This window comes from Coffea eugenioides, chromosome 11, assembly GCF_003713205.1.
Source record: "Coffea eugenioides isolate CCC68of chromosome 11, Ceug_1.0, whole genome shotgun sequence".
Lineage (NCBI taxonomy): Eukaryota > Viridiplantae > Streptophyta > Magnoliopsida > Gentianales > Rubiaceae > Coffea > Coffea eugenioides.
In genome coordinates, this window is record NC_040045.1 from 12648909 (window position 1) to 12720997 (window position 72089).

Sequence of the window (72089 nt, forward strand, 5' to 3'; positions counted from 1 at the left end):
AGGACCCAAATAGTGGAGGTTTCACAAGTCGAGATAGTTTGACTCCACTCAAGGGATAGAGGTTGTAGTTTTACCCTAGTCTAGACTGGCACTTTTGGAGGTGGTAATCTTTTGTATAAGGGAAAGTCCTTTTGTTGTTTTGTATCTTGGCAACTTGGCATTTTCTGTTATGATCTTGTTGTTTCCCCTTTTCCTTTTGAAATGATTTGATAAACCTCTTCCAACTGGATGTAACTATTATGATCTTTATGATATATGAAAATTTACTTGCTTTTAATTGATTTCATGGCTTATAGGTATATTTAAACTTTGCCCCACACCTTTAGATTGGTGATAAGACATGAACGGTAGTAGACGTGGTTGAGATTATACTAGAGAGCGTAGGCAAACTTGAGGTCTTGAAGGTGACCAGGGATCGGTGGTGGACCAAAAAAAAAATCAAGAACTTAGGTTTAAAGCCGGGACCCAATGCTTGATTGCCAACTTGCTATATTAATTGTGAGATTTGAGTTGGTGAAAGGAAATATTTGATAGATTTAATGAGCCTAACGATTAAGGGACGGGATATCATATTTGGAATGGAAGATTGAGATTATACATAGACTATCGAGACTTGCACAACATGACCATTTGGAACAAATACCCTTTTTGCCTTACATGGATAGGAATTCGATCAACTGTAAGGAGCCGTGGTACTATCCAAGTTGGATTTAAAGAAGAACTATTACCAGTTGAGGATCTTAGAAATTGATATACTTAAGACCGTTTTCAATTTAAGATATGGTACTTCAAGTTCACAATTATGCCCTTTGGGTTGACGAAGGCATTAGCAACAATTATGGACTTAATGCATTGGGATTTTAAGCCGTATTTGAATCAATTGGTGGTGATATTTATTAATGGTATATTGGTATACACTAAGGTTGAGGAGGTCATGAAAGACACCTGATGATAGTTTTACAAACCCCGAGAGAGCGTCAATTTTCGTTAAGTTTAATAAATGTGAGTTCGATTGGAAGAAGTAGCCTTTCTAGGTTGTACAATATCTAAGGAAGAAATTGCTATAGACTCAGTCAAAGTGAAAGCTGTTTTAAAAGGAAACGACCAGAAAACCCTACCGAAATTTGGAGTTCTTAGAGTTAGCCGAATATTACCTTTGGTTTATCAAGGACTTTTCCAAGATTGTAATACTTGGTAAGCTATTTGGGATTCTAAATGTGAGGAAGAATTTTAAAAGTGAAAAGTGCTTAACCGATGCACCTGTATTAGCCTTACCGAGCAGAGGAGGTAGTTGTGATTTATACAGATGTTTCAAAGAATGGTTTAGAATGTATATTAATACTACATGATAAGGTGATTGTATTTGCCTCTAGAAAGTTAAAATCTCACGAGAGAAATTATCCAACTCATGATTTGGACTTAGCGGCTGCAATACTTGCATTAAAGAAGTGGAGACATTACCTATTTGGGGGTAGATATGAGGCCGATTAATTTGCCTTATGACTTGGAAGTTAAAACACCTATTGGGGAAAATCAAAGTTTGATTGCTAGTTGGGTGAATAGAAATTGCGAAGTATGGGTTGGAAAACGTAAGTCAGTGATTGATCTGCTAGGCTTAACCATGAAGGGAATGATATTGTTCTAAGTGTGAATTTCTAGGACGAAATTTCTTTTAAGTAGGGAAGGTTGTGAGGACCCGAAAGTTTTCTTATTTTTATCTTATTTTACTGGTTTATTTAATTATTTATTCACCCATTTTCTTCGAAGAAATTATTTCCACCATTTTAAACCCATTTACATGGAACTATGCCCTACTTATATTTTTATAACGTTTCGTTAGCAAAATCTACTTTTCGGAGGCTCGTCTAGTAAGGAATAACAAGTGCACATTTTTTGAGATAAAATTTGATTTGAGAGTGCAATAATCTTGGAGAATTAAAAATGATCAATAGTAGACTAAGAAAAGTTAATTGAGAGATTAGATGTGAGTAAGTTAAAATTTAAGCTTATACCGTGCGCGTGTCGAAAGTTTCCCAAAAATCGCGCTGGTACAAACTAATTGGGGATTTGAGGAACTAATACTAGAATTGTGTAAGGACTCATGTTTTTATTCTAAACTAGTTATTTTTATGATTATTTACCCTAGTATTAGTTACTTATATTATCGTTACAAGAATTTCTTTTAAGTTTCGCTTTATCGCGCGCGAATTGGAAGTACGCGTTTTCCACGTCAAATCGACCCAATTGAGATTTAAGAAATTTATTCTAGACTACCAAGAGTAAATGATTATAAATGTTAAAGGAAGTACATTAGAGGTTTAGTGCACACGTGAAACAAACCCGAGAGAAAACGGACACGAAACGCGCGCACTATTAAGAGTTGACTTTTGAAGGAATTTTAACCACAAATTCTTAAGCTTCTCCAAGAAGCTTCATTGATCAGTCTTCTCTCTCTCTCTTCACTCACCATAGCCGGCCATCCTCAAGCAAGGAAGAAGAAGAAAACTCTTCATCAATTCAAAACTAGACATCTGTAGTTTTCTAACGGTGTATCATGCACCTTCTAATTAGAACTGAGTCATCTGTAATGATTGATCAAAGTCGGCTGACCTGTTCTGTTAGCCCAACCGAAAGGAAGTTAGAAGCTGCAAATTGTAGCTCTAATTTCTCTCATTTGCGAACTAAATTTCAAAACTATTTCTTCTGATGAAATGTATACTTGTGAATCTAGTTTCCAACGCCACTGACTATGATCAATTTCAAGTTGTATTGAGTGAGATATATCCCAATTCCCGAACTGTACCAAAGCTGGAAAACCCTAATTTTGCTAGCCGAATGGCCTAGCTTGACTTGGGACTTGTTGTTTTGAAATTTTTGATGTCAATCACCTACCAAATGTATATTAGATGTTTCTTAGACCTTTGTTTCACAATTGATCCAGATTTGAGTTAATTTCATTGGGCCAAATGTTTGAAAAAGAAAATGGAAGCAAGAAGACAGATTTGCCTTGGAAATTCCTTAAACTTTGGTAGTTTTGTTAACTACCTTCCCGTGCAAATTTTCAAATGAAATTTGATAGAGAGTAGTCCTCCTATGAAAGTTGAATTTTACTAATTTTGGTATCATTCTAAGAATGTTTTGATATACAAACAAGATACCGAAGTTGTACTTCCAAATCTGGAAAATGGACCGAACTTTCCTTATTTTTAACCAACTTTGAGCTGCTATATCTTGACGCTCAAAACTCCGATTCTAGTTCTGTTTGTTGTGTTTAAAACTTTGATTGGAACTCTAATAGTTTTGTGAATTTCAGAGGCTAGTTCACTTTCTGTGAATTTTGCCGAATTTTCAAAATTTGCCGAAAACCAATACTGAAACTGTCTTGTAGCACGAATCAGCCACTTTAAGCTGAAATTTGAGTGTTTTCCATTTAGAAACTTGAAAAAGTGTCTTCTAGGAACTTTTATTACTTTGAAACTAGTTTCCAATGGTACTAAGTTTTCCAATTTTGGACCCTACTGAGTGTAAGATATGTTTTTTCAAAGATTGCTCCTTAAAACTGAAATTTTTGAAATTGAAGGGAATTGAGTTTTTAGAAACTTTTCACTACTCTTCGATATTGAATGACCATTTTAGACTTGCCTTTATGAAGGAAATCGATTTTTCCTTGCGTTATTAAACACCACTTTTGCACCTTGAATTTTGAGCAAGTAAAGCTCTATTCCATGACATTTTCTTAGATTGTACAAGTGTACGATCTCTTTTGTTAACAAGAGACTTATAAGCAATAATGTGTGATAGTTAATTATTATTTGCTCAGCTACTCAAGAGGATCTTCAAGAGGATCTCACAGTGGACGCCTAAACCCTCAATTGGGCACTACTTCCTTGTTTTTGATTGGTGAGTGTCAAGTGTGTGAAAAAGTGTTACGTGCTTAATTGTTATTAGTGATTGGGTGTTTTGAAAATGACGAGTCAAGTGTGTACTTTATCGCACTCATTCTCATTTAAGTGAAGTGTATTTGAATCATTTGAAGTGAATACTTAAGTGAAGTGCTTCAATGATTATTTATGCTATGGTTGCATAAGTCAATTGGAGTGAATCTCCTTGACTCTTAGTGGTAATAGTGGGGGATGCCTAGATCTCATTGGCCGACCTTGGACTCGAGTCGGCATGGACTTGGTCGGGAGCTTTGGTAAGTCATGAGAAAAACATAAACTTGATCTATTGAGAGATCTTGCTTGGCATACTCGAGTAGTATCGCCTTATATAAAAGAAGAGCGAGCCCGACACTGGGGTATGTAATGGTGAACGGGGAACGAATAAGTGAAGTTTCTACAGACTAAATACCGACCCGGTTAACGGAGTGTTATTGCTGGGAAGTAATTGATTGAGCATTGGCAAAGCAGGTGGAACTTAGCTCCTAAGCGCTTCCATATCCTTGAATTGTTTCTGTTTACTTTTCTCACTCGAATTGTTAATTACTTGAACACTATTGTTTTACTTACTAAATTGTGATTGCTACTTGGATTACGTGCTTGCATGTGTATTTCTTGGCCTCACTGAGTATTAGCTCATCCCATTATTTTGTTTTCCTTAACAGGTTGGATTGGAAGATTTTGGAAAAGCCGACTAGGTTATACTTTTGATTGGAATCTTGGTTGTAAATGTTTAGTCGACTTTTAATGGTTGTATTTTGGGACTTGATGTATCTTTTGAGAAATAATGTAAAATTTGGATATTCAGTTAAGGAAGCGACTTCTCTTCATTTTAGACTTGTATTATTTGGTATGTATCGTTAAGTTTGAATTGAATTGTCTTGAGTCCTGGCGAGAGTTGGGCAGGCGTCCCGCGGATACCCTTGGGTTCGCCCTTGGGAGAAGTGGGGGCGTCACAGGTATGCTGTAATGAAAAGTTGTTGCTAAGAGTCTTAGTGGATAATGGATCAGCGTTGAATATCTACCCATAGAACACTCTTCCCAAACTTGGATTTCTTGACATCAAATTTCGTCCGTCTGCAATTGTGATTAGAGGATTCAATGGTTTAAGGAGGGAATCTATGGGTGAAACCGAGTTGGTATTAGAAATAGACCCTGTTCAGTTTCAAATTACTTGCCAAGTCATGGATTTCTTCAGTATTTATAATATTTTACTTGGAAGATCTTGGATACATGCTTCTAATTTAGTGCCATCTTCTTTACACTAAATGTTGAGATTTATTATGAATAATCAGCTCATTACTACTTTTGTTAAGGATGACTGTACTATGATTGTTAATGCAATATTCAAAAGTAAAGGTAGTGAAAGGACTCCAACTCCATCTCATCATGTTGTTGATATCGTCTCCGTGGGATCTGTACCCAGGGATAAGTCGCTGACTAAATTAGATTTGTCAAAGGCCCGTATCATGATAGATAAGGAGATGATTCGAGTTGGATATAAAATAGGAAAAGACCCTGGACGGGAACTGCAAAAAATTTTAGAACCAATAGAGATTTCGATGCAAAAAGATACATTTGGACTGGAATTTCATCCAACTACTAAGGATAGGAGGGAAATGCAAGTTCAAAAGCAAGTTGAAAAGGAGGGAAAGCAAATTGTCCTATACGTCCCACCGCTATATCACATCTTTTTTCGTCCATCAGAGGTGATCATGTCAGAAAAAGAGGATCCTGTTGAAGAGGTTGAAGTGGGCTTATCTTAATTATTTGTCGAAGCTACTTGTGAGGTGGAGCCATCAAAGGATTCAAAATTTTTGCCAATTATCGAAATTGGACTGTTAATTATCTTCCCACTTGAAGGGAATTTTGATAAATTTAAGAGAATTGTCTTTTGATCGAAATTCATATCCAGATAGGGTTGTAATTTGGATCTTTTGTTAAAAGAAATTGCTTTATTTTTTGAACCTTTATTTTTATTTCGGTTAATAGAGTTTGTCTCATTCAAGGAAATTCCTAAAATGGAAACAAAGGTTTGGGCTAGATATATCTTTAAATAGCAATCATACATGTATATTTGTCATTTTGTGAAGTTTTGATGAATTTTGAACTCAATGGAATGGAAGACTTCTCCTACATTTTAAATTATTTTCTATTTATTTAGTACGTATGTTCCATTCTATTTTCAAATGGCCACCATTTTAGAATTCGATGGCTACAATCTTAATATCTCTCATGAACTTGAAATTATGCAATCTAAAATTCAAAATGAGATTGACACTGAGGAAGAATATGAATCCATTCAAGAGATTTAGAACAATATGAAGAGAAAGCCAAACTGAACTTAGAAGAAACGGAAATCATCAATATTGGTATTAAGACGGAGGTTAAAGAAGTAAAAATCAGCATTCATTTGATAAGAAACAGAAGAAGGAAATGATCGAATTCTTAATATTGTTTGAAAATGTGTTTACATGATTATACGATGATATGCCAGGAATCTCTATAGACATAGTGGTTCACAAGTTACCAACTGATCCGAATTTTTTGCCTGTAAAGCAAAAGTCATATAAATTTAAACCAGAAATGAGCCTTAAGATAAAGGAACAAACTATGAAATAGTTCAGTGCTTCGATCATCGTGGTGTCTCATTATTCGATTTGGCTCTTGAATCCTATACTAGTGTTTAAGAAATCTGGGGAGGTGCGAGTATGTATTGATTATAGGGATTTGAATAAAACCAGTCCAAAAGATGATTTTTCTTTGCCAAATATCCATATCCTTTTGGACAACACTGCTGAACACGAGATTGAATCTTTTGGTGATTATTTTGTTGGGTATCATCAGATCTTGATGGTAGAAGAGGATAGAGAGAAAACTTCTTTTATTACCCCATGGAAAATATTTTGTTATCAAATAATGTCTTTTTGGATTATAAAATATTGGAGCTACATATCAAAGAACCATGACTACTCTGTTCCATAACATGATCCACAAAAAAATAAAGATTTATGTGGATGACATCATAATTAAATCCAAAAAGATTGAGAATCGTTTGGTTGATTTAAAGAAACTATTTGAAAGGTTGAGAAGGTATAATTTGAAGTTGAACTCAGCAAAATGTGCTTTTGGAGACCCACTTGATAAATTATTGGATTTTATTATCAGCAAAAAGGATATAGAGATATATCTTGCGTGTAGACACCAAATTTTCAGTGTAATTTCATTTACTATTTATTTTTTTTTAGTTTTTATTTGTCGTGCTAGGTTTATTCACTTTTTAGTTTTTAGTTTTTAGTTTTTTATTTTATTATTTTATTTTTAAGTTTTAGCATAGAATTTCTCGAAAAAAAGGAAAAGCATTCAAAAATTATGCTTTAGTTGTTTTGATTTAAATTCAATGTTTTCTTGGGGAAAATATGAAAAATGAAAAAAAGGGGGGAACCCGCAAGCGGGTTTCAGGCTATTTAACAGGTTCTAAAAAATAAAAAAAAATAGATTTTTACATGCAAGCTGCGGCAGCTTGCAAGGACAGTCGCACATGCCCATCGGAGGGCTCTAAGATGCCCAGTAAAACCTCCACTCTCATCCTCACCTTTCAGGTGAGGGTTTGAGAGCAAGTTTCTGGTATAAATAGAACAGGAAATAGCAGAGAAAGCAGGAGGTTTTTTTGACGGCTAAAACTAGAGAGAGCAGAGAGGTTCTGGGACGGCTAAGAAAAGAAAAACCAGAGAGGAAGAAATGACGGCTGGTTGAGCGAGAGCTAGGGGCAACGGGCTGGTGTTGTTCACGGCTGAAAAAGAAAAGGGGCAGCGCTGGGTAAGAGAGAGCGAGACAACGGCTAAGGGAAAGTTTGATAAAAACCAAGAGGGGGTGACGACTGAGAGTGGGGACGAGTGAAAGCAGCAGAAAGGAGAAAACTTTGCAGTTCTCCACCGGTGGCCTGAATCTGTTCATCTTACCAGTGGTAATCCCTGTTTCCCTCTTGCTATATAAGCTCGGGTTCTAGGACAGATATTTTTCCTTTTCCTTTTTGCTCTCGGCATTTCGTGTTCGTTTCTTTGCTGTCTTGTCTCCATTTCGTTATTATCTTGTGTTAGAGTGTAGCGCTTGATCTGTTTGACATTGGGGGTTGAATGAGGGTTTGTTTTGATTAGAAAGATCGCTGTTTTGGTGGATTTTGTTAGTCTCATCTGCCCGGAATGCCATGTTTGTGAAGTTGCAGAAATTTTTCCAGATTTTCGTACACTCTTTCTCTCGGATTCTTTTTTCTTCCTTTTTTTTTATGTTTGAAATGGAGACTTTGTGGTTGGAAACGTGAAACGATTGCGGGATGATCTCGTTTGTTTGATCCAAGTTTATTGGTTTTGCCATTAGTTATATTTGGATGGCATTCAAGAACCCACTAGAAAATTTGAACCCTACATTCAAAGAAGTAGCTAAAGATGTCTTTTTTTTGTCTATGTGAATCTGTTGGGAAGGAGGGACTCTGAATCTATGATCTTGCACTATTGCATGATTTTTATTGGGTTGAGTTTTCATGGGGTTGGCGGATGGATTCGCGAGTTCCACTGAAGTTCATTGCTGTTGTCTGCGAGGAATGAATTGCTGAAGTTGTAGAATGTGGTTGATTCTTTGATTTGTATAGTCTCGGCTTGTTTGCTTGCAGTAGCGTCGACCAACTCTTTCCCTTCCCCCTGTATGCTTAGTATGTTATCCGAATGATAAGTTTTTGGCTGGATTCCTGTTTGAAATGATCTTTAAAACTGGCCGCATGGTGTTGCCGAAGTTTCAAAGCATGAAAGTTGCAGAACATTTTCCAGAATTTGGCATGCTCTTTATCTCTGTTTTTGCGTTGAAACATGAGAGTTGGGTAGTTAAAAAAACTGAAAAAATAGGTGGTTACATTGCCACTTTGATCCACGGTTGGGTTGGTCTGATTTCCCACGTGAATGATAAGCATCCTTTATTGCACATTCTGCTATTTTCGCTGGCTATGCTCAGGTCCTCTTGGTGGTTTTGCTGTATTTTTCATGGTTAAGTTGCATTTGGCATTCATTTTCTGGATTGGGTCTGTTATCTTGAAAGGCTAGAGTTTAGGATTTCAGAAGTATCCAGGGAATTTGGATTATGTTGCCTTGCTGCATTTTAAGTGTCTGAACCAAGAAGCTTATAAGAGCTGCGTCTCTTGCCGTTTCTTTTGCTGTTAAGCAACTCAGACTCCCAGCTCTGATTTTGCAGCAAACAAAAATGTAATGCTCGGTTGAATGGATGATTAGGACTTGCTGTGTTTGCTTGTTTTGCTTTAAAAAATCTAGATATTCATCAAATTTCACTTCCATAATGAAATAGAAGAAAGCCGTGGCTGGAGTAGTTTTTCTTTGCAGAAAATAAGAGCCAAGTTTTTTTTTCTACGTAGTTGCATGCATGTTGAAAAGAAAATTGTATTCTAACCCCTTGTTTCTTATTTAATGCTTCTATGGCCCATAAGATTGGAAAGATTAATCAATTGGATCCCTTTACATGACGGTTTACCTTGATATGTTTCCATGTGAATCGTGGACAGACTTCAATGGTTTTTCCTTAGGATGATGTAATGAAAGTTTAATAATTTGGAAGAATTTATAGTCTTGGTTTCCCTTTGATCTATTTTTGTCGTTTAATCCTAATAAATAATCTCCCTTTCTTCTTTTTTGTGATTTTGGCATTTGATTGTGATGGGTTCCACCTTAAACCATTAAATTTAGTGTTCCACTTTAGACTCTTGAGTTCTTTTTTTATTTGGGATCGTATTTGCTTACACTTGGGTGGTTTATTCCGTGTTTAATTTTCATGTTGTGTTTAATGTGCACTTTTGTGTTTCATTTTTGTTTCATGTAATTCATTGTCAATTAAAGTGGTACCTTGACCCTTTATTGTTTTGAAGCATTTTTCCTTCATTTGCTTACCATTACGAGGGAGGTATAACTTCTTTTATCCTTTTTTTGTCTCTCCTATGTGATCCAACATGCTAAGTGAAAATTGCATGCCTACTTTGCTTTCCTTGCCTTTCCTTAATTCCTTTCATTTATGTCATTTACTTTGCTTTTGTTAAGTTATCTTTATGGGGTATGTGTACACCTCTTGGCTTGTAATAGATAGGGCTTGGAGAGCAATTTTGTCCATTTTTCCCCTTCCCCTTTTGGTTTAGTTAGCAAATGTAATAGGTTCATTAGCTTGATTGCTTGCTTTTGTTTGCTACGTGTTAATTCGCTTTATTAGGCTCTTGCATCTAGTCGAGCATGCTAAGTGTTATGTGCTATGTGTTTATAGGTAATTGGCATGTCTTACTTGCTTTCTATAGTCATAGATGAATATGATGGATGAATGCACGTCCACACTAGCCAACGCTAGTGTGTGGCTCATGTCCCGTTTCCACTAGTCCAACGCTAGTAGGAATTCATAGATATGGGCTAGTCAAATGCTAGATCCTTAGGGATTTCTCGCTAGTTCATACTTGCATGTTTCACTACATTTCATGCATTTTTCTTAGTTTTCTAGCATTTGGCATGCTCCTCCAATCCTTTCCCCCTTCATTTTAGGTTTTTGCATCCTCATGCTAGTTATAGGGTACATTTGCTTGAGGGTCCCCTTTCGATAAGGGAAACGAGCGAGTGTGGCTACAAAATAGCCTTAGCACGCTAGTTCTTCCTTCTAATCAAAGGGAAAATTAAAGTCGTGAAATTAGGAGTCATTCCCGTACCCGACTTGATGCATACCCCTAGGTTCATGCACTTTCATTCTTATCATATCACTTCCTCACTCTTTTATCCACATTTTCTCACAACTTATATTTTTCTCAATTCACATGCCATGCTTGCACATTTTTCTTCTTTTATCGTTTATTTTCTACCTCACAAATTGCACCCAATCGCACTTAGATGCATTCACTACTATTATACCATATCTTCATCCACTGGCACACAAACACCTTTATTTTCTCAATTGGCATACATGCACTTTTCTTACATTTGCACACATACACTTTTCTTACATTTGCACACATACACTTTTCTTACATTTGCACACTTGCACTTACATTTGTTTTTGTTTTGCATTCTTCTCACATTTTCACACTTGCACTCATATTTGGGTCTTCATTTGCATTACTCGTGACCTCTATGAGAGTTTTCCTTATTGGCCATCACAACTCATGTGATTGGGACCAAAAAACCTCATACGAGACATTTTAGATTTAGGATTGCATTTTTTCATATCCATTAGTCATGTCCAACATGTAACGCATACTTTGGGTAGAAAAATTAGGGAAAGAAGGGTTAAGTCACGCAACTAGCTTTGGCTAGGGTAAGGGAGTGCCTTAGGCTTTGCCTTTGCCTTCTCCCTTATCAAACGTGACCCCCGATCCCTTTCTTTGGTTACGTAGACCTAAAAGTTCTTTAAAAAGGGTTTGTTTACTTTTTTTTCCAAAAATCACTTTTTGGGTGACTTGGTACACCCTAACTCTATACCAAGTGGCGACTCCATTTTCCATTCAAAAATCCTTTTTGAACTTTGTTTGGCCGAATCGTCGCATTTTCAAGTCCCACGGCCTTTTATTTTCATTTTCAGACACACACTACTTTCACACACTCAAAAAGTGGGGCGCGACACTGCGAAAATTAGAGCAATTCTAGATATGTTCATTCCAAAAACTCAGAAAGATGTGAAGAGTTTTTTTGGAAAGATCAATTTCTTCGGTCGATTCGTTGCATAGTTAACCTCCACTTGTGAGCCTTTATTCAAATTGTTAAAAAAGAATGCACCGATGGATTGGAATGATGATTGTCAGCAAGTTTTTGTTAAGATCAAGAATTACTTGTTAAATTCTCCAGTTTTAGTGCGACCTCAGTCGGAAAGACCTTTGATTATGTATTTGTCTGTACTTGATGAGACTATTGGATGCGTTCTAGGGTAGCATGACGAATTTGGAATGAGGGAACAAGTCATCTACTATTTGAGTAAGAAATTTATAGCATACAAGGTCAACTATTCTTTTCTTGAAAGAAGTTATTGTACTTTAGCGTGGACAGCTCAGAAGTCGAGGCATTATTTATTCGATCATACCACGTACTTGATTTCTCGTTCTGATCCTCTAAAATTCCTGTTGAAAAAGCCAATGCCCACGGGATGTATGGCTAAGTAGCAAACAATCCTTTCTGAATTCGACATTGTCTTCACGACACAAAAGGTAGTCAAAGCACAAGCCATATTAGATCATTTGGCAGAAAATCTGAGAGATGATGATTACCAACCACTGCATACCTACTTCCCTGATGAAAAAATTCTGTTTATTGGAGCAGTTGAAGATATGAGTGAGTATATCTTGGATAGAGGTTATTCTTTGATGGTGCATCGAATTCTTTTGAAACTGGAATTGGAGTAGTTTTGGTATCGCTTGAAGGGAAACAATATCTTGCTACTGCCAAGTTACGATTTTCTTGTACCAACAGCATGGTTGAGTATGAAATTTATATTTTTGGATTGAAAATGACATTGGACATGGAGATCAAGAAACTAATAGCATTTAGTGATTCTGATTTACTTGTGCACCAGACGCTTAAGCAGTGGGTAATTTGAGATTCAAAGATTATGCTGTATCATTGTAACTTACTTAGTTTGGCTAGTAAATTCAGGAATTTGAAATTCAGGCATATTCCCCGCACTCGCAATGCTTTTGTTGATGCTTTAGCCACTCTATCTTTGATGATTTAACATCCAGATGAGTTGGTGATTGAGCCCATATAGATACAACTTCAAGATAAGCCAACACACTATCTGGTTAACGAAAGAGCTCCTGATGGTCATCTTTGGTACAGTGACATTAAGGAATTCATAAAAACGGGAATCCTACTCTCCTGACACTGATTCTGTTGTAAAAGGTTTCTTACGCAGAATGTCCTCAAGATTCTTCTTGAACGGAGAAATACTACAAAAGAAACATCTTATTTGGGACTTCTAATATGTATTGATGAAGAGGAAGCCGATTATATGATGAAAGAAGTGCATAGTGGCGTTTATGAACCACACATGAATGGACATCTACTGGCTGAGAAGATTATAAGAACAAGGTACTTTTGGCATATTATGGAGTATGACTGTGTAGATTTTGTCAAAAAATGTGTCAAATGTCAAATGCATGATGATATTATACGTACTTCTGTTGCAGAATTACACAAATGACTGCTCCGTGGCCATATTCGATGTGGGGAATGGATGTGGTTGGAACAATTAACCCTCCTGCTTTGAATGGGCATCGATTCATTCTAGTGGCGATTGAGTATTTTACTAAATGGGTCGAAACCGCATCTTACAAGCATGTGACTAAGAAAGTGGTATTGCATTTCTTGAGAAATAATATCATTTGTCATTTTGGATTACCAAAGACACTGATTATTGACAGTGCAAAAAACCTTAATAATGATATGATGGATGAATTATGTGAATAGTTCAAGGTCAGACATCAAAATTCTGCTATTTACAGGCCTCAAATGGATGGAGCCGTAGAAGTTGCAAATAAGAATTTGAAGAAAATTATTCGTAAGATGACTGAAACACACCAAGATTAGCAAGAGGTCTTAAAATCGAAGATAAGGTCTTAAAATGAATTCTTCCAATGCAAGAGGAGGCTAAAGGAAAGTTTGCTCCTAATTGGTAAGGACCATTCATTGTTAAAAAAGTGCTACTCGAGGGAGCATTTATCTTTATGAAAATGGACGGACAAATTTTTTCTCAACCAATCAATGTAGACATGTGCAAAAAAATTTTCATTTGATTATAAAAATTTTCTTTAAAATTACTACAAGAGATGGGTTTAAGGCAGGCTTTCTTTCTTTTTTCCATTTAGATATTTTATCCTTAATTTTTTCCATTTGGCTTTTCAGAATAACTTATCCTTTTTCACTTGGCAGCCCCTTAAGATCATTAACCCCATAATGGGACAATTTTATTTCTTTGTGAAAAAAGAAAAAAAATAAAAAGAGAAAAAGAATAAAAAAAGGAAAGAACAAGAAAAGAAGCACATAAAAAAAAGAGAAAGAGAAAGAAAAAAAAGAGAAGTTCGATTAGAATTAAACTGAGGGCAATTTTTCATTTTTTATCAGCCCTACACAGAGGCAAAAATTTTGAAAGAATGTGATCTCAAAATTGTTTCAAACCCATCATATGATCTGCTTTCAAGTTCTAACCTTTCTTGTATATCCCACCTGACCCTAATTACAAGAATCAAAATATTGCCGACCTCCATCTTTTGTAGTATTTAGAAAAAAAAATTTCTTAATTAGTTGGCAAATGACGTAAATAAAGCTTTTCTGAAACATGTTAGAGATGATTGTCTCACTGATACCATTAATTGTCAAAATATAACTGGATTGATACAGTTGGGATTGAAATTATCTTGTCTACGTTTCAAGGTGAAAACTTGAAAGGACACCTTTTAAAAAAAATAAAAACAAAGAAAACAAAGAAAAATAACAACAAGAAAAAGAAAAAAAAAAGAAAAAGGGTGGAAGTAACCTTAGTGAAAATCCGAAAGGGCGCTAAGGTAGGATTTTGGAATACAAGAGGATCATGAAGGGAGGATAAAATGTTGATGTCTGAAAGCCGGTGACTATGTTGATTTGGATTTCTTTTCATACTGTTGTTGTTTTACCGATAATGAACTCTAAAATGGATGACATTGAAAGGGGTCAGATAGAGCATTTTCCTTCATCAAAGGCCATCATCTAAATATGTATCCAACTTTTAATCTTTGGACCTGTGTTCATAAATCCAACAATTTTATTTTGCTATTCTATTTACTATTCTATTTATTTATTTTGTATCATTATTTATTTCGTATTCGCATCATTGCATGATGAATAATACATTTTTCAATAGTTTATATTCCTCATTTATTGGGTCTCGTTTAAAAGACAATCCTTCATAATTTATTTCAATGGAGTCATGAAATTGAAGATCCTATGATAATAAGGCATGAATAATTGATACTAGAAAGTTGTAAAGATCCTGGAGGGATTGCATACCAAATCTAAGGGAGCAATTTGTTGATATTGAAACTCATGTTTACACGGTTTTCAAGGCAAAGGGATCACATGGTAGTGGCAGTGTTTTCATCACAGTTGTTTCCTTTTTTCTTTTACAGGTGAAATTATGTGATACAACACTAGTTTGGTTAAGCATGATTTACATTGGGGCAAATTGTAAACGGATTAAGTTCCAAACTTGACTGTACATTTCCGAAGAAGGAAAAGAAAAATCATCATTCATTTTCTTTAAAGTTTGAAAAATCAAGAAGGTTGTAAGTCCAACAAGTAAGTTTGTCGTTGTTTTTTGAGCAACATGTATTTTAATTTTCCAGTTCGATAGTACAGAACTTGCGCTTTCATTCCTTTTGCTAGTTATTTGGACTCAAATTTAATCCCACCAATTATCTAGATTTCGAGCATATTTTCATTCCCTTGCTAGGTGTTTGGGTTTGGATACTATCACTGAGTCTGAACCATTATCACCACCATCTACCGGTTTGCCTTTTTCTACTACGAAAAAAAGGTGATGTTTTTTTCCTTATTGTCTTACCCAAACATCTTGTTTTCTTTATCCCTGCTCTTCATTTTTTTTTCTCTTTTCTCTTTTTCTTCTTGTTCTCTTTCTTTTATGCTTGTGGTTGTAAATGGAATGTTTCATATGAGTTGCTCCGGATTGTTATAGTAATTTTGTTGGTGAAAATGTGGATTCTAAGTTTGCCTAAGTTCCATGGATTGTATAGGCCAGAATTATGCACATAATTTGTTTGAGAAAATGTCTGAGCGAAAAAACGAATTGAAAGACTAAATTGAGTGTGTATATTCTTGCTAAAATAGATGGTTATGGCTAGTGCAAGGCCTAAAAAACGTTGTGTTGTTCAAATATTTTGAAGTTTTGAACTTAGAAGCATGTGAATATTTTTTTTTGGACTGTTTTGCTTTAATTTGTCATATTGTTGTTTTTTTTATTGATTTCATGTCATAGTTATACTGTTAGAATCATAAGGAGTGTATTGGTATAAATTTTATGAATTTTGGCGGTGATTATAGTGATTTGAAGAATAAAAATTGGACTTTTTTTGTGGAAATTTCGTCATTTTTGGTTCATTTTTTGTAAAAATTAAATCCAAAAACGGATTCTACGTAAAAAATTGAATTGGGGTGTGGATTTCGATGATATTTCATGATCGGAGAGATCGCCGACGGCCATGTCTCGCCGGAGAAAAAGAAGAAAAAAAAGAAGAAGAAGAAGAGAAGGAAAAAGAAAGAAATATTGGGCTGGTTTTTTTTTATTTTTTTGGTGGACTTATTTCTTTAATTTCATTTGGGTTAGAGTTTTTTTCTAGCCTTTCATCTGGGTTCTAGGGTTATGTTCCACTTGGGCTTACTTTTGTTTTTAATGAAAATAGCTTGCATTTTGCTTTTTGGCCAAAGTAGTCCAACCCAAGCAAAAATAAATGGCCCAATTTTGTTTGGTTGTGCTTTACCCAAATCAGAAACAAATTTTGTACTTTAGCCCCTAATTTTTTGAGTAGCTTTATTGTTGCCCCAAAATTTTAAATTTCTTTTACTTTTGTCCTTAATATAATTGCATTTTGATCCCTAAACTTTATCTTGATTTAATTTTGACCCCAAAACTTTTGAAAAATTATACTTTTGATCCAAAAATTTTCTAATTTCTATAATTTAGTCCCTAGTGACTTTTTGACTCTCTCTATTATGATTATTTCTTTTCTTTAATAGCTAATTATGTTACTCTTGTGGCGACCCCACTTCCCCCTAAGGCGAACCAAAGGGTTGGCGGGCCGTCTGCCCAACTCTCGCCAGGACTCACGCAAGCATTCTAACCCAAAACCTTCCGACGATTAACCTGAGCTATTACAGAAATGATTCTCCCGAAATAAATCGATTTCTATCACCACATTAACTTCAAAGATAACAGCAGATAACTTAGCCAACCGACGGCTCTTAAACACTTCACGCGTCGCTCGCAATGATTAAAGACAAACTATACCAATACAAACATACATACCGAATATTAGAATTAGGGATTACACTTTCCAGCTTCAAGTGACAATCCAAAATGAAAGGTACAATACTTAGCTTAGAAGTCATTACAAATCGAAAATTAAATTCAAGTTGTTCAAGTACATTCACTGGAAATATAAGCTGCTCAAATACTTTCAAACTTCCCATCCTGTAAGGAAAACAAATAAACATGGGGTGAGCTGAAACTCAGTGGTGCCCCAAAACATGCAGTCACGTAAATCAAACAGCGAATAATAATTTAAACGAATTGAACAGTTAGGAAAGCGTATAACAGCACAAGGTAGGATACAGGGGCTCTCAGGAGCCATTTTCCTCGCTTGATCACCATTCAGCGTAGTTGACCCTCCGTCAACTCTCACTACTTATAGTCCATGTAGATCCACTCATTTTAATCCTAACCCGTCACCCTTCATACCCCGGTCCCGGGCCCGCTCACCGACTAAGGACGTAGTATACTCGAGATATACTCGTCATGATAGTTGGATACAGAAGTCGAGGGATTCACCCAACGACGCAACTACATTTAGATTTGTGGTAGTTAGATTCATGCGTCGAGGGATTCACCCAACGACGTAACTACATTTAGATTTAGGGTAGTTGGATACAGAAGTCGAGGGATTCACCCAACGACGCAACTACATTTATGGATTCAGGAGAAAATGTTTTGCACAAGTCACCACTCGAACGGCTAGTGCGATAAAGTACACAGAGCTCACTTCGATGGATCAGAAACCAATTTTTCAAATTATCACATATCAAGTCAAGAAGGTACTTTAAGCAGGTAAGCATAGAACAGGCAGGGACACTCACCAAGAGTGGAGTTCAGATATCAAGTTGAGAATCGAATTCCGCGTCCTCGCAAAATCCTAAAAACCAAATTTTGAAACTATAAGTTTCTATTCAGTTTTTAATCTTATACAAGCTGAGGTATACTTAATATACTACTAGTTTACTACCTTTAGAAAAATTAGGAATCTACTTAGGTTGAAACTTGACAAACTTAGAAGAAATGTTTCTTATAGTTTTCCGTAAGATACTCTTCCTTATAAAGGGTAACTAGTATCCTTTTCTTGAAATAAGTCGACAAATCTCTCAACAACAATGTTAGAAAGTTACTTTGAACATTTCCCTAAAGTTACGGCTTTTGCAAAAATTATCCTTAAAAACTATTTTTCCTAAAATAGGGTTTCTTGCCGAGCAAGTCTCCCAAGCTTTTCACTAAAATTAGTAAAGCTCGTATTTTGGAACTTTTCCTATAGTTAACTATCCAAGTGCAAAGCTTAAAGAAAGAAAAAGAATTAAAATAAGACTTAGAGTTTCCAAAAGCTATAGAACTTATTTACTATAGCTATCAAGGCTAGTTTGAGCTAAAGGAAATTATCGAGTTGGAAAGTTTTAGGCAAAACACTAGATATGGAGTTTTATAATATAATACTAGCTGGAAAATATTTTTGATTAATTTTGATCACAGCTACTCGAGTTCGCAAGGTCGATACAACTTCCACAGCTCCGATTCCGTTTCGAAGTCATAATATGGATCAAAATATGGCAAAAATTCACATAGCAAATTACTAGGGCTTCGTCAATCATTAGCCCTAGATTTCAACAAGTGCATTTCTGAATAAAATAAAATGATCAACCAAGGCTTCATCAATCATTAGCACTTGGTTTCAGCAAACCCATCATAAGCAAATAAAAATAAAAGTAAAGCCCCAAGACATTCCAGCAATTAACTTCCATCATCCAGTAATACTTATAAAATCATTCCAATGGCCAAGGGCTTCATCAATCATTAGCCCTTGACAACATCAATCACTCCCAACCACAATTTAATCAAGAATTTAAACCACATGTAAGCTAAAATTCAATCCAAATCAATTTAGTTTCACGAAGAAAACAGGACATTCATACCAAACAGTCTACTTTGAGGATTCACAGACAGCAGTACACATGGAGGAAAAAAATATGAAATTTCTACAGAACAAAGGCCCATGAATCTAGTTTCAAATGCCACTGACGGCACCTTAAATCGGATTTTCCTACACCAAGATATAAGCATTTTACTGAGACTGGTCAGTGAAATCCGAAAATCTGGAAACTCATTTTTCACTTGTGAAAAACTCCTTTTTCTCCTTTAAAACCATAAGACTTTTATTCAAACCATCCATACATCTCTTGTAGAATTCTAACACCACATTTTCCAGGCATTTTCAACCATTATGTTTTCAAAGAAAGTTTCACAATCAAGCTGGAAATTCTAACTCAAACTTTGGCAACCGCAAGGAAAATTCCAGCAGTTGTATACCCACATTTTTGGTTAAATCTTTCGAGATATCAAAACGTTTCATTGCTAAACAGCTTTCACAGTTTAACGTGTACATTTTGTCATGCGTTTCGAGCTCATAATACCCCAAGGAAAAAATTCCAGGAACCACTTAAAAAAAATTCAGTTCAACCTTTCGGTCATTAAAATTTCCAGCCCTCGTTGGTTATAAATTCAAAATTTCCTTGGCTAAGACATGCTATTAAGCTCTCAGCTTCATCATACACTTTCTTAGCTAAACAATGAACATTTCCAGTTCAAGAGTTGAATTTAAACAACTGTTATAGTCTTCAAAATTTCCAGGTTCAAATTCACGGCGGTTTACAAAGAAATTTTCCAGCAATTGTATGTTCTTAACTCCAACTTTTCCTTGGCCAAAACAGGGTATTAGTTACTCAAATTCAACATGCCAACACTTAGCTAGGTAATTAACATCTCTCGTTCAAAATCAGATTCAATTAACAACTACAAACATCCCAAAAATCCAGGAATTCATTCGGCTCTTCTTGGATAATCTTGCATACAGCAGATTTTCTTATTTATTTTTGTTTCTAGATTAGCCGGACCAAAACACTTCATGCAGGGCTTAATCATTTAGTTTTAATTAGCCAAACACCTAACCAAGTGGAAATCAAACACGTTCCAGCAAATTTCATGCTAAAATACCCAAGCAATTTCCAAAACAACTTCAACGGTTAATCTGGAAAATTAGTTCAGCAGTCCAGAAATTTTCTAATAAGTTTTCCAGCCATGCAACCGAAATTCCTAGCCATAAAGTTCACATGCAACACTAAGTAAGGAGCTTATCTATCAGGTTGATCCAAGATTAAGCTCAAATCACCACACCCAGCAAATTAAAACCAAAATTTCCAGCTCAAGTTCTCGGCAGAAGCAAATTCTTACGCAAGTCAGATTTTCTTTTTCTAATGACTCATCCGATGGTTTAATATTCAACATGCAAAGCTTAATCCTCTAGTCCTGAGATAAGTAATCATATTTCTGAGCTCACATTACCACAAATGGCCGAGATTAAGGCTGCATTTTCCAGTTCAGTTTCTCGGCAGAGTCATTTAATCAAAACAGATTTTTCTGAAACTTTGGTTTCCTCATCCGACTACACAACCAAAGCATGCATGCCCCTACGTGACTCTATCTACCTCTGATCAACCCAAAATAGTCCAGAAAATTACCTCAGAATAGCTCAGCTCACGAATAAGTAAGCTACGAAATTTTCTCTCGGCTCACGCACAGGTTTGTTGGTTCTGGTTTTCTGGTTGCGACTGGTGGAGGGTGAAGCTGGGTTGCAGCTGGTTGTTGACGCGGATAGGGATGGAGCTTGCTCACGGCTTCTTCCTAGTTCCACTCTGGCTTGCAGACAGAACCTTGGAAGAGTTGCAGCTCGTGCGACTTCCTTTCTTTTCTCCCCTCTCGGATGGCAGAGTGAAGCTCGGTCTCTCCCTCTCTAACTCAGTCGATAATAACAAGGCGAAGTAAATGTTGTGGTTGAAGCTGAGATAAGGTGGAGGTGATTTGCGGTGAGGGAGAGGTTGAGTTTTTGGAGGTTGTGTGTTGATTTGTGCAGAGAAGATGGAAAACCCCTTTGTTTTGGAATTGCATGGTTGTTTTGAGATGGTGTGGAGGGTGTTTAGTTTTTCGCGTCTCCTCCCAACATCCACTTAAGTTCCTTAATTCTAAACTTAATTCCAAAATTTACCCCAATAGTGATTTGAAGGCTTAATTATACACTAGTATACTTTAACCATTTTTAACGAATAAATTATCGATTAAACTTGAATATTAAGGTTCCTAGTACTTCCTAACATTACTTAGCGATTAAATTAGTTATCAGAATTTCTAATTATTTATTCCCAAGAAATAGAGTTAGTCCAACTCGAAATTTATCGATTTAGTATAATAAAGTCAAGTGAAATAATAATTTAATACAAGTGTGTCCGTTTGCACAGAAAAATCATTTTTACGCACTTATTGTGAAAACAAAGAAGGATAAGACTATAATTATCGTAATTTTCACGCCTTAAGTATGTTTAGTATATTAGTATCATGTTTATCTAACATTCATTGGTTTTCATCTTAACGCGAGAATTCCTATTAACATTTAACATTATTACCTAATTATTTTAAACTATTAAAATCAAGTTTGACCTTAATATAAAAATTTGACGTTCTTAATATTCGTTTATCCATTTATATCAACATTTATTAACTTAATCATTATTAACGCTTAAGATTAGCTATCGGAATTCAAAGAGGTTTAATTGTTAAATCAATGAAATAATTTACCTTCGAAATATGAATTTAATGAAACAAAACTAGAAATTTAATAGTTTAGCACAATTCTTTTATTTTGCACATAAAATTTATTGGTTTTGGTCTTAACGTGAAATTTCTTATTGGTATTTAACGTTATTCACTAATTAGGATTAATTATTGGAATTCAAGGAATTTTATATAATTAATCTACTCAGGTAGCATTAATTTTTATCATAAAGAAAACTAAGTATTTTAGCATTTTATTTTAAGGCGATAAATTATTCTAACTCCAGATGTATTAATTTAGTCTAGCAAAGTCAAGAAAATTCATATCTTGGGAAAATTATATTATTCTTCACATAAAATTGTTTTTACGGACTTATTTGCAGACAAGGGAAATTAATGCTAAAGTTTATTAAAAAGTTAAAAGAGGTGCAAATGAAATACAAACTGATATTTATATATATATTTTTCAGGGTTCTCACAACTCTTGAATGTATTCAACTTGTAATTTTTAAATGTCCTAAAGTTTCTTTATATTTGACATAAATATGAGTTTAGTACTTTTATATTACTATTATTTCCAATTAAATTGGTGTCATGATTTTTTTGTTCATTTTGAGTATAAATAGCGCAATTTGACTCTATTTAGTTACCACTTCAAAAGGGAGGCACCCCTATTATCATTTAAATTTTAATTACGTGCTCTTATGTGCTCCTATATGTTTATATATTTTTACATGCTTTGTTATTTATTTAATTCAAATGTTCATTCAAATTTTTTTATAATAATTTGGAAGGTATTTAAATACCTCAAGATGTAATAGATAGGTAACATTTTTGAAAAATTGTAATTAGATAGACTAATGTAATAGATAAGATAAATAGGTTTATTTCATTATATTTTTCTATTTTAGATTGTAATTAGGTCCTCTATTGTAATAGATAGAATAGATAGGTTTATTTTATTATATTTTTCCATTTTAGATTGTAGTTAGACTCCCCGCTATAATAGATAGGTTTTGTATGTTTATGTGGCTTATGTGTTTATATGCTTTATCCGTTTTTCTTAGGATTTTTGCATTTAGATATTATGTTTATGTCTTATGTGCTACGTGCGCTTACATGTTTATTTGTTTTTATTTATGCCTTATTTTTTTTACTATATATTATGAATGCATGACGTCACCACACTAATCCAACGCTGGTTGTGGCTTTTCTCTCCGTTTAATTGTTAGTTCAACGCTAGTAAGAACTTTTAGAAATGGACTAGTCCAACGCTAGACTTTTAGATCGTTCACGCGTTAGATTCATCTTTTATGTGACATTCATTATATTTTCATGCATATTTTTACATTTTAGGATTTTTTTCTCATCTGCATGATATTCCCTATTATATTATCCCTTACCCTCTATATGTATTAATCATATCATTTAGCATTGTATCTCATTTGAGAAATTGTAAAATAAGTTAGTTTATTGACTTGTCTAGGTCAGAAAAATTACTCTTCGAACATGCGAAATGGGTGATTACAACTCTTTGGTTTAAATACCCCACTAATCCCTATATAAGAAAAATTGTGTCACAAGTTTTGCGTCTCGTACCCATTATGTTGTATCCTTTTTTTCTTGATTACTTATATCTATATGTGACCCCCTTAAGAGATTATTTTGGCCTTCGCAATTAATGCGATTGATATCAATTAATAATCCCTTGAATGGATATTTTGTCCCTTTCGACATTTTTTATAAATTTAGATTTGCGTCCATGTAGAAAACATTCAAATGTGATAAATTTAAGGGTCAGATTAAGAAAATTTTTTTAACTAAATCTTACAACTAGCTTAGGCTAGATTACAAGGATGCCTTAGGTTTGAATCAATCGAACCTTTGCCTTCTTTTTCTTCAACCGTGACTCCCAAACTTATTTTTTCTTATTTTCAAAGATCTGGAATTGTTGAAAAGGATTTTATATTTATATTATTTTATTTAAATTTTGTAAAAATATTTTGGGTGATTTGGCACATCCAAACTCAATACCAAGTGGCAATTTCTATTTTTCTCAAAAACCCTTTTTAGACTAAATTTTGGGTTCAAACTGTCACGTTCTTCAAAGTCCCATTTTAGACTCTTTTCACTTATTTTAAAATGAAAAACCACATTTTTTGTAAACATCCTTTTCATCGCGAAAAATGGGGCACGACATTGCCAATCCAAGAAATTGAAAATATTAATTATTCGAGAATAATATGCAATTACTCATAATTTTTATTATAGGTAGTAAAGATAAAAGAGAACTGCTATTTATGTAACAACAAAATCAAGTAAAAATGACATAAAAAATGAGTTTGATTTTGCACCCACTATTTTATTCAAATCTACAACCGTCTTGTATAGATTCTTAGATATCAAAAATTGCTAGTAGGTTAGAATCCCATTTAGTTATTTTGATCTTCAGTGTGCTTAACAAACCAAAACAATTTCAACTAGTAGGTACTTATTACCAATTACAACTCCTGCAACTTCTAAATAGTTGAATTATCAACTCTTAAGAAACTACATCATATGTGTTATGTGACGACCCCACCTCCCCCTAGGGCATACCCAAGGGTTTGACAGACTGCCTATCCAATTCTCGACAGGACTCACTCACGTACCATAAAATTTATAAAATAATAATCTCAACAGTAAGAGCAATAGCAATTCCAACCTTAGATGTATACAATCGGGGACATAAAAAACAATCCATAAATATAGTCAGGACTCCAAGCATACAAAGTAAAATCCAAGCGAACCCAATATGGAGTTAAGAAGTGCTCACTCGAGCAACTAACAAAATTTAGACAAAGACTATACCTTCTTCAACTCCCACTCTCACGTTCTCGCCCCCCCGTAAGGAGAACTAACTAAAAGAATGAGATTTCGCCCAATGAGGTTCCAAGAATCATGCAAGTAAACTAGTATGCATGATATAATTCATAGGATATCAAGAAACAGGTCAAATCCAGATAGATCATGCAATAATGTATAATAAAGAACACATTCATGTCAAAGGATATGATTTTCTCTCAGGAGAGCAGGTTCCAGAGTAGCATGTCCAGGAGCCGTTGACACTCAGTCAATCATAGTGTCCGTAGACTACCACTTATCTCCAACTCCGTTTCTACAATCATCTCCCTGTACCGGGTCCACACGTCAAACAAGTACCCAAGATTCATCAATCTTCTCGACCAAACCCTTGCCGGTTCGATTCGACCAACTATCCACGGGGTGGGGGTTAGAGTTCCAAGCATTCAAGTATTCATTATTTGGACTTGAAACCCCAAGTATTCAAGTATTCACAAGTGGAGTCGTTAGTTGTCGCCCAATGCTCACGCATGTCACGATTGGAAACGTTAGCTGTCGCCTAACGCTCCGTATTCAAGCATATCACGAGTTCAAGTTACGAGTAAATAGGTTAGGAAATTCTTCCTTTACCCAAGGTTGTACAGTTTATCCAACCACACTAAGGCTGATCTTAAGTAATAGTTCCAACGAAGGGCCCAATTCAGCCGTTACCGGCTTACATTCAAGTATGCGCATGAGTAACTCAAGGCTGTCTAGTTTACCCGATGTGTCGGATAAGGGTGCTAGCGAAGAGCCTAGTTCAGCCGCTGCAAGGAGGTATACTGCCGGCTTACATTCAAGCACATGTACATGTAAGTCCACATGCAGGGTCATATAATTCAACTTCATAAAGGTCGAGTGCAATTATGTACACATTCACCTAGCCAAGATCAAATCAAGTAAGCTCATTATGTCAAGTATTTCAAGCATTTCAACTATTTCAAGGTCAAGTGTTTCAAGTCAAGCCACAAGTCACACGTATATCAAATTACTTGTACATGCATAAACAAGATATCAAGAGTTTAGTCAAGTTAGGTCGAGTGTGATAAAGTACAAATTCGCCTATGCAATAACAATTCAAGTGCCTAGCAATTTCTAGCAACAAATCATATTCAATCAAATAACATGAAACAAGCAGTTGAAACACTCACCACTTGACCTCACCAATTGGTCACCCTGGTTCTTCCTTTAGAATATTCTCAAGTCCTGTGAGCATGTAATGTATCAAGAGTCTAGCTACTTAAAACCAAGATGATAAGAAAATATGAGATTCGAAACTTCACTTAACAACCACAGAAACTACAATTTAACCCTAATATTAGAAAACCAAAAGGGCCACGGTTTCTTATTTAAATCAAGTTCCTATCAAGTTCAAATCAAGTGAAATACTTCACGCATGCTAAGGTTAACACATATATAAGTATTTCAAATCAAAATATACAGGATTTAGCCAAGGAAAGTTAGGTTTAAAACTCAGAAAAGTTTTCTAAAGCTTTCCCAAGTCTCACTTAATCCATTTGATAAAATTCCCAGCTTTGGTGACATTCTTTGAAAATGTATAACTTGAGTTCCGTAGGTCAAAAAATCACAAAACTTACATCGTTAGAGAATAGACTCAAAGTACTAACAGGCTTTAGAAGACATCTTCATGAAATTCAGCTCATAGATTAGTCAAATTTCAATTTAAAACTCATTGCTATCACAAGTGTAGAAACAGAATAGTCATGATTTTCAAGAAACTTTGCAGATTTTATGGTAATTATAGAAATTGAACCAAACCTTGCATTTTATACCATTGGAACTCTATGAGTCTAGTTTCAAACACAATAAATGAAACTCAATTCTGACTTTCCTATACGAAGTTATAGCCAATTTCCCAAAACTGCACAGAGCTTCGTGCGAAAACTTTTAAATTTCTAACAACTTGAGAAAATGAAACTTTTCTTAACAAAATCTCACTCTCTTGGCTCAAATTCAACATACATGTGAAGATTAAGGTTTGAAAAAGTATCTTAAACAAAAACCTTGCCAAAATCACCATAAATTTTTGAGCTGAAAAATTCACAAACAACTCAAGAAGAAATGAAAGCCTCTATAAAAGTCATCCCTTTTAACTTCTATAACATCATCCATAAACTAAACTTCAAAGTAGAGGAAGAAAACTAAGGTTTCTAGCAAGATTCACCTCTTACCTTAAAATTCAAGGATGATAAGCAAATCAAGAAGATGCAAGGCTTTTCTTCCTCCAAAAACTCCACCAAGAGCTTCCCTCCAACCTTGATTCAAGATTTATCGGAGTAGATTAGGGTTTTTCTTCAAATTTCTCACAAATTTGGACAAGAATCAAGGCTAGAATTTTTTTGTGGTTTTCTCCCTCTTTTCTCCTTCCCAAATTCATCCAAGGCCAAGGAACATGAAAAAGAAATAGTGAAATGATAAGAGTTCAAGTTGGATAAGAAGAAAACTTGGTCTTGGTCAAGGGTATTGATTAAACTTTGAGTGACAAATGACAAATGACAAGATCACAAGATCACAAGGGTATTGGCCATTATAGAATGTTTGAACAACCAACCAATTGGGGAGACCATGGTGAGGACATCTTCTTTGAAGATCCTTAAATATCTCCCAAACTTCATATAACGACTCACCTTCATGTTGAGTGAAACCTGTAATATCCATGCGAAGTTTAGCTTTTTTTTAGGAGGAAATATTTATTTAAGAATGCTTTGTCAACTCACTCCAAGAAGTGAAAGTATTAGCTGGATAAGAGTTAAGCCATACCTTTGCTTTGTTACAAAGTGAAAAAGAAAATAACCTTAACTTAATTGCATCTTCACTTACTTCATTTATTTTGATTGTACCACATAAATCCATGAAGTTAGTTAGATGAGTGTTAGGATGCTCCATTGCATTTCCTCTAAATTGACTTTGTTGAACCATTTGGATGAGTGAGGGTTTAATTTCAAAATTATTTACATTAATTGGTGGCCTTGCAATGCTAGTTTGTGCTTCCGATTCATTTGGCAAGGCATAGTCCCTCAAAGGTTTTGGCCTTTACTCCTCAATTTCGATGAAAGTTTCACTTATACTTTCCACCTCAATTCGCTCTTGTTGGGCACATCTTCTTCCTCTTCTCGCCATGTTTAATTCTTGAAGATAAATTGTGCCTTTAGTGAAGAATTTAGTCCCTAAAAATAACCTAAATGAACAACTAAAAGATATATAATATAAGATTAACACAATAAAGATAAAGCCTAGATTAATAAAACTTGCTTTAACTCTAGTGTTACACCGAAATCTAAGTCTAAGTCCCCGGTAACGATTCTAAAAACTTGATAGGGTATTTTACTACACTACAAATTTTAAAACCTTATTACCCTATTTTCGCAAGTATACGGTTCATTTATTGAGTATAGGGATAATAGGTATCGATCCCACAAGGACTTAGAGTTTGGCAATCATTTAAGCTTAATCACTTGCTTTATTATCTAGATAATCAAAGTTTAAGTAAGTAAAATCAAAGAAAGTTAATTAGGCGGTACAACCGGCCATAAGATTTAGAATTTAGCTTAAGCAAATAATGTAAAATAGGCCATTAGGTGGAAAAACCAACCATGCAAGTAGTAAGTTGCAAGAAAGTAAATAAAAGCAAAGAAAAGTTATATTAGAATTGCTGAAAGATTAGGTGAGAGGATCCTGAGGATTAGAATCCATTGTTATGTCAAGATTAGAAGTTAGTTAAGGTGATTATGCCTATGCTTCCATGGATTGTCAAGGAATAACTTCCAATTGTATGTCCTTACTTTCACCAATGGACATTTAAGATAAACCGCTTTGGCTAATTTCTTGAGAAATTGCTTTCGCCAATTCCTTTAACTTCTTGAATCATCCTTTACCTATGTTCATAGAGAAAGGGTAAGAAACAAATTAAATAAACTCAGTGAAGTTATTATATGAATCCAACCAATCATTACACTACTTTCGTGAGAATAAGGCTAATGTTTAAGAATTTAGATCTATTAGAAGGTAACTTTCTTGCTCAACTTTATCAAATCATTCATAGTTGATGGCCAAATAAACTATAAAGTATAAGCACAAGTTCTCAAACTAACAAATCATGAAAAAGCATAATCATCCCTAAACTACTTCAAATCAAGACTGTAACAAGTTCATCTTCACCCTAGGATATGAAAAATGTGACGGCCCCACCTCACCCTAAGGCGTACCCCAGGGTTCAGCGGACCGCCTGCCCAACTCTCGCTAGGACTACGGAGTCGATTCACACAAATCCAATATAGTACGCGCGATAGGACCCAAAGAAAACGAACAATCGGAACCTACTAAGGTGAGAACATGCTTACCAAACCATAAAATCATAGTCTCAACGGAATACATTTAATAGACAAGGTTAAACACTTATATATATATTTACATTGGAGTCTTGAACAAATTAACATACAGGGCAATCCGAGGTATTCATACTACACAAAATACAATTAGGGTTTCGTTTTCAAAAGAGCTTAACAACATGACATATATACTATCCTGACCCATTTCGTCCAAAACCGTGATTTCCAAGTTTGTCCCCTGTAAGGAAAACAAAGGTAACAGAAAGGGTGAGCTTACGCTCAATGAGGTACCAAACATATAGGGGTAAAATCATGGCCTTTCACGTGTAACCAATCAGATACATATACCAAATATAAAGGAAAGTAGCTAGACACAGTGATTCAAAGGGAAAGGATACAAGTGGCTCTCAGGAGCCAGATTTCCATTTGCAGTACTTGATCCGAACCCGTTGACTCTCCGTCAACGTAAATAGAACCAACATATCCGTAGACCCCACTTTACACCAATTTCCGTCCATCAAACATACCCCTACCGGGCACGAACGCCGAACAGGAACAGTAATGGTAATACTCGAGTATACCGGAATCAAGAGTCTCAATACCCAAAGATTCCCAAAACAGACTACCGTGGTTCGTTATCTAATCGACCAGGCCCTTGCCGGCCCGACTTGAATAACTTGCCATAGGTTTTGAGCTCAGAGGTCACAGAAAGGTCGTTGGATACCAGCCTCCAAACGACGTCCGAACTGACTCAGATACAGTTAACAGATTATACACAGTAAATAGGCATATGGACAGACAAGAGAACGAGTGTGATAAAGTACACCCTCGTCTCAAACAGAATAAACAGATAGTGCAGTCATTTAAATCGCAGATTGCAGGGGCCGAAACCAAGTTAAGCAGCAAATGAGGGAAGTGGTACACTCACCGGTTCCAGTACAGATACTTCAAAATTTTTTTACCCAAAGTGGCTTTAATCGCCAAGAAACCCTAAAATAATCAACATAAAACAATTATAGTTCGCACATCCACAAACCCAGTAAATGGAATGTATAAAAGAGGCTCGACTACATGTCGTACGCCTTTCCAGGTTAAGTACTAATATAGAAGAATAAACATATGACTTTTGAGTAAAAGATAACAGTTGGTCTTAGGGTTACAAACAACCTTCAAAACCCTTCATTTTTACTAAGATCAACTCAACTTGAAGGAATCGCGTAGCCCTAAAATTTTGGGCAGCATGCCCTTTGTATTTTGCTATATTCCAGCCATTTATGGCTTCATTGTTTTTCCTCAAGTCAGTCCAATTCAACACATATGAAATTTCAATAAAATAGCCCTTCAACTAGGCTCAAATTCATCCAAATACAAAGCAAGTCTAGGAATGCAACTAGAAATCAAGTTTTAAGAACAAAAGCTAAATAACAGGTTTGACGTCTCTTAGCGGAACAGACACAACCGAAGCTATGTTTATCAGATTGCGGTGAAATTTATACCATTTCGAAGCTAAGATAAAGACCTACAACTTTGATGAAGATGACTCAGTCCAGTTCATAGTGTCTCTAGGTCAAAATTGCAAATTACAGAACCAGCATCTCACAATTAGACTAGTTAACCGTACTATGATTAAATGACAATAACTCAGGCCACTGAAGTCTGATTGAGGTGTATCTTATGGAGTTTCGAAGCCAAGACATATACCTACATTTCTTATGCAGACCTCCAAAGCTAAATCATGCATTTTCATAATGAAAAATTGAAATCCCACAAAGACAGAAAACTGTCCGCGAAAATAGGGTTATGGGCAGTCAAGGGTATTTCGGTCATTTCATGTGCTACAGTATTCTGATTGAGCTGAAATTTTTCAGGCAGATAGTTAACATTATTTATACAACTTTTATGTTTTGTGCTAAGTCTAATTCGGCCTCTAACCTTGTCAAACAGAACTGGACATAACAGGGCAAATTGGAACCCTAAAACTGGAATTTCCGCACAAAATCGAAATTTTTCCGCAAACAATCGCAATTAGCACACAAGGGATCCATTTAACACAATTTAGATCCATCAATTCAAGCCCAACCATATCCATCATAGGAAGACAGAAAAATTCTCACAAAAATCAGAAATTTAGCTAACTTCACTCCAATCCATAAAATCTTCCATATAATCAACTAATTAGCTACCATAAGTCACCAATTAACCATTATTAGAAACTGTTGGCCTAATCAGCAACATCCCTCAGATCCCGGCTCGAAGGGACTAACCGCCCAGCCCGTGGCACCCAGGGGTGCAGCCCCTCATGCTGGCCGAGCGTGGTACGGTGCTTTGCGCTGCCATTGTGGTTAAGGAAATAAAGTTGCGCCTTCGCTAACAGCTATAGCTTTTGGTGCAATGGTAAGCGCTTGATCCTGACAAGTGGTATCAGAGCGAGGTCGCGGGTTCGAGTCTCCCTGGCTGTTGCTGGGGGAGAGATTGTTGGCCTAATCAGCAACATCCCTCAGATCCCGGCTCGAAGGGACTAACCGCCCAGCCCGTGGCACCCAGGGGTGCAGCCCCTCATGCTGGCCGAGCGTGGTACGGTGCTTTGCGCTGCCATTGTGGTTAAGGAAATAAAGTTGCGCCTTCGCTAACAGCTATAGCTTTTGGTGCAATGGTAAGCGCTTGATCCTGACAGAAACAAAAGTGAGTTCCAAGCAAAATACCTTAACTTCTCAAGAAAGGTAGTAGCTTAAGGGTCTTTCTTCCAAAACAACTCCACCAAGTCCTTCAAACTCCCTTAGCAAGTCAATTTTGTGGACTAATTCAAGAGTTAATCGGTTGGATTTCAAGATTTGTGCAAGAAATGGAAGATATAGTTGAAGCTTTCTTTTCTTTTCTCTCAAGAGGAAGTTCGGCCAAGAAGGTATGAAAATGAAGATAATTTGGGTCAAAATTGGAGTTTTAGTAAAGTGAAAGAAAAGTTAGGCAAGTCAACTTCCAATCGAATCGTGACACTTGGCCCTTCTTAAGTGTATTCTTATCCCTTTGTCTACCAAGATTAACCTAGATAACTATCCTCTAATTATCTCCTAACCCCTTATAAAATAATATCTCCTCATACAAAACTTCAATTAATCGTCAAAATTTTATCGCACTTAGCGCACTAGCGGGTCCCACGTCGTCACGCACTTCAAATTTATCAAGACTAACTTATACCATGAAAAATGATTTTAAAACTATATTTACTTATAAAAAATCTCAAAAAAACAATATAATAGGGTTTCATGAAGAAAATGCATGCAAGAAAAGAAAATAACATATTAGGAGATAAAGAAAATTTACGGGTCCCCTCTGAGAGACATCACGCGACACCCCCGGTTGTCGTACTCCCCCATTTCCCTTTCCAATCTTAGGGGGTATACTTGTACCTAATTGCTCAGAGCTACTCCCAGGAAAGCCCCTTTTCTTGGCTCAGAAGTTTTTCACCTGCAGCCTAGCATTCTCTACTCGTTGCGCCTTCTCTACGGCATCGCTGAAGGCGTTAATTTGGGCTATGGCTAGATCTTTCTGGATCTCCACGTTCAGACCCTGGACGAATCGCTGTATTCTTCGTTGCTCGGTCACGATGAGTTCGGGCCCGAATTTGGACAGCCGAGTGAATTGGCTCTCGTACTCGGCCACTGTCTGGGTCCCTTGACGAAGCCGGATAAATTCATCCTCCTTTCGTTCCTGAACTAGAGGAGGGAAGAATTTAGCGTTGAACTCCCGCATAAAGTTCACCCAAGTCTTGGGCGTTTGCTCTCGGTCCCACTTTTGTCGTATTATGTTCTACCAGGAACGGGCCACCCCTTCCAGTTGAAAAACAGCAAAAGTCACCTGCCGTTCCTTCTTGTAGTGCAGGGCATCAAAGATATCCACCATTTTCTCTAGCCACCTTTCGGCTACATCTGGATCGGATCCCCCAATAAACTTTGGTGGGACAAACTTCTGGAACCTCTCGAGGGCCCGGTCCTCGCTCTCCACATGATTACCAGGGTTCCCAGGGTTGGGGTTAGGGTTGTGACCCTGTTGGTGCACAACTTGGGCTAGCAAATCAGTCATTTGCTGCATGGCAGCAGCTATTTGGACGTTGGGGTCAACCCTAGATTCAGGGTTTGGTCCAAACGAGGTTTCCCCAGTGCCCCTTTCAGACGTGGGTTGCCTAATTCCACGCCCACGGCCTCGTCCTCTACGAGTGCCCTCCATTGATCTAAGTCAATCTAAGGTCGAGGTGCAAAGATAATATTAAAGATAATTATAGGCATAAGCAAGTAACAAGAGGTACACACAGATCAAAAGCATATATACACACAACTGTACCGAACCAGTCACACAGTAGCAGTCAGCTAGATACAACCAAAAGAGGTCCATAAAGGTAGCGGGGTCATCCAAAAGTATTATAGACGAACTAGATTAAAAGCACAAAAGCAACTAACGAAAAGTTATTTCCTTTCTAGGCCTCCATTCCTAATCTACGAGAATGCCACAATTTATATCTTAATCCAGGTTAATCATACTTATGAACACCCGAACAACCCACATGAAGTTCCATAGAATCAAATTTCTAGTTCGCCTAAGTCCTTTCTAACCTAGACTCTCATCGATTTAGTAACCGGGCACAAGAATCCCAAATAAGATAATTCACAACTCGAGCCGGCCGGTCCCAAGAGTAAATCATCCGTATTAAAGATTCCTACCCGACATACATACCTAACTTCCTCAAGTCCCATGGTAAAGAGCTTTACACTTATGACATGCACGGTTCATAGCTTATGCTCCAACAAGCACTTAGACACATTCACGAAATCAGGACCATAACACCACTTGGTCCAAACTCACTCCGCGCAGAGACCGCGCGAAGCTGCTCTGATACCACCTGTGACAGCCCCACCTCACCCTAAGGCGAACCAAAGGGTTCGGCGGACCGCCTGCCCAACTCTCGCCAGGACTACGGAGTCGATTTACACAAATCCAATAAAGTACGCGCGGTAGGACCCAAAGAAAATGAACAATCGGAACCTACTAAGGTGAGAACATGCTTACCAAACCATAAAATCATAGTCTCAATGGAATATATTTTATAGATAAGGTTAAACACTTATACATATATTTACATTGGAGTCTTGAACAAATTAACATACAGGGCAATCCGGGGTATACATACTACACAAAATACAATTAGGGTTTCGTTTTCAAAAGAGTTTAACAACATGACATATATACTAGCTTGACCCATTTCGTCCAAAACCGTGATTTTCAAGTTTGTCCCCCGTAAGGAAAACAAAGGTATCAGAAAGGGGTGAGTTTACGCTCAATGAGGTACCAAACATATAGGATAAAATCATGGCCTTTCACGTTTAACCAATCAGACACATATACCAGATATAGATGAAAGCAGTTAGACACAGTGATTCAAAGGGAAAGGATACAAGTGGCTCTCAGGAGCCAGATTTTCATTTGCAGTACTTGATCCGAACCTGTTGACTCTCCGTCAACGTAAATAGAACCAACATATCTGTAGACCCCACTTTACACCAATTTTCATCCACCAAACATACCCCTACCGGGCCCGAACGCCGAACAGGAACAGTAATGGTAATACTCGAGTATACCGGAATCAAGAGTTTCAATACCCAAAGATTCCCAAAACAGACTACCGTGGTTCGTTATCTAATCGACCAGACCCTTGCCGGCTTGACTTGAATAACTAGCCACAGGTGTTGAGTTCAGAGGTCACAGAAAGGTCGTTAGATACCAGCCTCCAAACGATGTCCGAACAGACTCAGATACAGTTAACAGATTATACACAGTAAATAGGCATATGGACAGACAAGAGAACGAGTGTGATAAAGTACACCCTCGTCTCAAACAGAATAAACAGATAGTGCAGTCATTTAAATCGCAGATTGCAGGGGCAAAAATCAAGTTAAGCAACAAATGAGGGGAGTGGTACACTCACCGGTTCCAGTACGGATACTTCAAAAGTTTTTTTACCCAAAGTGGCCTTAATCGCCAAGAAACCCTAAAATAATCAAGATAAAACAATTATAGTTCGCATATCCACAAACCCAGTAAATGGAATGCATAAAAGAGGCTCGACTACATGTCGTACGCCTTTCCAGGTTAAGTACTAGTACAGAAGAATAAAAATATGACTTTTGAGTAAAAAGATAATAGTTAGTCCTAGGGTTACAAACAACCCTCAAAACCCTTCATTTTTACTAAGATCAACTCAACTTGAAGGAATCGCGTAGCCCTAAAATTTTGGGCAGCATGCCCTCTGTATTTTGCTATATTCCAGCCATTTATGGCTTCATTATTTTTCCTCAAGTCAGTCCAATTCAACACATAAGAAATCTCAATACAATAGCCCTTCAACTAGGCTCAAATTCATCCAAATACAAAGCAAGTCTAGGAATGCAACTAGAAATCAAGTTTTAAGAATAAAAGCTAAATAGCAGGTTTGACGTCTCTTAGCGGAACAGACACAACCGAAGTTATGTTTATCGGATGGAGTGCAATTTATACCGTTTTGAAGCTAAGATAAAGGCCTACAACTTTGATGAAGATGACTCAGTCCAGTTCATAGTGTCTCTAGGTCGAAATTGCAAATTACAGAACCAGCATCACACAATCAGACTAGTTAACTGCACTATGATTAAATGACAATAACTCAGGCTACCGAAGTCCAATTGAGGTGTATCTTATGGAGTTTCGAAGCCAAGACATATACCTACATTTTCTTATGAAGATCTTCAAAGCCAAATCATGCATTTTCATAGTCAAAAAAAATCCCTACGAAGACAGAAAACTGTCCGCGAAAATAGGGTTTATGGGCAGTCAAGGGTATTTCGGTCATTTCATATGCTACAGTGCTCCGATTGAGCTGAAATTTTGCAGGCAGCTAGTTAACATCATTTCCTAAAACTTTCATGATTTGTTCTAAGCCTAATTTGTAAGGACTCGCAAATTTTCTTATTTTAAACGCCTATTTCTAGCTCATTTAATTATTTATTTTTGCCATTTATCCCGAATATTTTATTTTGACTTTTATTACTTCAATTACATGGAATTATGGCTCAAGTGTATTTTTAAAATGACTTGATTTCAAAATTTATTTCCCGAGAGCTCGTTAAGTGAGAATAGTGAGTACGCGTTTGGAAACTGTAGCCGAACTGAGAGTACAATAACCTTAAAAAAATTGGAGACTTGTACATTAGTCTTAAAATAGGTATTTTAATGTTTAAGTGCTCAAGTATTAGTTAGTGATACTATCGTTATAAGAATTTCTTAGAGATTCCACTTTATCGCGCACAATCGGTAATACGCGTTTTTACGCGTGAGATTAATTGAGAGATTTTAAATCATTATTTTTAGACCATTAAGAGTGAATAATAATAGTATGAGTGAAAGTGTATTAGAGGTTTAGTGTACTAGTGAAATAAACCCAAGAGGAATCGAGCACGAAGCGCGCGTACATTAGTTGACTTTTGGAGCATTTTGGGCCACACATTCTTAAGCTCTCATGAGAGCATCACACTAGATTAAAACCCTCCACACCTTTACCTCAATTGACGTCTCATAGCTCCATTTCCAATGTGCAACTCCAAGGCAAAAACAACCAAGAGCTCTTCATTTTCCTTCATCAAATCTTCACTAATCCTCCACCAAATCACCTCAAATTTTACACGCAACTTGCTAATCACTTGGTGAACAACCTAAGCTAGGAAAGAGGCTTGATTCTCACAGTTTTTCTCAGCTTTTAGAGGCCAAAAATTTCTGCTTAAGTCATCATCAAAGGTAATTAACGATCAACTACCTAAATCTTGATTTATGGAAGTTCTAGTGCACATTTAAGCTCTTACATGCATGTGGGTAGCTTGTTTATGATGGAAAAATTGTTGAGTGGGCTCTATGAACTCCCACCTTGGATGGATGAACTGATTTGTGATGTTTTAATGGTATTAATGTTGGTTTATTGCTTAAACTAGTGGATTAATGTCGTATAGTTGGTAGAAACTCAAAGGGAAGTGAAGATGAAAAATTTCCGATTCTGCCCTTAAGTTGTCCGTGACCTTTAGGGTGATTTTTCATGGTTTTAATGGCTTATTTATGATGTATATATGTTTTTGGGATTGTGTAAAAAGTTTCATTGAAAAATAACATGATTTGGTTGGTCAAATGTGTTGATTTCCAAAGTTTAGTAAAACTGGAAAATTTTCCCGGATTGCCCAGGCAGTCATTTTGTATCGGCTATATCTCTTTACTCCGATGTCGAAATCGAGTGCCGTTTCTGGAACTGGAAACTAGACATTCCCAGTTTTCCATTGGTATAAAATTCACATTCTGGTTCCACATGGGTGAGCCAAACCATTCGTTTGAAATTTGCTGTCCTGTTTCATTGGTTTACCAGAGGGCAGAACATGAACTACAATTTGATGCTCCAATGTGAGCTAGTTGTGGATGGATTTTGAAAATAGTTTCTTCTGAAAAATTTTAGCTTTATGAAATTATTTTCCAACGCCACTAACCACGCTCAATTCTGAGTTGAATTGAATGAGTTACGGCCAAAGTTTGGGACTGACTTAGTGATGGAATTCTTCATTTTGGATTAATCCTTAACAAATCTTGGTTTGGGGACTTGTACTCGAAATTTTTGGTGTAAATCACCTATCAAATATGCCTTGAACCCTTACTAGATTTGATCATCATAAATGGGACATGTTTTAGGCATTTTCCTTGGTCAAAAGTTTAGAAAAGGAAATTTCCATGCACAAGGCAGCTTTGCCTTGAAATCTTGGGAAATTGAGTGATTTAGTTAAGTGACTTCCTGTACTTATTTCTCCATGAAATTTGGTAGATGAATAGACCTTATATGGTACTATAATCATACCAAATTTGGTACTATTCCGAAGCCGTTTCAATGCTCAACTGAACTTCCAAATTTCATGATTTAAGTTTTGAAAACCCTTGTTTAACAAGAAACTTTTGGCAACTTTGAGCTATCATATCTTGGTGCTCAAAACTCTGATTCTTGTTCCGTTTATTTTGTGTTAAACCTGGATTGCAACTCTGATAGAGTTCCAAATTTTAGAGGTTAGTTCAAATCAAGTGAATTTTGCCGAATTTTCAAAGTTGGCCAAAAATCAACTTAAACCTGTCTTGAGTGCCCAAAACAGTAAATTTGAGCCAATTTTTGAATACCTTCGGTTTGGAATCATGGAAAAGTGTCTTCTAAGAACTTTTAGTAATTTCAAAGAGGTTTCCAACAGTATCAAGTTTTCCATTTTTGGACTTTCTGGACTTCCGGACTGATTTTTCAAATTTCCACGCGTAAAACTGAAATTTTTCCGATTTGAACCTACTTGCTCTTTTAAGAGCTTAGGTAACGCTTTTGAGACTCTTGGGATATTCCAAATTTATTTTTATGGTGAAAAGGTTCTCACTTATAATTTGGAACTTTATTTTGAATGTTGGTTTCGATAAACCGAAACACTTGAAAATTTGGCCTTGAGCATTTTAACTAGAGAAATCCTTGAGGAATTTCACTAAATTTCCAATTTGAAAGTTAGAACTTTAACTTCCATATTTATTATAAAAAAAAGGGTGATTGTAAGAAGACTTTGGCTTCGTAAGTTTAGAAAACATGATTTTTCACTTATATTCTTACACTTGGGCTTTTATTGAAGATTTTCTAGTACGAACACATTTTTCTCCTTTCTCGATTTTCGTGCCAAATTTAAGCATTTTACTCTTCTTTTGGAATTGATAGTCCTTGCCACGATTTAACTCGAAAATGGGACTTTAAATTCCTTTTAGTTATTATTCCAATGATTAAGTGAAAACTTCCTATTTCGATTTGTTTGAGCTTGAGGCTCTTGAGTGTGTGTATCTAAGAGGTTTTCTTTTATTCACCTTGATCGAACATCTAGGTAATTCGTGATTGTGATTAATCTCAGGTGATCTAGAGGACACCGAGAAGCTCTTTTAATTTCCTGCTGTTGCTCTTGCTTTGCTCCGGATTACGGTGAGGGATTCCAAACTGTTTTGCACAAAAAAAAAATTGCTTCTCGAACTTTTATAACCACTGTTTGTATAATTGCATATATATATATATATATACGTGATGTGACTTGATAAGTTCTTCTTACATGCCTAAGTGGTCAAATACTTGATGAATCTTGTTCACTTGAATGATAAATAATTATTCCTAGGCGAGTGTGTACTTTATCGCACTCGACCTAACTGTTGCTGTATCACTTAACTGTTCAATATTTCATTGTTTATGTGTTACTTGTGTATGCTGTAGGCCATGTGTACTTTATCACATCGGCAGAACAAGGACTTCCCCCCTTCGTTATCACCTATTCGAGCCAGAAGCGGACTCGGTCGGATAGGTTGATAACCCTGGGCACTGTATTTTGGTATACTTGAGTATTACCGCTGGAGGGATAAGGTGATGGCCAGTCAACCAAAGGAACTACCGATGGGAGTTATAAGGACGGGAAGTGGACCGAGTACTGTATCCTTTTGTGTTTGCTTTACTATTGCTACTGTTATTGCTCTCCTAGTTGACATTTGTCGGGTAAGACTCCTCATGAACATTAAGCTCTGAGACGAAGCAATCCTTGTAATGTTCTTCTAGTCGGACGAGCCGCTATTTGTTTGACTATAAAAATTCATGAAAATACATTTACATGGTCATTCATTCCAAATATACATTAGTAATTTTAAATGATTTATGAGCTGTACTCATAGTAAAGTTGCTAGCAAAAGTCCTATTTGTCCATGTGATTTTAAAATAGCAATTACGCACTGATTTATAAATACTTGATTTTCCCTTTTGAAACCTCATTGAGCTTTAGCTCACCCCAAAAATATTTTAGTTTTAGGCAGGGCTCGAGAATGATAGTTACTCAAGCACAAGGCTTTCGAGTACCGTGGATTATCCTTTATCTGGGTTGTGATTGATTTTCTCTGTGGAATGTAATGGTTATTTTGAAAGATTTTTGAACTTTATGGTATGATGTACTTGTGGTTGAAGTGAATGTAAACCTCATGATATTTTGGGGATTATACTTTTGTAAGAACGATTTGAATTGCAAACATAAGGATTGTACTTAAGTTATTATTATTATGAAAATTTAGATGAAGTATTGGACTTGTACTTTGGTATGTTGGATTGGTGGATATAATATACTCCATTTGAACTTTTAAGAACGATCGATTATATTTATGCTTGAGTTTTGTAGTGAGTCCTGGCGAGAGCTAGGCAGGCGTTCCGTTGATACCCTTGGGTTCGCCCTTGGGAGAAGTGGGGGCGTCACATAATTCGGCCTCTAACCTAGTCAAACAGAACAGGGCAAATTGGAACCCTAAAACTGGAATTTCCGCACAAAATTGAAAATTTTCCGCAAACAATCGTAATTAGCACACAAGAGATCCATTTAACACAATTTAGATCCATCAATTCAAGCCCAACCATATCCATCATAGGAAAACAGAAAAATTCTCACAAAAATCAGAAATTTAGCTAACTTCACTCTAATCCATAAAATGTTCCATATAATCAACTAATTAGCTACCAAAAGTCACCAATTGACCATTATTAGAAACAAAAGTGAGTTCCAAGCAAAATACCTTAACTCCTCAAGAAAGGTAGTAGCTTAAGGGTCTTTCTTCCAAAACAACTCCACCAAGTCCTTCAAACTCCCTTAGCAAGTCAATTTTGTGGACAAATTCAAGAGTTAATCGGTTGGATTTCAAGATTTGTGCAAGAAATGGAAGATATAGTTGAAGCTTTCTTTTCTTTTCTCTCAAGAGGAAGTTCGGCCAAGGTGGTATGAAAATGAAGATAATTTGGGTCAAAATTGGAGTTTTAGTAAAGTGAAAGAAAAGTTAGGCAAGTCAACTTCCAATCGGATCGTGACACTTGGCCCTTCTTAAGTGTATTCTTTTCCCTTTGTCTACCAAGCTTAACCTAGATAACTATCCTCTAATTATCTCTTAACCCCTTGTAAAATAATATCTCCTCATACAAAACTTCAATTAATCGTCAAAATTTTATCGCACTTAGCGCACTAGCGGGTCCCACGTTGTCAACGCACTTCAAACTTATCAAGACTAACTTATACCATGAAAAATGATTTTAAAACTATATTTACTTATAAAAATCTCAAAAAAAACAATATAATAGGGTTTCATGAAGAAAATGCATGCAAGAAAAGAAAATAACATATTAGGAGGTAAAGAAAATTTACGGGTCCTCACAAAAAAGCTTAGCTAGACATCATATTAAGAACATTTAAGTATGAAACAAACTTGTAACAAAGCATGGCAAATAAGAACAAGAGACAAAATTTAGGAAAAAGAATTCTTATTCAATCTTGAAGTTTGAATTCTTGAATTCCTTCACAAGTTGATCTCTCAAATAAGTTTAATACATGAGTGTTTGCACCTCCCTCCTAAATCTCTTTAAACAAAGAAAGAAACTCTCAATATGAAACTAGAGCTAAACTACTTCTATCTCTACTTCTACTATACTCTATAAGGTGCTATCTCTTACTAACATTCCTTTCAAATGAATGATATTTAAGGGATATTTATAGATGTTTTGGAAGAGAAGATGTTCTCATAATGTGGACACAAAGTTGCTTTCTACTTCTCTAACTCAATTCTAGTTGTTTCCAGACATTTTTCTTGCAGAGGAATTGGTCAAAAAGATTGTGTGAACAAAATGCAAGTTCTAGAGTAAGTTGCAGCTGTGAATCAGGGATCTGCGACCCTATACCTCGCAGATCACCTCATGGATCTTTGTTGCACTTAGTTTTGCACTTCCAGCTTCAATCTCAACTTTGCTCTATTTTTTGTCCAAATTCAATTGTGACTTTCTTGATGATGGAGGCTGAATTAGCTCCTGCACAAAACATAAAAGTTGTAGTTCTTTGAGTTGGCTTTCCAATGGATCAATAATCATCTTATTTGGATCTGTATTGACTGAGAAATGATCAAAATACCCCTAACTGATAAATGCTCTATTTCAACTTTTGATGATAAAATTTCCCCACTGTGTTTTGACTTTTTGACTAGGAAGCTTAATGAACTGGATTTCGATGTTTGCACAAGAATTATAGAGCTATGTCTTAACTTCAAAATGGTTTAATAATCACCTCAATTTGATACTTGTGGCTCAAGATATAACCAAAATATCACGATGTGTCAAAGTTGTGAAACTTCTTTTGTCCTCAATCAATTCATATGAGACCAAAACCTACAAAAACAACATAAACTTACATATTAACCTACACTTTTGCATGTTTTGGTTAAGAAAAAACTACTTTATGTAAATTAACTTATAAAGGAATTCAAATCTTCCATTTTAACTTAAAACACACAAAAAAACATAACCTAAAACGTAACTAAAAATAGGTAAAATAAAGACTAATCAGAAAGAGTGATCATTTTACCTAAATGCTGATCCTAAATAAGGAATAGATATATTCCAATTTGGTCTTGTTTTGAGAGGTTCATCATGGAGTCTTCTACATGAATTTAAACGTGACATTTTAGCTTCTTTGTCATTTTAAGAATGCAATTCTATTGTAGTGCATGTCCTTGATGATACACCAATGCACATTGCATGCTAGCTTATGATTGTTTTCTAAATTTTAGGGAGCACAATTTTCTTGTTTTTGTCAAATAAATGGAAAGTTATTCAAACAAAAATTTTTGTAATCAAATGGCCTAAATTGAGGCGAACTTTTATAATACATTTGTGGAGTACGCCTAAGAGTCAAATGGTCTTCAAATCTGTTGCTCAAAATTTATAAATCAACATTATTATGAGTAGTAATTGTTGCATCATTTTTTCAAATGAAGAAAGAAATTTTTGTCAAAAAAATTCAAATGTATGTTGTATTTTGGCAAACCCATCTTTGTAGGTGTTTACGGCTAAGATGGAGGAAGAACTACAAGTTAAAATCTTGCAAATTTGAAGGTCAACCATGAATAAAAAAAAGCAATATTGCGACATTTCAAAGTGGAGGGAAACATCTTATTCTCTTATGTTTGGAACGGAAGTGGCAATACCTACCAAATTTGAGATCCCATCCTTGCGCATCTTTATGAAAGCCTAGGTAAAAGAAACGAAATAGTGACTTGGTACACCTATACTCTATACCAAGTGGTGACTCCCTTTTCCTAAAACCCTTTTAGACTAAATTTTGGTCCCAAACTATCTCATTTTTTTAAAGTCCCATTTTAGACTCCTTTTCATTTATTTTTTAAAATGAAAAACACATTTTTTGTAAATACCTTTTTATTATGAAAAATAGGGCACAATGTGACAGCCCCACCTCACCTTAAGGCGAACCAAAGGGTTCGGCGGGCCGCCTGCCCAGCTCTCGCCGGGACTCAGTCGTTCACTCACACAAATCAGAAATAGAACCACAAGAAAGAGCAAAACGAGGATCCAAAACTTAAAACAAAACTTATATACATTGCTATCTAAGAACGAAGTACAACCGTCGAGAATACAAAAGTTCTCAAGTCACCATACAACCAGCCCGTGCCAAGCACTAGGGCGAGAACCAAAACCAAAACCAAAACTAGACCTAGCCAGTCGATACAGAGCTCTCACCCCTGCTCGCCTTCCCCTATTAAGGAAAACAAAACTAAAGGGATGAGCTAAAAGCTCAATGAGGTTCCGAACATGGGATCAAGCCATAAATCAAACAATAAGTACAGAAACATTTACAACATTTACAATAAGTCACACATGAAAAGGATACATTCGTTCATTCGTTCGTTCATTCGTTCGTTCTCCTGTCATTCCCCTTATTCCTTCATTCGTTTGCAAATGCATTTTTCATTTATCAATAAAACCCTCGTTCGTTCGTTCATTTCATTCAACCCTTCCTGAACATTGGCCATGCTCCACCAACCTCCACCAACCTATAAGGTAATACTCGAGTATACCAAACGTTCACCCAGGTCACCAAATCGCCCGACCGAGTCCGCTTCTGGCTCGAGTCGATCGGTAACAAGGGGCAGGGCCCAGTTCAGCCAAAAGGCTTACATTCATGCACAAGTAACGTTCCAATCATTCAATCTTTGAAAATTTCACATTTATTTAGGTCGGGTGCGATAAAGTACACACCCGCCCAGAAAACTCGTTTTGGAAATCATTGAAAGCACTTAACACGTTATCAAACAATAATACGAGTCATGAAGTCAAGAAAATATAGCAAACAAGGAACACTCACCGAATTATGCAAAATAACGTCCAAAATGTCCTATCGGATCTTACCCTCGGTCACCGAGAAAACCTATGATTCGACGAGAAAGAATATTACAATTCATCTAGCAAAACAAGTAAGTGGAATCAAGGAACTCGACTAATTATGAGTAAAACGGATAAAGGTGACTTTAAAGTGAAAATAAAGCCATTTAGATCTGTGGACGGAAAACAACTAGGGTGTCATAAACCAAACTCAAAGGGTTGTAACAGTTCCAATGGAAAACACTTGAATCAAAGTCAAGTCGGAATCCAACTAGATAGGCTCAGAAATATTATTTTTCGGAATCGTTTATGTGGTTCAAAATCAATATATATTCAAGTAAGCATAATAAGACGCGATTACAAGTCACAAACCAAATCCACCTACTACCAAAACAAGCCTTCACTAGCACGTATAAGTACTAAAATAAACTAGGGAAAGTCCGAAAATGAAGGTTAAACCTTAAAACCTAAAAACAGTTTTGACGTCATTTAGCGTATTGGCCACAACCGGCACTACGATTATCGGATGGAGGTGAAAGATACACCGTTTCGAAGCTAACAGAAAGGGATACAATGTTGAAGAAGGCCACTCAGTCCAGTTTGTAGTGAAACTAGGTCAAAATCGAAATATACGAAACCAGAATCTCACAAACAGGTTGGCTAACCGCACAATAATTAAACAGCAACAACTCAGGCTACCGAAGTCCGATTGAAGTGTATCTTATGCTGTTTTGAAGCTAAAAACAACCCTACATTTATTATAAAGACATCCAAGGCCAAATCATGCATTTTCATGATCAAAAATGGAAAACTACACGAAAACAGAATTCTGGGCGCGAAACAGGTTTCATGGACAGTCAAGGGTATTTCGGTCGTTTCACATGCTACAGTGGTCGGATCAAGCTGAAATTTTGTAGGAAACTATTTTACACTATTGGATACAACTTTCATGTTTCAGCCAAAATCTAATTCGGTAAGGATCATGGTGAAAAGTCACGGTCAGATTGGGTGAAATGACAACCCTGTTCGCTGAACTCCTATCTAGACCAGTCTGGGTATTTCCGTCCTATCTCAGGATACCGAGCTCGGATTGGGCTGAAAATTTACAGAAAACTAGAAAACATCATTCTATACAACTTTCATGTTTTGTGTCAAGGCCAATTCAGCCTCTAACCTGGTTGAACAGAAACGGGCAGAACAGGGGTTAGTGAAACCCTAATCTGGAATCTTTGCCCCAAACCAGAATTTTTGTACAATCTATCACATCCAACATATCTCAACTTCATTTTACACTATAACTAACCAACAATCCATGACTACCCAACACCAAACATATGAAATCAGAAAAATCAAGCATAAAATAAAAATTCATCAATCTCCACCAAAAATCATAAAATCTTCCACTAAAACATCTCTTTAGCCATCATAAGTCATGAATTCACCATTATTGAAACAAACAATGGATATTTACACACCATACCTTGATAACTCACAAAAGGTAGTAGCTTAGGTCTCTTGCTTCCAAAACAACTCCACCAACTTCCTCAATCCTACCTAGCTAGAGGTTTTTATGGAATAATCTCAAGATTAATCGGTTGGATTGCAAGATTTAGGCAAGATTAGAAGCAAAAGGTTGAGAGTTTTCTTTTCTTGTCTTCTTGAGAGAGAGAGAGTCAGCCAAAGGCTTGCCAAATTGGGTGATTTTTGGGTCAAAATTAAGTATTAGTAAAGGTAAGAAATAGTGGTCAAAGTCCAATCTCGAATGAAAAAGTGACACGTGGCACCTTGTAAGTTGAACACTTATCCTTTTGTCTCTCAATCATTAACCATATAAGCAACCTCTAATTATCTCTTAACATCTAGCAAATTAATCCCAGTACACAAAACTTAACCTAATTGGCCCAATTTTACCGAGCTTACTGCACTAGCGGGTCCCACGCCCGGTATACGCTCCAAAAATCTCATGAACTAAATTATACTAGAAAATAATTGAAAAACTCTATTTGTTCATAAAAATTAGCTAGAAAATTTTCCTAATAAAGAAAAGGCATAAGAAATGTGCAAATAAATAAAACAAAGCCTAGAAAATAAGAAATTTTACGGGTTCTCACACACAACACTCTTTAAAAGTAGATACTTATTATCCTTCTTTTCAATTTAGTTCTTTTAAGTTCTCATGTATTAAATATCTGGTATTTCATACCCAAGGAACTTAACTTAGAAGGAAATATACTAATTAATCTCAATTATAAATTTAACATGAAACTTTCACAAAGTTACATTTTATTCAAGTTAAAACTATACAATGAAAGTTTACATTATAAGGTATGACGCCCCTACCTCACCCTAGGGCGAACCCCAGGGTTTCGGCGGGCCGCCTGCCTAACTCTCGCCAGGACTCGATACAAGTCAAGATTATAACTTAGAACTAAACGCCCAATAAGAAGACTAATATAAAGAAAAGTCACTTCCTTCGATAGTCAACCAATTCAACATCATAATATTTCCAAAATTACATCAAATTTCCCAAAAAACAACCACCAAAAGTTGACTGGATCTTTTACATCCACAATTGGGCCAAAAGATAATCAAAGCCAGCTTCTCCAAAATCTTTGCACTTCAAGTTCCTGCTAAGGAAAACAAACTTAAAGGGATGAGCCAACGCTCAGTGAGGCCAAGAAAACAAGCAAGCAAGCATGTAGAACCAATTAATCGAATAGCATGCTTAAAAGAAACTTAAAACATGACATTTCATGTAAGTGCACAAGTAGGAATTAACACACACAAGGAAGGATACAGGAGCTCTCAAGAGCTATTCCCACGTCTCGATCAATTGAGCCTTCGGGGGTTGACCCTCCGTCAACCCAAGTAGTAACACGACCGTAGTGCTTCACTTACTTCCTCCATCCAACATAACACCTACTCGGATCCGGAACCAAACATGTAAAAGGGTGGCGATACTATTCGAGTATGCCAAGCGAGATCTCAAAAGATCAAACAATTATTTTCCCAAGATTCACCAAGCTTCTCGACCAAGCCCTTGCCGGCTTGAGTTACAAGGCTAGCCGATGGGTTGGGGTGCCTCCCTAGAAGTATAAGTGGTTGATGAGACATCACTCCAATCGACTTAGAATTGTTTATGGCTCTGAGTCGGTATGAGAGGCACCTCCCACCCGAACAGGGTATGGTACATGCTTCCGCTTAGAGAATCAATCATAGCACTGAATCGGTATGAGAGACACCTCCCACCCGAATAAGATGTGGTACATGCTTCCGCTCAGTATTCACGAGTTAAACATGTTCATGTATAAGTACAAGTCATATATATTTATTTTAACAAGTATCATGTAATCGGAGAGAGAGAGGACGATGGCGATAAAGTACACCCTCGTCTCGGCAAGTTCACGTATCATGCATAGCACTTGTCCAAATAACATTTAAATCACATTAGCATTTAACATGTACTTGACACTCATCACAAGTCAAGGGCAAAACAAGAGTGAAGCGAGAAGTCAAACAAGCTCTTCGGCGTCTTCGTGACCACCTGAGACATGTACAATCATAATTACTTAGGTGCTCGACTAAGGTTAAAAAAATGCATTTTCTCGCTACCCATTCTCAAGGTCGCAAGTTCAAGTCAAGTTAAAGAAACTTTTCTCGCTAAAACATTGGAATAATGCTCAAAGAGTGGTTGAAGGTCATTTTTTATTCAAGTCGTGATAAGGAAATCTCAATTCCAAAAGAAAGTACCATTTTTACTTTTGGCATGAAAATCGAGGATCAAGGGTAGATGGTTTTCATCTTCTAAAAGTTCAAATCTCATGTCCAAACTTTAGAATATAAAGGGCGTTCATTTCTTCCAAACTAATGTGTGATGACTGGAAAATTTTCTTATTTTTTTCTTAAAATTCCCTTTTATTTGGAATTTATTACCTTACAATAGCATTACTACTCATTTACCCCCTTAAGAATTGCAATTCACCCTAGAATCAAGGGTTTTTCATTTAGGTTCGTAGTTAGCGTAAATTCAAGTTTTTACGTATTTTAGTAATGTAATCAATCGGTATAGACTGTGTATAAATTTAGTGATTAAAGAGTGAGTTTTAGATGATATTAAGTGTGTGATTAGAAGTGATAATAATAAGTTAGTGAATTATAAGTTAAAACCCTAGTATACGTGAATTAAGGAAAAACGGTGTGAACCGAAGTGTACCGTTTGTTACCAAGTGAGTACACCACTTGAACACTACTTTATTACCTTAATCTACTTATTATTAATTAAACAAAATCAGACCTAAATATCTTCTTAATGCAGCCGAAATTTTGGACTAAAAACAAGAGAGAAAAGAAAAAAATTGACTTCCAATCAAAAAGTGACACTTGTCCAATTTTGACCCAAATGAATTCCTATCATCTTAACCTTCTTGAAGCTTCATTTCAGCCTCCATTTCTGCACATTCCAGCTGTGAGTTTGAGAGAGAAAAGAAGGAAGAAACCATTTAATTTTCATCTTGATTTTTAGCTTAATTTGAGTGAAAATCCAAAATCTAAACCGATTAAACTCTCCCTTTAGTTTTTAAGAAGCTTTGTGTAGTGAAACTTTGGAAGGAAAGGTTGAGGTTTCTCTTGAAAGCATCATTAGCAAGGTATGAAGGCTGTTTTTCCATTATCTTTCCCTTAATCTTGGTTAAGTTTGTATAGCAACTTAAATTCTTGGCTAATGATAGCTATTTAAGTAGTTGTGATGATTATGGTGGATTTCTGAATTGTTCAATGGTATTTTTTCTTGTTTAGATAGAATATGATGTCTATAATCCTGTATAGGAAGTTGAAGTAGTGGTTTAAGCTAGAAATGTGAAGGTTAGACCTTGAATGCACTAAATTCTAGATTTAAGGAGTGAAACTGCCCTGCTCTGACCAGCTTTATTCGTGCATATTAGAAGCCGAATTAGGCTTACATTAAAACATGAAAGTTGTAGAAAATGATGTTATATAGCTTCCTGTAAAATTTCAGCTCAATCTGAGCACTGTAGCATATAAAATGACCGGAATACCCCTGACTGCCAAAAGCTTCATTTTGCGGACAGTTTTGTGATCTCACACTTTTGGCTTCTTTTTTCACCTTGATCCGTATCAAATAAGCCTTTGGCCAAAACATGAAACTTTTAACCCTATGTTTCAGCTTTCCAACACATCTAAAAACGCCTCAAACGACATTGTGTAGCCTGAGTTATTGTTATTTGAATTTAGTATTGACAACCGTATTGACAAGGACATTCTGGTTCTGTAATCTGTACTTTCGACCTAGATCAATTGTGAACTGGATTGAGTTGTCTTCATGAAAGTTGTAGACCTTTGTCTTAGCTTCGAAATGGTATAAAGTTCCCACCAATCTGATAAAAGTAACTCTAGTTGTGACCAAAATGTTATAAGATGTCGAATCTGCCATTTAGTCTTTTGCCTTCAAAATTTGATTTCCGATTGGATTATTATACTTGTGTTGTACTTGGATGATTTTGAGCCTATTGAATGGCTATTGTGATGAGATTATTTGTATGTGTTTTGGGGCTGAATTGAGAAAAAATAATGAAGCCATAAATGGCTGGAAAATAGGTAAACACAAAGGGCGTGCTGCCCAAATTTACACTCAAGGGTTAGGTAGAGGTACTCGCGACTTGAGTACGAATTCGGGAACGAATATCCCTTGAATCGTCTAGGATATTCAAGTTTTCTTTCATAGAGGTATATAAGTTAGAATTCGGCCGAAACTTGTACCCTTGAAAAATGAAAGTAACGACTCATAGAAATATATTAGTTTCAAATTTCAAAGGTTAATCACTTTAAAGTTTCATCGTTTTAAGAGCAAGCATGAGTTTACAAATATTCTCCAAATAAGTTTCAATTATGTGATTCTTGTTAAACGAAACGTTTAAGTTTCGAACCTTAGTTACTTTCAAAAGTTCTTAAACAATGTTTTATCGCAGATTTGGACTCCACATATGAAGTAATACCTGAACGTAACCTGTAAAGGCACCGCATCTTTTGGTGAGTGCTTCCAAATACCTGATTGAACTGGACACTTGTTTTCAATACTTGACCAATGTGATTTATTGATATGTAATTTGTTTGATCGGGTAAGAGTGTACTTTATCGCACTTGCCCTAATATAATATATATTTATTTATTGTTGCAATTGACTTGATATACTTGTATTTGACTTGTAAGTGCTGAGCGGCAGCATGTACCACACTCAATGTGAGTGGGAGGTGCCTCTCATTCCCATCTCCGTACTTTTATTTTGATTCAGTCGATTAGAGATGTTATCTCATTGACTTCTTGGGGACCCAAACCCCACTGGCTAGTTAATCGAGTCAAGCCGGCAAGAGCTTGGTCGATTAGATAACGAACCATGGGTATCTAGTGTTGTCGAGTGGAGTGTTATCTCCTCGACTAATCGGTATACTCGAGTATTGCCACCAGTGTTTATCTTGGAGTTCGGGCCCGATGAGGGGTTTGGATGGTGGACGGAGAGTAGTTTAAATGGTGCTCTACTGGATTGGTTACTTACTTGAAAATTGACGGAGTGTCAACTATTACTTGCTCAAGCTCTGGTGATGCAATGGGAATTTGGCTCCTGAGAGTCATCCGTATCCTTATACTTTGGAATGATTAGTACTTATCGTGTTATTGTTTTGTTTTAAAAGAAAAACTCTACACTCGCTCACTTTGACATTTGCTACTTGAAGTGTTATTGCTCACTTTTATGAACTTTTCATACTCATTACTTTGCTACGTGATACTTGCACTTTTAAATAATGGTCAACTTGCTATTTGGAACCTTACTAGGCTTTTAGCTCATTCCACGCCATTTGTTTTCCTTACAAGGGGTACGAGCGAGGCGTGAGACTGGTACAGAGTAGTCTAGTTTTGAAGTTTTGAAATGGTACTCACGCTAGCACTCGACTAGGGTTGATTGTACTCGAATTGTAAACACTTTGAAGTATTTTGGTGTGTAGAAGCTTTGTATCTGGATTTGAGCATCAATGTATATATTAAGTTGAAGTGGATGTGTTATTTTTTTCTGTGGATGTACGTTATTTTTCTTAAGCTATGAGTGAGTAAGTCTTGGCGAGAAATGGGCAGGCGACCCGCCGAACCCTGGGGTATGCCCTAGGGGGAGGTGGGGCCATCACATAATGGAGTCAAACTCATCCAAAACTCCATTCATTTTCATAGTAAATGTCAAGGCTAAGGTTCCCAAGGTTCAAGCATAAAACTAGTGAAATTCACCAAGAATTACTCTGGTCAAAATGCTCTCTTTTAGAGTTCAAACTTATGAAAATCGAGACCATAAGAATAGGGGTTGAAGTCCGTAATTCAAGTATGAAGAGAGGTGCTGTAAACCAAGGGAGTTATGCAACCAAGAAGAATCATGAAAAGGGAATTAATCCCTTGGAAACTAAGATTCGATATGAAGGTTTAAAGTTCAAAGAGACCTTGTATGTAATCATGAAATTAAACTTAAAACAGTCCAACAATCGCAAAGGAAGGTGGAAAGTTCTTAAAAAGTGTATTTGTTTGAAATCAGAAAATTTCCAGCTTAGCGCGGCCCTACTTGGAAAATCGTATCTCGAGTTCCGTAAGTTCAAAAATTCAAACATTTATACCGTTGGAAACTAAACTCAAAGCTCTAAAACTCTCTAGAAGACACTTTTCTCAGACTCCAATTTGAACTCATTCAAATTTTAGCTCAAAGTCACTGTTCTAGACAGGACAGAGCAAAACAGGCTTGCAAATTTAGTGAAGTTTAAAAATTCGGTAAAATTCGTAGAAATGGAATAAACTTTTGAAATTCATATCACAATTAAAATTCCAAACCTAGTTTCAAATACAGCAAACAGAACTCGATTCGGACCTTTCTACACCAAGATACAACAGTTTTAAGAAAACTGATTTTTAGGACATGTTTTACGAAATTCTAGTTCTGACGTACTTGACAGAGTTTCAAAATCTGATCATAACTAGAGTTACACAACTCAAAATTTAGTGTGGTTTGTGGTGTTAAAAACTAGATTTAAAATGCTGAAAATCATTAGAAGGAACTCTCTTAAAATTCGTTTTGCAAGATAGGCAAAATTGAGCTACAAACTGCAGCTATGACTATTTCTCGGATGCAAGCAGAGAGGAATTTCAGTCATCTTTGCTGGTTCACTACAGCCCATAGGAAAGCTCTTGAAGTCTAGTTTTGGATGCCTCAAACGGCACTCGATTTCAACTCTCAGACAAAAAGTTAAGACTTAAAACGTGAACACTAGTTGGGGTTTCCTGCTCAGAAAACTTTCCAAAATTTATCCTCACTTTAACCCTACTTTAACACAATCAAATGAAAAGCTTTTTGGGAGATATTTCATACACACAACCACAAACATGTATCAAGCATTATTGCTCCAAAATAACATCAAAATTTCGAAATCAACATGAAGGTTTCAACAGGACAAAATTCGGACAGCATGCACTTTCATTCCTCTAGCTTTCTTTCCAACTTTTCCAACTCAACTACACCATATCTCATCAAAGCAAGTAACAAACAAGCATTTAAACACACAAAATCCTCAAGGCCTCTACTTATCAAGCCACCTCAAGTCCACTGCCTAAATCAAGGTTCTTGTGAATCCATCAACAACCCAACAACTAAACTAACTAAACTATCTTACTACTAAGATTAGAGAGGAAAAGTTGAGGGTTCTATGGATGGTTACCTTGCTGCCAATAAGAAGATTAAACACTAGAATTTGAGCTCTTAAATCACCGAGTTTCTTCCTTGATCAAGTCCTCTTCCAAGCTTGTGTGAAGAACCAAGAGGAGAAGCAAATTTGGGGAGCTTTATTGGAGCAAGAATGGAAGACAAAGGTGAAATTTTTGAGGGGAAATGAGGGAGGGGAGGTTCGGCCAAGGAGTAGAGAAGAAGGAAGAGTTTTTGGTTGGTAGGTGGTGATGTGATGTTGTGTAAGAAGGATGGACATAAAGTGCTCTTGGTGCCCCAAAAGTCAACATCCGATTAGTATGCAATTAGTGCTCCAAATTGAGCTTAACTTAACTCACTCACATCTAATCTCTCAATTAACTTTTCTTAGTCTACTATTAATCATTTTTAATTCTCCAAGATTAATGCACTCTCGGATCGAATTTATCTCGAAAAAACTATTTCTCGCTAAACGAGCCGTAGAAAAATTAAATTCGCGAATGGAACGTTTTGAAAATATAAATGAGGCATTGTTCCATGTAAATAGATTTAAAAAGGATGAAATAAATTATTCGGAGTAAACAGGTGAATAAATAATTAAATAATCTAGTAAAATAAAATAAAAGTAAATAAAATAAAATTTCGGGTCCTCACATATGGCTTATTCTTTAAATTCTTTTAATTTATCAACTCTTGATAATTAATTCGCCTTTTCAACTCTTGATATCTTTTTAGTCAACTCTTGACTTATAGTCAATGACAAAATTTGATTGAACTAATTTTTCAATATAGCCAATCATTCTCTAATAAATCAATATCTATTTAAAGAAAAATTGTCAATTTTAGTAATGAAATTATTGTTGAAGGATTTCATATATGTTAAATCTTGATTATGTGACGCCCCACTTCTCCCAAGGACGAACCCAAGGGTATCGGCGGAACGCCTGCCCAACTCTCGCCAGGACTCGATACTAATTCAATTTACACTCAATAATACCCAATCGATACTAAAAATCGAAGAGATAAAGGAAGGTCAATACCTCTATAACCGTTCAAGTCTTACATCATAATCTAACCAATTACTTTACATTCCCAAAATATACAGCTTCCAAAATCAAATTCTAAACAAATACATTCATAATTCTAATCAAGTGAAGCATCAATTAAGCTTCTCCAAAATTCCTCCCATTTCAGCTCCTGTTAAGGAAAAACAAATCTAACAGGGTGAGCGGATGCTCGTGAGGCCAAGAAAACATGCAAGACAAGTAATTCAATAGCAATAGCACTTGAACAATAGTGAAAACTATAACATTCAAGAAATTCACAAATTTATAATAAACCCTCTTGAGTAGGGTGTAGGAGCTCTCAGAAGCTAAATCTTTGTTTACTTTGCTTCAAGTTCAATTCAATACCTTCTCGTGACGACACCCCGTCACCCGGGTAGATAATTAAATTCATAGCACTTTACGTATTTCATTTATGTTTCTGAGACGACTCGAGAGGTACCTCCCACCCAAATTGGTGTGGTACTTACTATCGTTCAGTTTATAGTTCTGAGACGATTCGAGAGGTACCTCCCACCTGGATCGGTGTGGTACTTACTATCATCCAGAGGTCGATGAGACATCGCTCCAATCGACTTAGAATGCTTTAGGGTTCTGAGACGATTCGAGAGGTACCTCCCACCCGAATCGGTGTGGTACTTGCTATCGTTCAGAGGTCTAGGGTACTGAGATGACTCGAGAGGTACCTCCCACCCGAATCGGTGTGGTACTTACAATCGTTCAGTTAATAGGTCTGAGACGATTCGAGAGGTACCTCCCACCAAATCGGTGTGGTACTTGCTATCGTTCAGAGGTCGATGAGACATCGCTCCAATCGACTTATGCAGCCGTAGCATATTTTTCAAGTCAAGTCATGTCAGGTCAAGCAAGTCAGGTCAGGTCAAGCAAGTCAAGTCAGGTCAAGCATGAGTCTTTTATTTCAAATGAGAACGAGTGTGATAAAGTACACACTCGGCTTGGCAATTTTACGCATCATGTATAACACTTGTACAACTAATATTTCAATCACATAAGCATTTAACACATACTTGACACTCACCAAATAAACAAGGAAGAAATATCACTTGAAGGTCAGGCGTTCACCGTGGGATCCTCTTGAAGGTTCTCGTGCGAGTCTGAGCAATTAATAGTGAACTATCATGTATAAACCCCAATTATCACGAATGATTGTATGTGACAGCCCCACCTTCCCCTAAGGCGAACCAAAGGGGTTAGCGGACTGCCTGCCCAGCTCTCGCCAGGACTACGGTACAGTTTACATCGTTCTATAACGTTCCGGAACATACCAAAACACGCAAACAAGTCAAAATCACAAAATAAAAAAAAACGAAAATCAAAGCCGAAGATGAACAGTAACGGACACGTCAGAATCCGGCCGGAATCTGGCCGGATTAGCGGCCGGATTCTCGGCCGGATACAAGGCCGAGAGCAATCCAAAATTTTTTCCAAAATCCTTCCCAATCCGGCCGAAAAAAAAAAATGAGTTTAAGGACATTCTTTAAGGAGGGGAGTTTGTGACGCCCCGAAAAAAAATGAGTTTGAGAACCCGGAAATTTTCTAATTTTCTAGGGTTTATTTTATTTAATCGCCCGCTTTTCTACATTTTCTTGATTAGAAAATTCCCCAGATAAAGTTTATGAGCAAAAATAGTTTTAAAATGATTTTTCTAGTATCGGTTAGTTTTTGAGAAATTAAAAGCGTATTTTGGACGTGGGACCCGCAAGTGCGGTAAATGCATTATATTTTTGACAACTTGTTGTACTTTTGTATTAAGTGATATTATTTTACAAAGTGTTAAGATATTTTTATTAGAGAGACAAAAGGATAGAGTTGCATTAATGAGTGTGACAAGTGTCACAATATGATTGGTTGGACTTTATGGTTTACTATTCACATTTTTGACTTTTGACCAAAATTAGTTAATATCTCACAAAAATTGAAAAAAACTTACCATTTCTTACCTTCTTGTGGCCGACTTTCTTGAGCTAAGAAGAAAGGAAATTCTTCAAGATTCTTGCTTCCATTTTTGCTTGAATGTGATCATCCAACCATTTGATCTTGATTCCATTCCATAAAACCTTTCTATTTGGTGCTAGTAAGTAGTTTGGTGGAGTTTGTTTGAAGCTCTAAGGTGGCCATCATCCCTCTCTCTCTTGTTACTTGGTAAGTGATGCTTGAACCCCCCTACTACACCTAATGATGGTTATAGTATGCTTAGAAGTGGCTTGAGTGTTGGAATATATGATTTATTTCTTGGTTTGGCTTGATTTGGTGAAGTTTTCCATTTTATGATGAATTTTCTGGTTTCATATGATTTTGATGTTTTGGACTAGTATGATGGTTGGTAATAAGGGGCTTTGGCTCTAGTAGGTGTGAATTGTTGTTAAATGCAATCAATTTTGGATTTGGAATGAAATGTGAAAAGTTAGGGTTCTTGAACCCCTATTCTGTCCGAAATTTTAGGTCATAGCTAGAGGCCTAATTGGACTTTGCTCAAAACATGAAAGTTGTAGGTATTGATGAGTTTAGTGTGCCTGCAAAATTTCAGGGCAATTGGACTAGTGTAGAGTGAGTTATGCCGTTTTTACTGTTGCTGTTTTTGGTGCACAGAATGTCCGAACTGCGATAGTAATTGCCTGTTTTGACTGGAATTGGTTTGGATTTTGAAGTTGGTGTCTTCTGAGGAAATGTATCTGGATGTCTTAGCTAACTTATGCCTTTGGAATTTCGGCATTTGGACCTGTGTAGGCTGAGATTGACGTATTACAGTTTTGTGTGTTTTGCAAACCTGTTGTGGGAATTCTGGGTTAGTATTTGGCATATTTGACCTAGTTGTGTTAAGAACTGGATTGAGTGGTCTTCTACATTGTTGTAGCCCTGTTCCATAGCTTCGAAACGGTGGGTCTTGGACCTCCATCCGATACTCGTAGTACCTTTGGTGCCATTACCGCAAAAGGACGTCAAAACTGTTTTCTGGTTTTGAGCAATTGTGGTTAATTGCTATGTGATTGGGTTTGATTGTAGGATGGAAAGGATGAATTTATGGGGAAATGCTGTCCGATTTTTAATAGCGTTGGTTACCTTAAGTTTCATGTGAAAGGCTTGGACTTGAATGATGGAATTGGCTATATTGGACGAGGATTCTGAGCCATGGAGGTGAGTGACCCCAAACTATTGTTAAAGCTTCTTATGAAATGTTTCTTGCATTATTTATTCGATTGCATCTCATGTGTGCTTGCATGTGAATTCATGATATGATTTTGGCTTCAATGAGTTCTGGGAAAGTCTTGTGCTGAACACCAACGTCTCCACCGTTTGTTTGTGGTTCATGTTCATGGTTATCTGGAGCTCAAAAAGGGGCTTCCTCTCTCTGTTCGTGTGTTATGATCTATTTGAGCGTTGGGTGTTCTAGTGCAATGATTTCACTGGCTCACGAGAGCACTAAACGGACATTTGATCTCTGAATCATGACATCATCGAAATCATCGAAATGCCACATTGTGAAATATATTTGCTTAATGATTTTGCTGGTTACTCGCTGAGCTTCTAGCTCACCCCAAAAATATTTTATTCCCCTCCACAGGGCTCAAGGCGAAGGAAGGACTTATTGGATGGCCTATGTTTTGTACAGTTTTGATTTGAAATCATTTTATGTATAGTTGAGAATTGTTTCCGCTGCTTTTGTGACATGTAATTTTTGGAGAATTTGATGTAATATTTGAAGTTTTATCTTGAAATTCAATTGAGGATTGTAGTGAACGACTGAGTCCCGGCGAGAGCTGGGCAGGCGGCCCGCCGAACCCTCTGGTTCGCCTTAGGGGGAGGTGGGGCTGTCACATTGTACACTTGTACAATCTAAGAAAATTTCACGAAAGCGAGCCTAACTTACTCGCGAATCAAGGCTCAAAAGTGGGGTTTTTAAAGCACAAGAGAAATCGAGTTTTCATCTTCGAAATCAAGTATACAACGTTCAACTAATATCGAAGGAATAAGGAGAATTCGAAAACTCCATTTCCTTAAGATTCGGAAATTTCAGTTTTGATATGAGATCTTTGAAAAATCGTATCTCACTCTTTACAAGTCCAAAATTGGAAAACTTGGTACCATTGGAAACCACTTAGAAAGTACTAAAAGTTCTTAGAAGATAATTTTCCCTGATTCCAAACGGAAGGTATCCAAAAATTAGCTCAAATTTGCTGTTCTGGGGCATTGAAGACAGGTTTAGGTTGGTTTTTGGCCAACTTTGAAAATTCGGAAAAATTCACTTGATCCGAACTAACCTTTGAAATTTGGAACTCTATTAGAGTTGCAATCCAAGTTTAAAATAAAAGAAATGGAATGAGATTCGGAGTTTGGAGGACCAAGATATGGTAGCTCAAAGTTACTAAGATTTCCTTGTTAATCAAGGGTTTTCCAAACTCAAATCATGAACTTTGGTAGTTTAGTTAAGCAGCGAAACGGACTCGAAATGGTACCAAATTTAGTAGTATAATACTACCATATAGGGACTATTTCTCTGTAAAATTTTGTAGAAAAATAAGCACGGAAAGATGGTTAACAAAACCACTAAAATTCCAAGGAGTTCCAAGACAAATCTGCCTTGGACTTCCGTTTTGCCATTTCGAAACATTTGGTCAAGGGACATCTCAAACATGGTTCATTCCAGTAGGAAATGTCCAAAATGTGTTCAAGGTACATTCGATAGATGATTTACACTAAGAAGCTTCGGATAACAAGTCCCAAACCATAGTTAGTTTCAAATCTGTCCAAAACACTGTTTTCGTTCACAAAGTCAGTTTTGAATTTGATCATAAAATCACTCAATTCAACTCAGAATTGAGCATGGTTTGTGGTGTTAGAAAATAGACTCATAAGGCTATATTTTCTCAGAAGAAACCATTTTCAAAATCTGTCCATAACCAGCTCATATGTGAGCATCAAATTGCAATTCATAATCTGCCTCCCAGTGACAAACGAAACAGGACAGCAATTTTTAAATGAATGGTTTGGCTCCCTCGAGAGGAACCAGAACCTGAATTTTATACCAAATGAAAGCTGGGAATGTCTAGTTTCCAGTGCCGCAAACAGCACTTGATTCCGACATCAGAGCGATGAATTATAGCCGAAACAAGACGACTGTCTGGGTAGTGACGGGAATCATTTTTCAGTTTTCTAAACTTTGGAAATCACTTCATTTAACCAACCAAATCATATTATTTTTCCATGAAACTTTTTACACAATCAATATAACATGTAAACAACATAAACAAGCCATTAGAACCTCAAAATTTTGCACAAAAGTGGTCGAACAAACCAGGGGCAAAATGGTCACTTTTTCCCATTGCACCTCATTTAAGTTTTTACTCATAGCATCACTCATTTCTAGTATAATAACCACTAAACCAACATTATTTTCATCATCAATCACCAAATCAGTCCTTCCATCAAAGGTGGGAGTTCATAGAGACCACCAAACAAAAATCCATCATAAACAAGACTACCCACATGCATGCAAGAGTTTATACGTGTAATTCTACTTCCATAAATCAAAATTTGATGGTCGGATCGTTACCTACTTGTGTGATGAACAAAGGCAGAATTTCGGTCCTCTCTTGGCCAAGAAAAATCATGAAAAGTAGCCCCCTTTTGTAGCTTAATGTGGTCTCCAAGTGATTAGCAAAGTGTGGTGTGAATTTGAGTTGATTTGTGTAAGAAATGAAGCAAGATTTGATGAAGAAAATGGAAGAGTTTCTTGGTTCCTTTTTGTTCTTGATGGCCGGCTGTTTTGGAGCAGGAAAAGAAGAGCTAATGCTGATAGTAAGCTTCCGTGAGAAGCTTTAGAATTTGGCCAAAAGTTATTTCAAAAGTCAACTAGAAATAGTGCGCGTACGAGCGTGTTTTGTGCTCGATTCCTCTCGGATTTGTTTCACTTATGCACTAAACCTCTAATGCACTTATATTCATACTATTATTATTCACTCTTAATTGTCAAAAAAATAAAGGCCTTAAGTCCCTTAATTGATCGCGCGCTTAAAAACGCGTACTTCCGATTCAAGCGCGATAAAGTGAATTTTCCAAGAAATTCTTATAACGATAGTATAACTAACTATCACTTGAGCACTTAAACATAAAAATACCTATTTCAAGGCTAATGTACAAGTCTCCAATTTTTCAACCTTATTGTACTCTCAAATCGGTCATTATCTCCAAACGCGTATTCACTATTCTTACTTAACGAGCTTTCAAAAATTAAATTTTGAAACGAATCATTTTAAAAATACATGTAAGTCACAGATCCATGTAATTAGGTCTAAAAAGATTGAAACAAAATATTCGGAGCAAACGGTAATTAAATATTTTAAATAAGCTAGCAATAGGAATTTAAAATAAGGAGAATTTCGTTGACCTTTAATTCCTCAATTAACTTTTCTTAATCTACTATTGATCATTCTTAATTTTCCCAAGATAATTACACTCTCGAATAGAATATCACCTCGAAACACATGTACTCATTATTTCTCACTTAAACGAACCTTTGAAAATTAAATTTGCTAACGGAATGTTTTAAAAACATAAGGAAGACATTGTTCCATATGAATGGATTTAAAATGGTTGAAATAAATTATTTGAAAAAAATGGGTGGATAAATAATTAATTAAGCCATTAAAATAAGATTAAAATAAGTAAAAATTTGGGTCTTCACAGATTATCCATCATTCAATTCTTTGAGATGTCTAATTATGGTGAAATAAAATGAATCCTTGTAACATAGGAGATTTAGGAAGCATCTATGATACACTATCATCAGCTCTGTTGACCTTGGTCTCTAACTTTTGATGTTTACAAAACAATGGATAATACTAATATTTCTTCAAGAAATGCTTTCAGTTATGAAGCAAATCAGATTCAAAGATCAAATGCAATTGAAAGGGACAAAGACTGCTGAAAGTTGTCGGACGCTTGTGAAGTCAGGATCGGACGTCCGATACTCATTGCGCAACTTCGGACGCATAAAGAACTCCATCACCGGACGTCCGAAAGAATTAAGATATTCCACCTAACTTACTAACCTCTTTCGGACGCAAGCATCGGACGTCCGATAAGATCCTTCAAACTCGACGAAAGCTGTCGGATGCTCACAAAGACAACCCCGGACGTCCGAAAGAATTGAAGAAAATCTCTTATGTTCACTGCCTACTGTCGGACGCAAAAAACAGGACTATCGGACGTCCGGCACTCGCAACGGTTAGTTGACTGTTCAGCTACTTTCTATCCGTTAGAAACATTAATGAAGCACTTTCTTGGTCTCCTATAAATAGAGCATGGTCAGATATTTCAAATAACTTTTGCACACTGAAGATACAAAAGATCTAGAGTAGTTTTAGTGAGAAAACACTCTCCAAGAAAGATTTGTAGTTTTAGTAGTGTGAGGTTCATTGTAAGCTTTACATTTGTGAGTGAATACTTCATAAGTGTAACTCTGTGAGGGTTGTCCTGAGGGATAGTAAAACTTCCTAACTTGACCGAGTGGAGTTCGGGGTAAGGAGGAGGTGAACCTTCCTTTGTACACAAGAGTGATTGTAATTCATCAACTTAAAGAAACTTATTTGAATTAATCTACAAGCTCAAGAGGAGTTGGGTAGTTAATTGGTTTGCAATTCTTTCCTTTTTATTTACTTATTGTTACGTTTGTGATCTTTACATTGCTTATCTTTTCTATTTCTCTAAAGTGATTTTGTTCATTCATTAATTGATTCATTGTGTGATCACTTAGAAAAGAGGGTAAATTTCATATTGAGCAAAAGTGGCCATAACTTGATTAGCTTTATAATCAACCCAATTCACCCCCCCTCTTAGGTTATTTTCGATTCTTACAATTGGTATCAGAGTTTGGTCTCCTAAAGATTAAGTTCAAGCGGCTTAGGAATAAAAATGACAACCAAAAATGCCATATTTTTTGAAGGACATTCTGTGATTAGACCACCTATGTTTAATACGTCAAATTATGTGAGTTGGAAAGAAAGAATTATTATATTTTTGCAATCAATTGATATTGAATTGTGGTTTATTATTAGTGAAGGTCCATATGATGCCTCTCTTATAGATGAAAATACTCATAGATCTAGACCAAAAACTAGAAATGAACTGACTGTTGTGGATAGAGCTTATCTCACCTTAAATGCAAAAGCCATGAATGTGTTATATTGTACTTTAGACTCAAATGAATCTATTAGAGTCAAGGGTTGTAAGTGCGCTAAAGAAATTTGGGACAAACTTTAGAGAAATCCATGAAGGAAGTGAGAATGTGAGAGAACAAAAGAAGTCTATTCTGGTTACCAAGTATGAATCGTTCAAGATGGAACCTCATGAAAACATTGATGAGATGTACTGTAGATTCAAACGACCTTATTAAGGATTTAGAGGTGCTGGAAAATGAATACTCTCAAGGTGAGAAAAATAGAAAAATTCTGAATGCTTTATCCAAGGATTGGGATAGTAAAGTTACTGCCATTGAAGAAACTAGAGATCTAAATTCCCTGCCTATTGAATCTCTTATTAATTCTCTAACCTCTTATGAACTGAAACTTAAATCCAAAGTACAAGAGAAAGAGGATGCGAAGGTAAGAAGGAGTATTACTCTAAAGGCATCTCATGATGAAGATGATTCTGCCTCTCTAGATGGAGAAGATGCGGTAGTTGATGATAGTGATCTAGCTCTCATCACAAGAAATTTCAAGAGGATCCTCAACGAAAGGAGATTTAGAAGAGGAGGATCTAGCAATTCAGATTCTAATCAATTCAACAATGCAAAAACAAAGAAAAGTATGAGGCCAATAAAAAGTAAAGTGACAAATGCTATGAATGCGGCCAACTTGGACACTACATGAGCGAGTGTCCAATGAAGAAGAGGAAAGTTGAAAGAAAATCAAGATTCACAACTTCCAATTCACATGGAATGAGTGCAACTCCGATGGTGAAATTGAAGAGGAAGAAGAATCTGCTCAATTGGCTTTCATGGCCATTGGAGATGATGAGGTAACATCTTCTAACTCTCAATTTGAAAATGATGATGAAACTGATGATGATCTTGAATCTTTCATTATAAAATTGCATGATAATTTGAAAGAATCTTATGATAGAAATAAGGAATTAAAACATAAAATTAGCTTTCTTCTTCAGGACAATGCACGTCTTTTTCAAGAAAATAAAAAACTAAAAACTGAAAGTGATTTCTTAAAAAAAAGTAAGACTGTTTTACACTTTGAGCTTGATAGAAAAACAAGACTTCATGAAATGTTTAAAAATGAACAAGGGAGTTTGAAAAGAAGAATGGATGACCTTAATCAGTTGCTTCAATATAAGAAACAAAACTGCTTTCAAAGGATTGATACAAAACTTCATTTTGACATATATGGAAAAATGTTGAATTCTAGTACAAATGAATTTACCATTTACAAAAGAAGGCAAGTTAGATTTGTTAAACCTATTCATGTAAATAATCCTTTGGTTATGTGTAATTTTTGTTGTCAAAAAGGTCACATGAAAAGTGATTGTTATGTGAGAAAAAATATGAGAAGAGGCATGAAATGCATGTGGATAGTTAGACATGATACTAACTCTAACAAGTAGGAGATATTGGTAAGATTAGTGAGATTCTTGTTCATAATGTTTTTTTGTAATTCTCTTTTGATGTTTATGATGCTTTGAACTGAGTTTTCCTTGATGTTTTTGAATATTACTGAATTTGTATGATGTCAAAAAGGGAGAGAAAAGAACAATTCTGATCTAATGATGATTTGCTTTGTTAAATTCTCTGTGATATGTTGGTACTTCTTTTGATATCAAGTCTCTGTGATATGTTGGTATGTCGGTGATTGCTGAATTCTGGTATCATTTCTCTGTTTTTGGAATATTAGATTCTCTGTTATTGTTACTGGATTACAGTATAAGATTTTTACTCTCATCTTATGATGACAAAAAGGGGGAGAAATGGATGCTATGTGTAAGGGGGAGTTATTCTGAGATTATAAGTTTGGATGCAATGAGTGAGGGGGAGCTTATGCTCATATGCTCAATCTTTTCTTTCTTCCATCCATTGTTTTGTCATCATCAAAAAGGGGGAGAATGTTGACCTTGGTCCCTAGCTTTTGATGTTTACAAAACAATGGATAATACTAATATTTCTTCAAAAAATGCTTTCAGTTATGAAACAAATCAGATTCAAAGATCAAGTGCAATTGAAAGGGACAAAGGCTGCTGAAAGCTGTCCGACGCTTGTGAAGTCAGGATCGGACGTCCGATACTCATTGCGTAACTTCGGATGCATGAAGAACTCCATCACCGGACGTCCGAAAGAATTAAGACATTCCACCTAACTCACTGACCTCTTTCAGACGCAAGCATCGGACGTCCGATAGGATCCTTCAAATTCGACGAAAGCTGTCGGACGCTCACAAAGACAACACCGGATGTCCGAAAGAATTGAAGAAAATATCTTAAGTTCACTACCTACTGTCGGATGCAAAAAACAGGACTATCGGATGTCCGACACTCCCAACGGCTAGTTGACTGTTCAGCTACTTTCTATCCGTTAGAAGCATTAATGAAGCACTTTCTTGATCTCCTATAAATAGAGCATGGTCAGATATTTCAAATAACTTTTGCACACTGAAGATACAAAAGATCTAGAGTAGTTTTAGTGAGAAAACACTCTCCAAGGAAGATTTGTAATTTTAGTGGTGTGAGGTTCATTGTAAGCTTTTCATTTGTGAGTTAATACTTCATGAGTGTAGCTCTGTGAGAGTTGTCCTGAGGGATAGTAAACTTCCTAACTTGATCGAGTGGAGTTCGGGGTAAGGAGGAGGTGAACCTTCCTTTGTACACAAGAGTGATTGTAATTCATCAATTTGAAGAAGTTTATTTGAATTAATCTACAAGTTCAAGAGGAGTTGGGTAGTTAATTAGTTTGCAATTCTTTCCTTTTTATTTACTTATTGTTACGTTTGTAATCTTTAGATTGCTTATCTCTTTTACTTCTCTCAAGTGATTTTATTCATTAATTAATTGATTCATTGTGTGATCACTTAGAAAAGAGGGTAAATTTCATATTGAGCAAAAGTAGCCATAACTTGATTAGCTTTATAATCAACCCAATTCACCCCCCCTCTTAGGTTGTCTTCGATCCTTACAAGCTCTTTTATACTTACTATACTTTTAATTCTATTACATCTTCTATGATTGGAAGTATTAAGGTTTTAAAAAATATAGCCAAATTTATTTGAGAACTTTTCTCAATTCATGCTGCTTGTAGACATCAAATTTTTGTCAATTTTTAATATTTTCTTGTATTTTATCTATTTATTGAGTTATATATTTTCTTGCATTTTAATATCTATTTTTCCTATTTTGTAGGTTTGTTTCAAGAAAGGAAAAAAAACAAACAAAACAAAAACAAAAAGAAAAAAGAAAAAGAAAAAATTACGCTCTCTAATCATTTTCTCCTACCAAAACCACTATTAACCCATTTTACACTCAATTTCTATTGACATTTCTTTTTATTTGGGACAGAAATTCATCATTTTTACACAACTACTCTACCCCTTTTTTTCTTTGACTCTCTCTTGGCTCTCTCTATTTTTTTTTTAATCAACACATTGGCGTAATAACAACTCCAAACCCTCTCCCTAAATCTCTAAACTCTCGGCTCTCTCTGTCTCTTAGTTTTTTCCCCTTTTGGGTTCAAGAAGATAAGACACAAGAAAAAAGCAACAAAACCCCCAACTCCCTTGATTCTCTTGGCTCGCTCTCCCTCTCTAGCTCTCTTTTTTTTTCTTTAAAACACAAGACACAAACTAGCAAAAATTTCTAATCATCTCCCTCACTCTAATCTCGGCTCTCTCTCAATCTCACAAGTCGCACAAAGAAAAGAAAGAAAAGAGAAGGTGAAGGACGCGGATACTATCACCGAGTCCAAACCATCATCACCACCATCTATTGGTTTGCCTTTTTCTACTACAAAAACAAAGTGATGTTTTTTGCACCATTGTCTTACCCAAACTTTTTTTTTCTTTATCCTAGCTCTTCTTTTTTTTTTTGTCTTTTGTCTTTTTGTTCTTGTTCTCTTTCTTATATGCTTATGGTTGTAAATGGAATGTTTCACATGAGTTGCTATGGATTGTTATAGTGATTTGTTGGTGAAAATGTGGGGTCTAAGTTTGCCTAAATTCCATGGATTGTAGAGGCCAGAATTATGCATATAATGTGTGTGAGAAAATGTCTAAGTGAAAAAACGAATTGAAAGACTAAATTGAGTGTGCATAGTCTTGCTAAAATAGATGGTTATGGCTAGTGCAAGGCCTGAAAAACGTTGGGTTATCCAAATATTTTGAAGTTTTGAACCTTAGAAGCATGTAAATATTTTTTTTGGACTGTTTTGCTTTAATTTGTCATATTGTTGTTGTTTTTTTTTATTGATTTCAAGTCATAGCTATATTGTAAGAATTATAAGGAGTGTATTGGTATAAATTTTATGAATTTTAACGATAATTGTAGTGATTTTAAAGAATAAAAATGGATTATTTTTTTGGCAATTTCATCACTTTTGGTTCATTTTTTATAAAAACTAAAACCAAAAATGAATTCTACGCGAAAAATTGAGTTGGGGCGTGTATTTTGGTGATTTTTCATGATCGGAGAGGTCGCCGGGGACCAGTGGCGCCACCAACTGAGGAAGCTTTAGCCTAACCGGAGAAAAAGAAGAAAAAAAAAGAAGAAGAAAAAGAGAAGAAAAAAGAAAGAACAAATAAAGAAAGCAATATTGGGCTAGTTCTTTTATTTTTTGGTGGGCTTGTTTCTTTAATTTCATTTGGGTTAGAGTTTTTTTCTGGGCTTTTGTCTGGTTTCTAGGGTTATTTTCCACTTGGGCTTGCTTTTGTTTTTAATGAAAATAGCCTGCATTTTTCTTTTGGGCCAGAGCAGTCCAACCCAAATAAAAATAAATGACCCAATTTCGCTTGGTTGTGCTTTATCCAAACTAGAAATGAATTTGGCACTTTAGCCCCTGATCTTTTGAGTAGTTTTACTGTGGCCCAGAAATTTTAATTTCTTTCACCTTGATCCTTAATTTAATTGCATTTAGACCCCTGAAATTTATCTTGATTTAATTTTGACCCCCTAAACTTTTGAAAAATTATATTTTTGATCCAAAAATTTTCTATTTTGCAATTTAGTCTCTAGTGACTTTTTGACTCTCTCTATTATAATTGTTTCTTTTTTTAATAGCTATTATGTTACTCTTGAATGTATTCAACATATAATTTGAAGATGTCCTTAAGTTTCTTTATGTTTGACATATTAATGTGAGTTTAGTACTTTTATTATTATTATTATTATTTCTAATTAAATTGGTGCCATGATCCTTTTGTTGATTTTGAGTATAAATAGGGCAATTTTGCTCCATTTAATCACCACTTCAAAATGGAGGTACCCTTTTATCATTTAAATTTCAATTACGTGCTCTTATGTGCTTTTACGTACTCTTATGTGTTTATATGTGTTTACATGCTTTATTATTTATTTAATTGAAATGTTCATTCAAATTTTCGTATGTTTGTTTAGTTAATTTTATAATTATTTGAGAGGTATTTAAATACCTCAAAATGTAATAGATAGGTAATAATTTTAAAAAATTGTAATTAGATAAACCAATGTAATAGATAACATAGATATGTTTATTTCATTATATTTTCCTATTTTAAATTGTAATTAGGTCCCCTATTGTAATAGATAGAATAGATAGGTTTATTTTATTTTATTTTTCCATTTTAGATTGTAGTTAGACTCCCCGCTGTAATAGATAGGTTTTGTGTGTTTATGTGGCTTATGTGTTAATATGTTTTATCCGCTTTCCTTAGCATTTTTGCATATAAATATTATGTTTATGTGTTACGTACTACATGCTCTTACGTGTTTATTTGTTTTAATTTATACCTTATTTGTTTTACTATATGTTATGAATGCATAACGTCGCCACACTAGTCTAATGCTAGTTGTAGCTTCTCCTTCCACTTACTTGCTAGTCTAACGCTAGTAAGGGTATTTAGAAATGAATAGTCCAACGTTAGATTTTTAGATCGTTCACGCATTAGATTCATCTTTTGTGTAACATTCAAAAAATTTGATGCATATTTTTTTTTATTTTAGGATCTTTTCTCATCTGCATGATATTTACTATTATATTATCCCCTACCTTCTATATGTGTTAATCATATCATTTAGAATTACATCTCATTTGAGAAATTATAAAATAAGTTAGTTCATTTGCTTGTTTAGATTAGGAGAAGTACTCTTCGAACATGAAAAATGGACGATTATAACTCTTTAGTTTAAATACCCCATTAATCCTTGTATAAGAAAAATTATGCCACGAGTTTTGCCTCCCATACCCATTATGTTGCATCTCTTTTTGCTTGATCACTTATATCTATATATAATTTAATTCTCTTTTCTTCAAATTTCATTTTTGCATACTCGTGACCCTCTCAAGGGATTATTTTAGCCTTTGCAATTAATGCGATTGATATCAATTAAACCCTTGAATGAAATGTCCCTTTTTCATATTTTTTATAAATTTAGATTCGCATCTGTGACGCCCCCGTTTCTCCCAAGGGCGAACCCTAGGGTATCGGCGGGACGCCTGCCTAGCTCGCGCCAGGACTCGAAATTTCAAAACAATAAAAACTAGATAAACCAAAAGCGTATTATTCACAATATAGCCAACTCCAAAAGAGTTCTATTTATATCCCCAAAAGTAGCTAGTCAAACCACTATATTACATTATGATAACAACCAGCAGAAAGTAGACCCTAAGGAGGGTCCTTATACAAACCACCAAAACAAAAACAACCATCTTAATTGTCCAACTATTACAAGCAAACCTAACTATACTAGTGAATGTGCCAAGGAGTTCCCCGTGTCGTCCCCTGCTAAGGAAAACAAAGGAAATGGGGTAAGCTATGTGCTTAGTAAGTAAACAGGGTTAAAATCGTAAATTGCACATTTAGATAAACAACTATTTCACAAAATGTCAAGTCAAGTGCAAAAGTAACAATACAAATGAAGGATACAGGTTGGCTCCAAAGCCAAGTCGTTTGCCATGCGTGACCTCCTGCCGACACTCCGTCGACTACATATAAGGGTCCGTAGAACTCCACTTGTACTCCCACCGTACACCTTATCACCCTCACTGGCCAGTCACCTCACAAACTTGCTCGAGCGAACGAAACGAAATTGAACTTGCCTCGCAAGCTCGGTTCACAAACTTGGTTCACAGAACCACAAACTTGGTTCACAACTTGAACCTACAAACTTGGTGACCTCAGACTAGGTTGGACTGGTTTCGACCAAGCCCCAGCTGGCTCGAATAGTCCATCTAGGTCGGAAGATCAACCCCAACTCACAAACGTCACTTCGAGCTACAAGCTCAAGGGGTTCAACCCCAAAATAATTCATTTAAACATGTCATGTATAAATATGCATGTAAATTAGGGTTTAGGTCGAGTGCGATGAAGTACACCCTCGCCTAGGTACCGTTTCATTCACCTTAGACACATAAGCAAGTTATATATACAAAACGGCCCGAATACTTACTCAAAAAACCAAGATAGCAAAAGTACGAAAATAGCGTCACGAAGGATAGCTAGTAGTAGGCCCCACCGGCTCCGCCTAACTCACCACCGTCTGAAATAGAAGATTGCATCATGTTATATCACAAACGCCTACTAACATGTCTAAAACAAACAAAACGGTAAAATTGGCACGTGCAAGTGCGGAAACGGCAAACAAAAACGTAAACGGCCGGCAACGGAAACGGCAGATTTGGCACCTAGAACCGTTTTGATCGAATTCCAGGCTACGATTATCAGATCGAAGTGCATGAGGTACCGTTGCGAAGCTCAGAAGAAGGGATACAACTTTCATAAAGGTACCTCAAGCCAGATCTCAATGGAACTAGGACAAAAATGTGCAAAACAGTTCCAGCCATTTCATTTCGGGTTACCAAACAGGCCCTGTTTGAAAGACCATAACTCACGACTCAGAAATCGGAATCAAGAAATTCCAGAGGCGTTAGAAATCTTATTTATAAGGCTATAACTTTTGTGTTTTGACCAAAAGCTGAATCAGTATGGAGCATAGGGAAAAAGAGGTTCAAAGTTCCTGTCAGAACTGTCCAAATCCGAAGGCAGTTCTGACAACCGATCTTGTTTTCGGTCATAACTGAAGCTAAGACCAAGATCTACATTTCCTATGAAGGGATAAACACCCAGTTCACACGTTATCAAGACGGACAAAGCATGGTCAGAAGCAAAATTCAAAAACGTAACACAATCCAGTGTTCAAAATAGGAGTGAGTGTTTTGGCTATAACTCGGGCCACACTGATCTGTTTGACCTGAAATTTTGCAGGCGCCTTAAGGACTTAAGAATCTACAACTTTCATGTTTTGAGAAACTTCTGAATCAGCACGCAGCATAAAGAAAAATAGAATCCAAGTTCGGATTTGTGGACTGCCCTGTTTCCAGGTTTGCCGGTTTCGAACGTCACAAACGCATGGTCCGTTTCTATGGTTCTCGTACAAACTTCCTAGCCAAACTCATACCAAATAAACACACATAAACCACCTCCTATTTTCCCTACAAGAAAACCGAAATTCCTTTCCCAATATCATCCCAAGACTTACCCAATACTAACCATAATCTAGGTGCTAATCCTACTAACTTTACTGGTTTCTCCACCTAATCAATTAAACTCTAATCACTTAAGCCTTAACCCAACCAAACTAACTTTCCTTTGACTTAGGGTTTCATGACCAATCTGGAATTTGCTACTTACCAACCATACAAATGAAATCAAGACATCAAAGATGCCATTAACAGGCCAAAATCCAACCAAGCCAACTCTATGAATCATGAATCAAGAAACCCTACCTTTTCCTCCTAGCCTTTACCAAAATCAGCAATATAACAATCAAAATAAACCATAAAACTACTCCATAATCATCATACAACCCATAAAAATGCATAATCACAACAAAAGCATCACTTCCATAGCTTCAAGATTAAAGCCCCAAAATTTAACTTTCAAAAGAGATAACTTACCTTCAAGTTGCAAGTTTCTTAGGTTGATCTTCCAAAATCCAAGCTCCAAGTTGTTCCTCCAAGGTCCAAACTCAAGATTAATGGAAAACAAGATGCAAGAAACAAAAGTTTTTCTCTCCCTTAGCTTCTCTCCCTCTCGGCTCTTTCTCTCTTTCTTTCTCTTTGGCTTTGTTTTGTTTTTTGCCTTATGATTATCTTACAAATCCTATGGTATAATATAGTCAAAGCTTATGGAAGATATTTATCACTTCCACCAATCAAATAAAAGCTTGGTTATTGCCTCCTAGCCCTTACAACCTTTACTTTCTCTTTCTTACTCCTTTGCCCTCAAACATTGAAAATCTTTCAATTTACTCCATAAATGATAACTTAATCTAGTCTAAAACACTTGATCACACTTAATCACTTCACCAATCACACTCCTATCTTAACCACCTATACTTAATCATACTTTATCCATAATAAAAACAATTAAACAACAACCTTTATAACATTGGCAAAATTAGGGTTTTAACCTAACTTGCTAATCTATTGGAACCCAACTTAAGCTTTCTAATCTATTGGAACACTAGAGGGTTTACTAGTCTGAGGTTGTCTACCTTTTGAACTTACTTAACCAATATAAAATGGATCAAATCCTATACTTACCCGCACGAAAACATACACACTAGCATAACTAACTTTAACCACCACTCGAACTTATGATTAATACAAAAACTAGGGTTTCCATCCTAACCCCAACTCAGGGTTTTCTAATTAACCCTAAAACCCCAAATTTTACCGCACAAATAATGAATATCTCCTAATATCAAACTTAAGAACTGACCGGGGTCTCACAGGAGGCCATGGCGTTACTGGAGGGTTTGTTATTCTCCGCTAATTTTCATTCTTTGCAAGTCGAAATGGATTCTCAGGTATTGCTGAATATGGTGAACGGCGATGGAGGAGTGCCT

General features: G+C 36.1%; 1 non-coding gene across 1 annotated transcript; it reads left to right on the forward strand.

The window, feature by feature from the left end:
• Positions 1 to 27108: 27108 nt before the first annotated feature.
• LOC113754662 lies at positions 27109 to 27215 on the forward strand. The gene has a single exon (XR_003465340.1). It is a non-coding gene; the product is annotated as a small nucleolar RNA R71 (small nucleolar RNA).
• Positions 27216 to 72089: the final 44874 nt, after the last annotated feature.